The sequence below is a fragment of the Coffea eugenioides genome, chromosome 3, assembly GCF_003713205.1.
Source record: "Coffea eugenioides isolate CCC68of chromosome 3, Ceug_1.0, whole genome shotgun sequence".
Lineage (NCBI taxonomy): Eukaryota > Viridiplantae > Streptophyta > Magnoliopsida > Gentianales > Rubiaceae > Coffea > Coffea eugenioides.
This window is the reverse complement of record NC_040037.1, coordinates 35,523,369-35,595,457: the sequence shown is the minus strand read 5'-3', so window position 1 is coordinate 35,595,457 and position 72,089 is coordinate 35,523,369. Positions and strand designations below refer to the sequence as shown.

The 72,089-nt window shown below is 34.9% G+C and overlaps 3 protein-coding genes, 2 long non-coding RNA genes and 2 pseudogenes across 5 annotated transcripts in view; 4 read left to right on the top strand and 3 right to left on the bottom strand.

The window, feature by feature from the left end:
* LOC113767020 overlaps nucleotides 1-8,380 on the top strand; it is a 12,861-nt gene extending 4,481 nt beyond the window's left edge. The window contains exon 2 of the long non-coding RNA XR_003467837.1: nucleotides 7,987-8,380. This is a non-coding gene — a long non-coding RNA (uncharacterized LOC113767020). The remainder of the gene's footprint in view (nucleotides 1-7,986) is intronic.
* A 220-nt stretch (nucleotides 8,381-8,600) lies between these two features.
* LOC113767115 lies at nucleotides 8,601-10,296 on the bottom strand. Its single transcript, XR_003467860.1, has 3 exons — nucleotides 10,065-10,296; nucleotides 9,802-9,963; nucleotides 8,601-9,039 (listed from the first exon to the last, which is right to left on the bottom strand). It is a non-coding gene; the product is annotated as an uncharacterized LOC113767115 (long non-coding RNA).
* A 2,558-nt stretch (nucleotides 10,297-12,854) lies between these two features.
* On the top strand, nucleotides 12,855-24,628 carry LOC113764471 (TBC1 domain family member 22B-like). The gene is made up of 10 exons (XM_027308383.1): nucleotides 12,855-13,305; nucleotides 14,899-15,049; nucleotides 15,156-15,339; nucleotides 16,416-16,486; nucleotides 17,662-17,799; nucleotides 17,897-17,988; nucleotides 22,323-22,594; nucleotides 23,232-23,317; nucleotides 23,438-23,539; nucleotides 24,200-24,628. Exons 1-10 carry the CDS (start codon nucleotides 13,178-13,180, stop codon nucleotides 24,359-24,361), a joined length of 1,386 nt encoding a protein of 461 aa, XP_027164184.1. The 5' UTR covers nucleotides 12,855-13,177; the 3' UTR covers nucleotides 24,362-24,628.
* A 2,639-nt stretch (nucleotides 24,629-27,267) lies between these two features.
* Nucleotides 27,268-33,078, top strand: LOC113766494 (annotated as a pseudogene).
* A 4,584-nt stretch (nucleotides 33,079-37,662) lies between these two features.
* On the top strand, nucleotides 37,663-42,848 carry LOC113766493 (annotated as a pseudogene).
* Nucleotides 42,849-59,964: 17,116 nt separating this feature from the next.
* On the bottom strand, nucleotides 59,965-60,855 carry LOC113766491. The gene has a single exon (XM_027310678.1). The coding sequence runs from the start codon at nucleotides 60,853-60,855 to the stop codon at nucleotides 59,965-59,967; it is 891 nt and encodes a 296-aa protein (XP_027166479.1).
* Nucleotides 60,856-71,179: 10,324 nt separating this feature from the next.
* Nucleotides 71,180-72,089, bottom strand: part of LOC113766490 — a 984-nt gene continuing 74 nt past the window's right edge. The window contains exon 1 of the mRNA XM_027310677.1: nucleotides 71,180-72,089. This exon is cut by the window's right edge and continues 74 nt beyond it. Coding sequence (XP_027166478.1) covers nucleotides 71,180-72,089 — 910 coding nt within the window.

Below are 72,089 nucleotides of genomic sequence, written 5' to 3'. Positions count from 1 at the left end.
AAGGTTAAATTGAGTTTGGAATGCGGTTGTAGGATTGATCTTTGGTATATGTGTTTTAGGCTGAATGAGTGTTGCATTCTAAGCTTTTATTTTCCTTCAACTCTTTGGGGTAATCATTAATGTCTGTGTTTGGAATTTGTTTACAAGTACCCGGCTAAACTTTTTGACCTGGATAGTTTCTTTAAGGTTTTAAGCTTAAGTGTAATTGCAGAATCATTCACCTTAAGAACATAGTTAAAATCGTCCATAGTAGGGGGTTGAGCCATTATTAGTGGTGTGTAGGACATATTCATGAAATTTGTATAATTTTTCAACATAGGATAGAATTTAATTTATATTCTACCATTCTTGGTTACACCAGGCAGCTTTTGGATGCTTCTGTAGTATTCAGACTTCTCATAGATGTTTTGTTGTAGATAGCAGTCTTAGTATGTAGACACAATAGTTTTACGACTGTAGGCTGTGCATAATTTAATGAGCTTTAATTAGCTAAAAGTGGTTTTGCTTGTTTATCTTTCAGATACAGGAGGCGTTGGAATGGTTTATTACATGTAAAACTAACAATTCACTTATATTAGCTAATAAATATAATAGCGATTGATCATCTGTGGGATACACTAATTTCTTTTGCACAAACACCTAGTTATGGATTGATCTTTACATGGTCTAATCATAGATAAAGTTGAATTTTATCATAACACAGCTCACAAACATATGTATTGAACAAATGATCTTAATTTCATCTCCAATTGTATCTCATCCATGTAGGCTTTTATTCTTTTCTGGAGGATGTAAAAGTGAAATTTAGTTCATGTTTTACAATAGATAGCAGTATAGTGCTGGGATATAATATGGTGGCAACAATAGGCTGCCTATAAAATAATGATTTTTCATAACGGCTTTTTGAAGGCTGTCTTAAGTTTTATTGGTGTGTAAGTTGGATAAGTCACTTCTATTAGTTTAGAAGTCTTGTAGTTTGAGTTTCAATGGGATGCTTCTAATTTTTTTTTGGATGGATTCCATGGAGTTGGACTGTTCTTTTTAAGGTTATTTTTCTTAGGTTAGTTATCAGAAAAATGTTTTAAGTATATTAGTTGACAAAGGCAAATTAGAGAGATCTTTGTTCACCCACAAAATTTATCTTCAATCTCTCTTTCTCTGTCCTTAACTTCAATCTCTAAAGCTCTCTCCTCAACCCTCTTATTTTGTTATTATTAATTTATTCCACCTTTATAAAAGAGGGAGTCTTTGATTTTGTTTCAAAGTTTTGATCAGTGTGTTCTGATACAAATTATACCTTCTTTTTACCTTCAAAATTTTTTTTCAAAAAAATTCCAGACTCATGTTAAAAGATGTAAGTGATCTTTCTTTTTCAGAACGGTAAAATGCAAGGCAGAAATGTGGTTGCTTCTAGTTGGTAGGGTCTATTGCCACATTGGTGGATGGGGTTTATGCAAATATTTATCATCCAAAAAAAGTTGAATGACTCTTACTAAACTGAATTGAATTCATCCAGAAAGAGAAAGGCCGACTCAATAATTCTCGTCAATTAGCCATGCCGCCTAAGAGAGAGAAAATAGTTAATGGAAATAAAAGTTTCATATATATATATATATATATATATATATATTATGTGTGTATGTATCTATGTATATATTTAAAATTTAGTGAAAAACTACATTTAGAGAGAATAATTATTTACCATCCAAAAAAAGTTGAATAACTCTCACTAAACCGAATTGAATTCATCCAGAAAGAGAAAAGCCAACTCATTAATTCTTGTCAATTAGGCATGCCGCCTAAGAGAGAGAAAATAGTTAACGGAAATAAAATTTATCATATATATATTTTGTGTGTGTATGTATCTATGTATATATTTAAAATTTAGTGAAAAACTACATTTAGAGAGAGAAAATTATTTTTCACAAACACACACACACACACACATATATATGTATGTATATATGTATGTGTGTGTATGTATATAATTTTAGTGAAAAGCTACTTTTATATCCCGTGATATGCACGGGCTACAAATGGTTAAAAACAATTTAAATTTAGAATAAAGTACTTAACATTTTTACTGTCATAGAAAACTGTTTAAAATTTTTACAAATTACATACAAATTACTAGGGGTGATATTGAGTCGAATCGAGCTTGAGTATCCCAATACTCGAGCTCGAACTTGATGGCCATACACAGAACTCAAGCTCGAGATCAAACTTGAGCGAGCTCATTAAAATGTGCTTGAGCTCAACTCCAAATAATGTATTCCAGGCTCAAGCTCAACTCGTTGGAGATTGAGCCAAAATTGAGCTCGTAATCGCAATCGAGTACTCGAGCTTGATTACTGAATTTCCTAAATAGATTCTGTATAACTAAGGCCTAAAAAAATTGCATCTACATCCTGTTGAAGTTTATTAACCACAAAAAATCTGCCATAACCAAGGTCTAAAAATGAAGCATAATCTACACCGAACCAAAGATTCCAACTCTAATGTGTCGAGCCAAAACAAGCACAAATGAGAACTAACATCAATTTATATAAGTGAAAGGGTAAATATTTCATATATTGATAGTGTATACACTAGCAGGTCTAGATACATGTCACGTATACAAAATTTGATGTTTAAATTCAGATTTAGATGATGTGGCATTCATCCAAACCCGTCAATGTATACATTGACAGTGTAGGAAAGATTAATTCTAAGTAAAATAGCATCTTAATTCTTCAACAATAAGCAATGGCCAAACGGAGCAGATTCAATAGCAAGTGAAGTTCCTTCAGCCAACAGCAGCCCCTTAAATATTAATGCTTGTTTCGTACCTATTATGAAGCTCATGAGACCAATCTGTGCACAATATATAATGCAGTCAACAACAATCTATCCATAAGGAAGCTCCAACAATCCAATAACGTCACAAAACATGAGTTTCAACAATATAACATGTTCTAAATTCATCCATGATCCAGATTCATATTTTCTACTTTCCAGCAATCCAACATCATAAAATTGGCCAAAATAAAATTAGTATTTTTGCTCTCTAAATTTGGATAGAATTTAAAGCAAAATAAGAACACTAAATGACTAAAATAAAATTTTATAAAGAAGCACAAATGAAGTGTACCTGAATAGTTGAATCTAGCATCTCGTACACTTCGAAGCTCGTATTTTTTCAGTATCTTCCGTGATTCAATTGAGATGTTAGAAGTTGAATAAACATGTCACTATAAAATCAATTAAGCAACTTATAACTACTGATTTACGAACAAATAACAAAAGTATAAAGGTGAAACTTACTTTCACTTTCTTTTTGATCTCGTGCAAATTTCTACACCAATTGCCTGTACACAATAAGATTTGAATTATCACCCTAGTCTCGGCACTAAATGTGGCTTCGGATACCATGGTAGTTATGGAAATGGCCAATATATCAGCAGCCATCTAAAAAAGAACCAGGTATGTAAATCGGTTGATCCTCCATCAATTGAAGTACTCGAACTCCTTTGGATTTTTTCCACTTGGTTGGCGAGGCTTGTCTAAATAGTCCAGCAATTCAGACTTGTGGGGCTCAATGGTCTTGAGTTCGCCACAATACTCATCCAAGTCATCCTAATAATCTGTTGGAGGTCGACGAGGATCTTGGCTAGAAGTTGAAGTATTTGTTGAAGTCTCTGGATCCAAACTTGCACTATTAACCATAGCAATATACTCTTCATAAAGGTCAAAGATGACTTTTCAAACTTTTGTAATATTCTCTTGAGCCTAATAATGCGAGTACATTTTAGGAAAGATGAACTCTATTGTTTGCATTTTTTGCCTTAGATCTAAGATAGCCGTAACCGACATCAATAAATTGCATTCGCTCTTGTATTTATCAAACTTCAGCTTCATTCTTGTAATCATTACCCGAATGAAATCATCTTCTTCATTCACTCTAGAGGATCTTTGGGAGGAATAGGTTATTCGTTGCAAACTCATTCCTTGAAATTATATGTGTGGAGGTGTAGAATTTCTCTAAAATGGTGTAGACCTTTTCTACTTTCTCCCAATCATCAATAGATGGACACAAATCATAAAGGGACTCATGGTTATGGAAACGAGGAAAAACCTCCTTGTATTTCACAGCACAACTCAACATCTCGTATGTGGAGTTCCATCTTGTCCTACAGTCGTGGAGCAACTTTTTCCAAGAATTTGATGTTGTTGAGCAATTTCTGTAAATAGCAATGCCCTAGCATTGAATTTGTTCACAAAATCCACACTATCCCTGATATTTTCACAGATATCAACTATCTCCTTTAGGCGATCTTGAACCATAAGGTTCAAGACATGGGTGCAACAACGGACATGAAATAGCTTTCCACCACCTAGTAGCTTCTTGGATTATTCAAAGTCAGCTTTTAATAGTCTGACAGCCACATCATTGCTGGCAGCATTGTCGACTGAAATAGTATGGATTTTCTGTTCAATTCCCTACTCCTTCATACATTTGAAAAGGGCAGCCACAATCTCAACTCTGCGTCGAGGTGATGGGATGTGAATGAAACTTAGCACCCTTTTTTGAAGTTTCCAACTAGCATCAATCCAATGCCCGGTCACAACCATGTACTCAATCTTTTGATTCTTTGATTTTTCATAAATTGTCAAGCTAACTTTTTGTATATGTCTCAACATGTTCTTTAGTTTCCTTTTTCCAATTCACACACCATTGCACAATTCCTCTTTATTGTCATCCGAGAGATCTTTTGCCACTCCAAAAATTCACGCTTCATCATAAAGTTGAAACCCTCTTCCTCCAAAATGGTGAGGATGCTTGTGCATCAAGATCCAATGTACAGTTGCCTCCCTCATTTTTTCCATGTCAAATTTCCTCGGGTGCAGTGGCGGTATAGTTGGAAAAATTTCATCCGCTGGATAGAAATTTAATTTTGTTTGCTGCTTGGCATTTCTCAATTTGGCTTTTCTAGCTGCATAGCTACCTAAATGTCTTCACATGTTGTTTGCTTCGTTTGGCCTGAGATATTTTTCTCTGGCAATGTTTGCAAATGGCATAATAAATTACTCCAAACCCGAGAAAATTTGAGTAAGCTTAGTACGTATTATTTTTATTTTGCTATTAGAAGTAATAATTGGTCAATTAAATGTCTAAATTTAAATTTTACAAAAAAATTAAGAATTTATAAATACTTTGGAGTGGTGTAAAATATATATATATATAACAAAAGTTAGGAGTTCAAGCATGGGATCATAAAAATTTTAGGCCTTGGAGACCAATTAACTACAACTAAAAGACCAACCTGACCTTAAAATTCTAGCTAAACTACCATGCGACCAGCTAAGTTATCAGAACATTAGAAATAAGAACCGAGTGGAGAAGCTTTGGAATTGTCATCCACCGAGTGAGGAAGCTGTGAGTGATCACCGAGAGAAGCTAATGAGAACCGACAGCTAGGTTCTCCATTTCTTCAACTTCTAACCATCCTAAACTGAGAGCTAAGTGAGTGATAAGAGGAGAAACCAGTCTGCACTTCACGTATCAACTACATCAGTGAGGGAAAAGGGTAGAGCTGGTGCAAGTATTGAAGGAGCCGAGACAGAGAAGGGATAGAGCAGTCTGCCATTTTCGATTTTTAAGGGAAAAAAGGTAAGAATCTACCATAACCTTCTGCTTATTTGGCACAAATGAGTATATATACAAGCTGCATGTTAGTTTTTAGCAAGGCACAATGAGTTTTAACCGAGGAGAAATCTGATAAAGGAGCAAAAATTGGGAACTGGACAGAAATGGAGGGAACCGAGAGTTGTTGTTGAGTTGCAGCCATAAATAAAGTAAATTTTTTGGTAATAACCTCTTAGTCATTCAGTACACTTGAATATTAAGGTTGCATGTTGGATTTTAACGAAGAAAAACTAAGTTTGATTGAAGGAAATAGTTGGAAGTTCTGCTAAGCTGGCCGGAGGAGGAAAGAAGGAAATTTCCAGGTTTCTTTATAGATTTTGGTTCTAAACTCCTACGTTGAGGCTTAGTTATTGTGTAATGTTTTAGTCTTGGCATGCATGTTAGATTTGAGTATGAAATAAAGTAGTTAATGAAGGAATTTCTCGCTAAAAGGTTGATTGCTGTCCGAAGCTTTTCTGTCATGACCGAGAGAGAGAGTTAAACCTCTGATCAGTTTTTATTTCAAACTCCACTCTGTAAACTTTCACATCTGATATTTAAAGCTACTTTGTAGTTTAATACGTGTATTTGGCATGATGAGCTGGAGTTAAAACTGAAGGAGTTATGGCGAAAGTGTGGTATATTAAACTGCTACACTGCTGAACCTGTTGGCTTCATCCGAGAAAGAAAACATAAGAAATCTTGGCTATTTCGTCCAAAACGTAGCTTCTAAACTAGTGTGTTAAGTTTTAAAATATCATAAGTCCCTTAACCTCAGCAAGTAAGACCGAAATAACCTGAACCTAACGTGAGTAAAGCAGAGCTCTTGAACCCGACTGATTGCAGGTTGGTGTTCGAGAGAATGAAGCAGAATGTGCTTCTGACCGTCCATTTTTGACCTTGAAAATGCGAGAACTAAGTATCGATGTCTTCATAGAAAATGTAGGTTTATGTCTTAATTTCGAAATGCTATAACATTTGCCTCAATCCGATGAGTGTAACTTCAGTTCTGATCAAAACCCCAGAGGATGGCAAAGCTGCCTTTCTGGTTGCTTTTCTCTTGTTTCCCGAATGCAACTTGCTTTGATGCCGGCATTGAGCAAACCAAATTTTGAACAGCAATTCTGCTATTCCAACTCTGTAAACTTACATAAATGATAGTTACGGTTGCTCTGAGATTTAATGACTATATCTAGTTCTACGAGCAGAGTTAAACTAAGGCAAATGAGAGGAAAACTCATGATAATTATATACATAAATTGCCTTCTAATCACTTAATCTTGTCTTCACGAATATTTTAAAGATTATAAAATTTGAGGGGCTGGTGTAATGGAATTAAATTTAATTTCCAAATAACCTAAAGTTTAACTAGTTAAAAGGAACCAATGGAATATTCGTAAGCCTTAATCTTAGAATCTTGAGTGGAAAATGATTTAATCCTAAAATAAATATTTTATAAATTATTAACTTGGAAAATATGTATATTTCTTGATTAAAACAATAAAGTCAATAAGTTTCAAAATAAAATGATAAATGAATATTGAACATGTTATATTTTGTATTTTAAAGTCAAACTTGATTTTAATAGTTCAAATGATAAGGTAAGAACAATAAGTGAACATCTACAAATTATGTATTTACTTTGAAATTATTAACTTGCTTCAGGAAGTAGCTGTGAGCCAGGAAACCACCCTGAAGCCCGAGAGTAGTTATTTGAATATTTAGTGAGTGTTGCCGAACTATGTGGTTAACTGTTTATGTTCTTAAATGAAATTATGCGATGAATGTATGTACTATGGATATTGCTAGTGAATCCTTGTAATGTGTAAATCAATTGTCCCTCGCCTTCTAAGTCGGAGGTGTACTACATCGCACACGGCTTAGTTGAGTTTGAAGGTTGATAATTGATCAAATGATATTATATATGTGCATGAATGTAAGCCGCATTGGCTGAACTGGGCCCAAAACCCTTTGTTCAACGGGCTATTCGAGCCGGCAAAGGGCTTCGTCAAATAGAATGGAAGCTCTGGATAAATGTTTCGATATATTCGAGTATTACATAGAAGTTGGTGGATTATTGAAATGATCTCTGAATGTAGGGGATTATTTATTGTTTTTGGAGGATAAAAGGGAATGAATTGGCGGAATGTACAATGATGTTCAAATGACTCTCAGGAGGAGTTTGTATCCTTTGAAAGTGTTTGAATAGTGAAATGTGTATTACTTGCTTAATTGTACTATTTTAAGTGTTTGTTAAATGTTACTTGCTCGGTAAACCTCACTGAACTTTGGCTCAACCGTTTAGTTTGTTTTCTTTACAGGAATTGGTGGTCAGGGTTTGAACGGGGGATCTTAGAAAGTTAGCGTGAAGACTTTCGTGTCTGTGCACCCCTTTAATATCCTATTAAGGGTTGAAGCTTTTGTATTAAACTAGGTTTTGTAAAAGACTTGAACGGTTGGCTTTTGTCTTATCGGATGTTATATTTGAAGTTAATGTAAATATTAGTGAGAGTTATCTAACTAGTATCTCTGAAGTTAATGTGATATTAGTAAGCCTTGACGAGAGTTAGGCAGGCGATCCGCTAACTTTTAAGGTACGCCCTAGAAAGAGGTGGGGTCATCACACTCCTTCTTGAAATTCGTCAAAGTCATCCCATGCCTCTAACATTTTATTTCTTTTAGGCATATGAAATTGACCATCACCTTCACCTACCATTCCTTTTTGAGCATTATTGTCCCTGGTTGTCGCTTGTCCTCTATTGGTATTCAAAGTACCACTTTCATTTCCAGGAGCAATAGCTTCATTTCCCTTTTTTTTTAGTAAAATAAATTGCTATTATTCATCAAAATAATTATTCATTCCATAATAACTCAGAATCATCACGCTAAGATCACACAATTCCAAGGCTTCTTATAATTCAATGGGCTATGCAATAGCAATTAACGTAGGGTGAATCACTAGAAGGCTTTTTGCAAACGCCTCCATCAGCGTATTTTTCTTTCTTGCAAATTGCAATACACTCTGGAATTGTTGTGCATCGACCCTGGTATATCAGCCATGTCTCATTTGTTACATTGGACATGACAATTGCTGGACCAGAAAGCAAACCATAACAAAGCAATCCCATGAGAATGGATGCTCTAAAGATGATACCCATAGTCATTCTTGCAGTTGTTTGGTATGTGAATGCCAGGCAATAGAGCCCAAGAGGAGAAGAATTGCCTATTGACATTGTAATAGCTTCATTTCCTCCTTCATTACTCGCAGAGACAAATACTGGACTTTCCAAGATCAATGGAGTGGATGAATTGGCAGTAGATACACGTGGCTATAGCATTGAGGAAACCTTGGAGGGGGAGGCTAATCAACATGCCTTTAAATTAAAAAAATATGTTAAATTACTGAATAATTGTAGACCTAAAAATCACATACCAAAGTTGTTTGTTAACACTATTGACCCTTGCTAATTCTTATGAGTTATGACAAACTACTATTATGCTTAGCAAAGAAACAAACTCGTAATAAAAAACAAGGTAAACCAGACTTTACTAACTATGAATTGAAGACGAAATGGAAACCTTTACTAACTAAGGTTTGACTTTAACAAATACTCCCAAATTAAAGTGTGACTTTATCGCTTTAACAAAGATGCACAAATTAAATCTAAGAGCTGCAAAGTTTGGATATATACATAATGAAAAAATGAATAGCCCAAAATGACATGAATTCCACCTTTCATCAAAATTCTAGTATTTGGTATTGAATATTGATTAGCAATAGCTAGTGTTAATCTCAAATTCATTCGAGTTGTAAATCTCTCAAAAAAAACGAAGAAAACAGGTGCCCAACATTACCAACTAAAACTACATTGTTGCTTTTTAAGGACAACAAGCAAAGATTCTTAAGCATTGTGACATGTCAGATTGTTTTGGACAGTGATTATATATACTCGAGAATAATGACAATAGCCCAGCAATGTAAGCTTTTACACAACCATGACTCAAATTCTCAAAAGCTGTCACTGTTTAAATTTCTTTTTCTTCGTCTTCCAAACAAGAAAGCAAGAAGGCAGCGTGAATTATGTGATATTCTCAAAGGAAAAAAAGTAGCAAGGCAGTTTCATTCATTCACTTACCTACTCCAGTGGCTGTTGCCACTATTGCACCAATGTAGGAGTCTAATGTCCAACAAATTGAGCTATCCTCCTACATTTTCCTAAATTTTTATTACTTCCCCAATCACAAGACAGCATCCCAGCTCTCATCTGTGCTCTGAAATACCTTCACAATTGCAAATCCTAATTTTGGTGTTAGGGTTTTAGGTTTAACAAATTCTCCCTAAATTAGCAAAAATGGATTCGTAATTAACATGTTTCATACACAAGTACAATAGAAATACCTCAAATAATAACAATGCAACTGATGGAACTTCACATTATCAGCTGCAACCTCCACTGCTTCACCTCTCTAATTTCGGCTCCTCCTAATATTCATCCCCTTCAGATTGAAGTCAATGCCGTTTACCGTTGCCGTCTAATGAAGATCAAGCTCATGTTCGTGGAAGATATCAATCGAGTTAGGGTGGAACTCTAGTAGGTGATGAGCTTTATCCAATCTCCATGTTGAAGCGGGACTACAGGAGGAAGAAGTTCCTTCAAGACTTCTTATTTTGTGACATTTCTTTTCTTTAGTCCCTAATTCCATTATTTTTTTTTTATAGCAAAATGACTTATTCAATCTTCACAAAATTTATAATGAAGCTAGATATGGTCGTAATTATTTCAAATAAGCAGCCCAAAGAAGTCATTTGAATATTTCTAAAATATTAATTAAATATATACACAAATACTCGTTAGAGCTCGTTGAGCTCACAAGTGCATATTATACCTACTCGAGCTCAACTCATAGGCCTAATCAAGTAGTTCGAGATCGACTCGAGCTCTGTAGCAGTTGACCGAACTACTCGTGAGCTAGAGTCAAGTTACTCGAATGAATTGTAGCCCTACAAATTACATAAAATTTAGGAAAACTTTAGTTTGCTTCATAGCCTTGCTTTTTTTTTTTTTTTCCTTTTCCCTTGAAAATTCTTGAGATAGTCTAGTAGGAATCGAACTCAAAACTCTTTCAAAAACACAATCCAAATGATACACCCTTTATGAAATGACCAAATTCAAGCCTAGATAAATAGAACTAGTAATTGAAGCCAAAGTTGAAATAATTTCAAGGAAACAAAATAAGACAGTCATTTGAAAAAAAATCAAATGAGATGGAACGAACAACCCTAACAATGGATATACAACAAACTTTAAATTTACATGCATTCTACAAAGTGGAAGAGAAAACTTGCTTGTGCTAAATAAAAAGAAAAGGAGATTGTTTGAGACCAAATGCGAAACATAATATACGTTCTAAATCAAGAAACACAGATTGCAACTACAAGCTACCAACATGTAGATTTAAATGAACAGAATACACCTCTGGGATCATTTTATTTTATTTTTTTAAAATTTTTTGGGGTCAAATAATGCTGACAATTTTATGTCTTCTAAAAGCCACATTTTTTGCCAATCTTAACCCCAAAAATTTGGACGATCTTTTTGAAGGTTCATTCTTGCTTCCAAGTCCATTGTGCCGAGGACAATTCTATTTGGATTGGAGACTATTTGGACAAAGGTTTTTAGAATAATACTGTAAAAAATTTTATGATATGATGTGTGAGATTGTAAGACAGTTGAAATAATAAAAACAATAATTAAAAAACATATTTATACTGGAAGCGAAAAAATTATTTAGAAAAAAATTTAAACAGATCCAATGTGTAAGTCAAACTGTTTGAAAGTAACAATTTAAAATTCATAACATCTCTTGTAATCTCACCAAAGTCAAGGAAGGCAAATGTAATTAACCAAAAATAATAGTTGCTTTAATTGTCTTGGTGAAAAAATAAGAGTCTAGGCACCCGTAGAGATGCAATTCAGGTGTTAGATTGTTGAAAAAGTAAGATTAATTAAGAAAAATGTATAAATACTAGGGAGGGTTGTAGTTCTTAGGGTGCATATATACATGATAAATTGGGTGAAATTTAGATGTATTATTAAGTGTTTAATAAGTACCAGTTAGAAAATCCTAGTTAAAAAAATAGTTTTTTTGAAGCGTTAGTTAAAAAAATAGTAATACTCTATTTCCTAAGAATTAGGACAACTTTGTTTCCATATAGAGCTGTCAATAGGGTCGGACTAGCCCAATTCAAACCCATTCAACCCATAAAAAAGCCTGATGAGTTGCATGTTTAATAGAGGAGGGCAAATTTTGAATCTAAATAATAAGCCTAAATTAAATGTGAGTCGAGATTGGACCTCACAAGACTCAAGGGTGATTAAGGCCCATCCCGTTCATATGTATAATTGTATATATAACATATATAATTGCATATTAAATCATTAAAAAAATATATGTATATATAATTATACATATTATAATATTAAAATATTAAAATTTTGTATAAAAATTTATAAATATTAATATATTATATATGATTATGAAGTAAATTATGAATTTGAATTGAACCTGATATGAGCTCGGAAGCTCAGATTAAATGATAGAGCCAAATTTGAACTTTCTAATTTAGGCTCGAGTTTAAAAGTGCGCAAGTCTAAAGTCTCGTTTGTTTTTTGAATCGAGTTTGAACTTATTAAAACTATTTATAGAGTCCAATTGACACCCTTATCTCCATGACAGTGGATTTCAAACTAATTACAAACTTTAGTTTGGATTTTTCTTGTACTTTTCTAATTTTAGTTGTAAATGAATAAAAAAATTGGCCCTCTAACAAGAAGGGTTAATCACATTTATTTTTCCTGAGATTTGGCCAAGCTATAAACTGAATTCCATAGTTTGAGCAAAAACCATCTACCCATTACACTAATAAGAAGCAAATAAAAGATGATTTTGCAAAAATGGCTCTAGGATATATTCAAGAAAAACATAAAAACTTTTCCCCATAAAATAGCAGTCCGAATAAGGCCCGAAATTTTCAAATATTTCAATGTACAGGATTTGCATATCCTAAAGGACAACAGAGCAAGATAAAGGGTAAGAAAGGACTATTTTGGAAAACAAAAAAGGAAATAAATCGAATAAAGAGTGAAAAAGGAATTTCCAACCCAATTCCAAGGAAAATAACCAAACCATGAAAATATGAAAACAGAACAATACAGAAGCTTTCTCTGCCTCGCTAACCCTCTGTTCTCCCAATTGCACGACTAATCTTCTTCCACCACCACCACCACCACCACCACCGGTCCGCCACCTTCCTCCCACATAGTTAAGAAGAATCTCCGTCAGTGATTCCACCCTTCACTTTCATTCTTGGTGTTGCATATGGCTTTTAATTTGTTGGGATTTTGAGAGTCCACCAGATGGGAACCAATTGCTACCTTTGGATTTCATAGACTAATTTGTGCTTGGGTAGTCGAGGATTCATGGATTTTGCGTGATTTTGGTGGGTTTTTTATGTGGGAAGTCATGAGGAGCCGCAACAGCAGTTTCAAGGAAGAAGATCTAAAGAAAGAGACATCTCCCTCTTCGGCTTCTTCTGCTGTCGATTCAAGATTCAATCAAACTCTCAGAAGTGTTCACGGGTATGCTGTAACTTGCATATAAAACAGATCCAGCAATGTCTAAAAAGTTTTCTGTCAGAAAATTTAAAGCGCCAACTTTGTGCTATTCAACGCAGCTCTTTTATCATATCTGAGTACCCAGTTAGGAATTATTTGAGAAAATCCAGACGGGTCTCATTCAATTAGAGTTTATAGTGTGTGATCAGTGAGGAAGAGGAAATAGTATCAATTTGTGAAATTTTTCTTCAAGTTTTGAGCTTTGACTTTTTGTGTTTTTTTTTTTTTAAATTTCTGCTCATTTAACAGCTATAACTTAGTTGATTTGTTAAATTGGTAGTTAAATAGGTGCAATTTCCGGTTATCTCTGGATGTTTGATATATTTGTATTTGTGGTGAATAGAAATTTGGCAAGTTTTGTGGATGGGAATATTGTTAATGTGGGAAAAGGTAGACTAGCTTGCTCCTATTTTCATGATTATTAGTTTTGAGTGGTTATTCAATTTGATTGGATTTTATGTTAGTTTTCATTAAGAGTTACTTAATTCTGAAAGAGTAGAACTCTTTTTGCACTTCTCATGTTTAGGATGCAAGATGGTAATGCTACTGCTTAATCGTCTGTTTCGATTTTGTTTTTATTATTTCTAGAAAGTTGGTATATCTACCCACTTGGGTTATCCACAAACTCCTAAAATTGTTGAAGAGTCTCTCTCTCATTTTCTGGATTTTGAAGTTTCGGGCAGCAATGCTGCTTGCTCTTATCCTATGTATAGGGGAAGGCAATGTCAAATCCTGCTTTGAAAAATTTATAATCTTCAATGATGATGCATGATTTATGTCCCATAGGTTGTACCGCTGCTTTGTTTGGTCTCCAAGATTTGTGATTTTTTTTTTTAAATTCAATATGTCAGTGGTTCTAGTTGTTGATTTATACTTCTTAGGTTTGTGATTGCTCTCCAGGGATAAATTATAGCACAAGGTACTTGAATTGGTACTCCATAATTTTGTGGAGTACACCAGGAGAAGTCAAGTTTTTTGCCAAGTTTGTCTGCTACAAGTTTTTTAAAAATTTTTGCTACAGTAACCTCAAAAAACTTTTCAAAGTTTTTAAACTATACACTTCAAAATATTCAAAAAAAAAAACGCAGTTCAAAAATTTTTTAAAAAACTTCTACAGTAAGCTACAGTAAAGTTTTAGACAAACACCCAAAAAACTCACCTTCCAAACGGGCCATTAGAGTGCTCAAAGTGCATGAGCGATATGTTTTTCAATTTAAATTTTTTCCCTTTTTTCTGGTAAAGGTTTTACACATAATAACTGGTTCCAGAGGACTTTGGAGCTCTATGGCCATATTTTGAAAAATCATGCTTAACATTCACCATTTAGTAGTTTTAGTAAAAGAAGTAGGCCCCTGTGATCCAGGATATACTCGTTAGTAGTCCTTTAATTTAAGGTTTGGTAATGGTAGTCATTGGCATACATATCTTCATTTTGAATCTATGTTGAAATTCATAATGTTGGAGGCTCTATGACAAATATTCAGCTTACGATCTCTTTTTAATCTTTTGTTATGAATTGTGGAGAAATTTTTTGAATGGTCTTTTAATGCCATTTAGGTTGCTGAAAGGGCGCAGTTTTCCTGGTAAGATACTAATCACAAGGAGGACAGATCCACAGGATGACTTAATTCTAAGGTCTCCAGATAGTAACAGGAGTTTATCGGATAATGATACTGGTTCCAGTGAACGAGTGGATGAATCTAGTCAGGTTTTAGGATAAGCCACTCCTGCCATTGTCTCCTTATGTAGTGGTAATTCTGTAATTTGCTTTAATTGGTAACATGTTCTTATTAAGATTTTCTTTTTGAGTTTAGGATGGACTCCAAAACAGAAGTAATGCAAGTACTACTACATCTTTTAGCAAAATGAAATTGTCAACCTCAAATTCAGAAAATGCATCTAGAGAGGTTCAGAAACCCACGGTTGGTGCTAGAGCTACAGATTCCGCAAGATTGATGAAGTTCACAAAAGAATTATCTGGGACGACTGTTATTCTAGGTATTAATAATTTTTCTATAATACATCTGAATCATTGTCTTTGCTTGCTATGATAGTATTTAAGAATTTTCCTGGTTTAGATATGGTTGTGTAAGCTGGATAATCATATATTCTTCAATTTTGTATTCATCTTGTTTCTAATTCTTTTTTCTCCTGGAGGGAGGAATTAAAGTTCTCTAGTCCCACTTTGGGTGTTTTAGACTGTTTTGCAAGTTTTATGGATATAAGTGTGGCTGGTAGACAAGTGGCCTTAAAGTTTTCAAGTAACTTTTATACTTTGATTTTTTCCTTTCTGCGCCTGAGGCTATACGTAGGAAGATGACATATTGAGGGAAAAATCCGTAGCTGAAACCAGCAGGCGCTACAATAATTAGCGTATTACAAGCTGGCAGTCCAGTAATTGGTGCACGAAAAGTTGTTACTGAACAGTGGTAATTTTATTATATAAATTATGAGGGGAAAACCAGTTGTAGCTGCAGCATATCAGCTGTAAAAAGCAACATTTTTACTGAATTAAGTATCTTTGACATAATAAAAGGTTATTGAAGTTGTTTGTTCTGAAAAAGCATTTCTGTTGTCTCCAATTGCATGCAATTAATCAGGGGAAGGATGTTGGTTTTGTTGGGTGCCAAGTGAGGTGAACACAAATAGAGACTGTCATTGAATTGTTTTTCCCCCCTTTTCTGATTGATAATCGGTGATCATATATTTGTAAGATCCTCGCCTGATGATCATATATTTGTAAGATCCCTGCCTGCTGATCATATATATGTAAGATCCCCGCCTTTGATGAGAGGTGTGAAGAAGAAGCTTTGAGATAACTAGTATAATGGGTGTAAACTGAAAGAATAATTTGGATTTTTGGGAAGCATCATGACAAATCCTTGATTTTCAAGTTGAGGAAGATATTAACTTTGTTCTTGTATGAGAAAGCTAGTTCAGGTCAGTATATACTATATGAAACATAGGTTTCTTTTGGAAAATGATTGTGCAATCAATATGTTATTCTGTTTTGTTATTGATTGAAAAATTCAATTTCGGAATCCTATTGATTTTTTGCCATTCTTATCTTACAGATAACCTGCGTGAACTAGCCTGGAGTGGTGTTCCACCATATTTGCGGCCAAGTGTGTGGAGACTTCTTTTGGTATGCCATTATGCTAAAAACTAGCCTGTCTAAAGTTTTTTGATTCAAATAGCATGGTTGGTAATTTCATGTTAATTATTGCCTCCATCTATGCTGCATCTGATGGTTTTTTTTTGACCAGCTGCAATATATCTCAAAAATGGCTGTGACAAAACTTTGGCCTATATGTTTTTACAGGCAGGAAAATAGAAATTAAAGAATACTATGGTTACAGAAGATTGTGTCTCGGAAATGTACTGCAAAAGTTTTGGGAGTTTTGTTTAGTTAAGAAACTTTTCATCACTGTAATCTTTCCTGTAGATAATACTGGCCCTTTTTATCTTTACATTTCTGCACTTGTTTACTTTAACTCATATGAGACTAAAAAGGTTTGAGATAACACAGAAAATATGATGAAGGAGAAATTGGAGGTTGGTAGAAAGAACAAAATAGTTGTCCTTTCTGTTTCGCTTGGGAATTGTGTTGATTATTTTTCATGTAGTAGATTATCTAAAATTCTGTGGTGCTTTTTTTCATATATTCTTTGAAAGTCTCTCTTGGAGTTGTTTGGCGTTTTGATAGTGAGAGTTGGCTGTGTTTTCTTCTCTGTTTAGAACTTAAGATGGATGTCTATCCATTTTGTCATGAATTTGATTATTTACATAGATGTCTAGTTTTTTCAGATGGAACTTCGAAATTTTCCCATTATGTTTATCTGTGAAACCTCTCTCTCTCTCTCTCTCGGCAGATGTAAGGTTCTTTACAAAAGGTTTTGATTTGAACTTTTGTGCTTTTTGTTTAATAACGAAACTTTCTGTTGATGCTGTATATTATTTAGGTTATTATCTAGGTTCTTTTATTGTTCTGTATATATAATATTAGTGCCTTTTGAAGCTTCGTTTTCTCATCTCATTTTCTATGCTGGTCTTCTGCCACTCAATTTTTTTTTTCAAGAAAAACTTCTTAGCCTTTTCCACAACTAATGCAGGAATGAAAAAAGGAGGAAGATGATGTTTAGTCTAGCTAATTTAAGTTGATTTGTAACTTGTGTACTGCAAAGACTAGTTTGTCTTCATAAATTCTGTTCAGCTATTTCCTGGCTTGCATATTCGCATTGATTAATTAAAGAAATTTAGAATATCTAGCTGGAAAGATTGTTGTTGCTTTTTGAAATTTAAATAATGAACTGACAACAGGGATATGCACCCCCTAATTCAGATAGAAGGGAGGGAGTTTTGAGGAGAAAGCGCCTGGAGTATCTTGATTGTGTTGCTCAGTATTATGATGTTCAAGACACTGAGCGTACAGATGAAGAGATTAACATGCTCCGGCAGGTTTATTAGAGGCTATTCCTCTTGGTTATTATCTCCTGACAATGTATTGGCAGCCTTGTGTAACCACATATTCATATGTTCCAATTATTCTTTTCAGATTGCTGTTGATTGTCCAAGAACTGTACCTGATGTCTCTTTTTTTCAACAACCTGAAGTTCAGAAATCTTTGGAGCGCATACTTTATATATGGTTAGTTACCTTTTATGCTGATATACATATGATAGTAATCCTTCTGAACTGGTTGAATTGGTCAATGTCATATACAGTGGTGGAGCAGGAAATAATTGCTAGTTTCTGTCTTTCCTAAAAGTAGGTACACCCTCTGGCCCATTTTATAGGTCTTGGTTTCTATTTTGGTTTGGCTCAAAATTGTAGTCATGGTCTAAAAATAGAAATAAATAGTGCCCAACTTTCCTGTCGGGAAAACATTTACGTCATGTTCTATTGGGCCTTTTTCAAAATTTCAAACTGAACTAATAAAAAGTTGAATATTAATTTAGTGGCAATAATGGAAAAAGTTGCTTTAACAGCTCATGTATTATAGTCAAATTTTACTTTTCTTAAACTGTGTGCAAAGTTGATCGTGACATATGAAATGGGATGGATGGAGTGCACAACAACAATATACACATAAAAAAGTGTTGCATCTTTTTCGTGTAATATAATATATATTCACATGATAACACAACTTAATTGGGGCAGTGGAGGCATGCGCCCCCATTACCCCCTTTGTAGATCCACCTTTGGTCATACAGATCTTCTAAGTGATCCAGGAGATGCTTGCACTGGACTCTGTAAATGTAGCAAAAAGAAAGATTGGGAACTTATTTGACATTATTTATCAATCAGAGCCTTTTGGAATTTTTAAATTTTTACATACTGTAGTTTCCACGAATTCCTTTTACTAGTTGCGTCTCTAGGAAGTAGGCCATCCACTGTGTATTTCTTTGTCCTTTTGATTGCCAGGTTTGTGTAATGACTACCAGAAAAAATATTTTCAGAAGGTTTTGATGGATAGATATGTGCCTCTTATATCTCACTGAATAGGATATGTATGAAGTTAAATATGGTACATGCTAGGGAGAAAACATTATTGTAGGCCATGTTAAACTACCATGGAAAACAGGCTGTTGCGAAACACTCTTCATTTCATGATGTGTAACAAATCTTGGCACAAAGGTGTGAAATAAAATGGAAAAGACATCTGAGTCAGATTAAGAGAATTCCAGGCAAAAAGACCAGCATGGAATATAGTGGAAGAGAAATCTTTAAATTGAAAATTACTAAAGCTATTCTACTTCTATAGGCATTCATTTTTCTTACTCTTGGAAGTATGAAGATTTGAATGAGTCTTCCTGTTAACTTTGGGACAATTTACTGTCCTTTACGAATTTAGCAGGGGGACAATTAGGCGCGCCATTGGGGTCTGAAAAATTTGGATTTCGGGGAACATGTTAGAAAAAACTTTGAAAACCTCTATTTAACCTGGCACTGTTGGCAGTATTCTCTGACTGATAAGTTGTTACGCTGTAAGGCACCTATCAAATAACCATCTTTGTAAATAAAGAGCTGCTGAAGCATTCCTCAGTCATAAAATGGAACTCGCCCGCATGGCGAGCATCAATGAGAATGGGTCTTGCGATGCATTAGACTGATTCATTAATTATTAATTGTTTGTTACCGTTTGCTTATATGAGTCAGTTTTGCATTTTTTGTTTGCCTATTTCAGCAATTTTCTCTCACCAGGAATACTTAATTCCACATGATGACCATTGTAGATTGAAGGCTCTATAAAGTCTGTTCTTTCGAACAATATCTAGAGTTGCATATTGGCCCATATTCTTTCGTGCCTCTCTGATTTAAAAGGTGGCTGAACATTAGTGTTGCCTATTTGAAGCAGGACAAACTCTGAAAATCTGAGAAACTCAAAATCTGAATCCTTAAAGTATTACTAATTGTCAATGTATGATATCATATAACTTCTATATAGAACCTGAACACTGAAAAACATAGAGTATTCTTACTTCTTAGTATGTATGCTGATATTTGAGATGATATATGACAGAACTGAAGACCCTTTTTCTTGGCTACAGTGGGGATCGGTCTTAAAACCCAGAAGATACTTTACCCACCCAATCCCGAATCCTGTCCCCCTTCTTCCCCCCCCCCCCCCGCGCCCCCCCACCCTCCCCCCACCCTCGCTCCACCCCCCCCCCCCCCCCCCCCCCCTCCCCCCCCCCCCCCCCACCCCCCCCCTCCCCCGCCCCCCCTCCCCCCTCCTCCGCCCCCCCCCCCACCCCCCGTACCCCCGCCCCCCCCGCCCCCCCGTCTCCTCCCTCCCACCCTCTCCCTCCCCCCCCCCTCCCCCCCCCCAAAACATCCCCCAATTATGAAAAGCTCCTAAAGTTGCCTTAAGAAATTTTAAAATTTTTAATTTTATCTTATATTTGCACTCCCTGAAATTTTCAAATTTCCTTTCTCCCATTATGTTACCCCCCTAAATTTATAAAGTAATTGCCTTTGTAGCTTATTTTAAACATGAATACATCCAAATTAAAAGTATTTTCTCTCGTTTTTCTAATAGTAATTTATTTTTCTTTTTCCGACCTAAAAAAAGAAAATAAAGCATTAATAGAAAACAAACGAACAATCTTTAAACTTTTGGTACATACAAATGAATAAATGATCTTCATTCAAACTCCTTTTACAAGAACTATAGTTGTCTAGTGTATAAAGATATTAAATGTATCATTACTTCAACAGTATTCTTGTAATTGAAACTCTTAATACTGTTGAAAAGATGATGCAACTATCATATGATCTATACAATTATTTATGATATAAGAAAGTTTTTGCCTTTTGTGATACGATGTATATTGACATAATTGTGCCACCCTAACCTTGGGGTCCTCGATCCGCCACTGATTACACACACACACCTATATATACACACACATACATATACCACACCTATACACACATTAATTTCATTTAAAATAAGAATTAATTATTTAAAAGATAAAAAAGAATGAACCACAAAATTATAAAAAAGAAGAAACTCCTCTTCTATTATTGGAGAATAATGTCTGCTGAAAAGGAAAAGGAGAACGAGGCTAGAAGGAAGAGAGGCAGGAAGGACAAGAGAGATGCCAGATGACGAACAAGAAGGGGAGGAAGTAATTGTGTCTTTTTTGGGTTATTTTGCCATTAAAAATGTATTTAAATCCTAACATCTGAGCGTATTTTGTATTAACTGATAAGTGAATGTCTTATCACTTATTTTTTGAAGTAATTTTTGCCTAGGCAATGTGGAGGCACTTAATTAAGATGTTATATTTTTGGTTATCAAACAGGTGTGAACATGTTAATGTCGGAACACATTAAGTGTTGAATTGGGTTATCTAACAGGGCCTTAGTTATTCTGTTAGTTTTGCTCATGAATCGGAGGCAAGAAAGCAGATTGTGTTTATGCTGGAGCTTTCATCAGAATTGCTGTCCAATCTAAAGAAGAAATGTAAAATGGATACTACTAGGTTCCTGTGCTGCAATACCCTACTATTTCTCTGGCCTAGAAGTGATCTACTACCACCTTGGCCTCTTTCTCCTCTCCTCTGCTCCTATACAACCAGCAATAGAACAGCAAGTTGAGACAAGGCCTTACATAAAAAGTGCCATTTACCAGTCCTAACAGTACATCGTCCTTTTCTTCTCTCTTCTTTCAAAATCTTGGACACCCAATCCCCTTCCAAGAAACATCTCCACCACTATGACCCTTCCTACCACTCCCCCCCTTCTCAGCTCAACTATTGCACTTACAAAACTGAGAGCACATTAGCTTCAGGGGAACTGTTGCACTCCTTGCACTGCTAATACTTTGAGACTTCACTAACTTGGAACCAAAGTCTTTCAACCAGTTAGTCAAATCCTTTTTTGACCTCCTTTGAGAAAATGCATATCATGCTCGAGGTAAATGGGCAGGTAGAATTAGGTACATTAATGGATGTTTTAATCTTTTTTATGTGCTGCAAAGAATTTGAATTCATCTTGAGTTTGTGCACTTGAAGCTTGGTTGCAAGATTGTAAATTATAGTTTAATCAGGTAAATGCTACTTGTTAAAGTTCAGCAACTTACTGGAGAATGACACATACTACTGAAGAGAACCCTTATATACAAAAATATCCTATTTCTAATTGATTTTTGTTGTTAGCAATTAGAAAAGTACCAATGACATTTTAATTCAGTTCAGACTCAACCAGAACGAAAACTTTAGCTAAGTCCACAGTTCCCAATTTGTCAGTATCACAGACCGAGAATGGCAATGAGGCAGAGGGAAAGAAAGAGGGGCTTCCGGAAGGAGGAGATTTTTCTCTCAATAGTTTATATCAATAAACAGATAAAAGCCATAATGGTGCTATTTGTAGTTTTACATGAGTAATTGCTGCATGATTTTCCTGTAAATTTCCAAATCAACCTTGGTTTTCATGTTTTATTATGGAAAAATTTAAATATTGTCCATTTTCAGGGCTATTCGGCATCCTGCAAGTGGATATGTTCAAGGAATAAACGATCTGGCAACCCCCTTTTTAGTAGTATTCTTGTCAGAACATTTAGAAGGCAGTGTTGAGAATTGGTCAATGGCAGATCTGTCTCCAGATCAAATATCTAATGTTGAGGCTGACTGTTATTGGTGTCTATCAAAGTTACTTGATGGTATGCAAGACCATTACACATTTGCTCAACCAGGAATTCAGCGGCTGGTGTTTAAGCTGAAGGAATTGGTTAGACGGATTGATGGTATACCCTGTTACTGTGCGTTAATTCTAAAGCTTGGAATCATCTAATAATCTTATGTATGAGAAGATCTAATTTGCATGTGGGTCTTTTGTTTTATTTGAACAGTATGGTTATCGTTCTTATAAAACTAAAAATAAAAATAAAAAAAAAAATTGAAGGCAACTGTTATCTTGCAACTGCACTACTTGCCATATTCAAAAATCAATTTGTTCATAAGAGCCTTTAGAAGCCATGGGGTAATAAATAAACTTTTTGTATGGGACCATGTGTGTTCATTGTTTATGGCCACAAGGTTTTTGATTTTAATCTTTGTGGTCCTATTTTTGGTACTTTGCTTGTGTATACAAGTAGTGGATCTAGGAGGTTCTGGGTGTATGTTTATCCTACAACTCTATCACAAGTGGTTCAATTGCGTCAACAGTTCCTTTTTGGTATTTCTTGGTCGTGTTTATTCGGCATTCTTTTGGCTAAGAGCTCTTTCATTTGCTTCGGAAGTATTTTTCGCTTTTTGGGTACATGTTGGTGCTGAAGAAATTCAAGAAACATAAGTCTATAAATGATCTTGCAACCTGAAAGATTATGTCTGTATCCTATTACGCTCATTTTCATCTACTGCTTTTCTGTACCGTTGATTCAGAACCTGTATCAACACACATGGAGAATCAAGGGCTTGAGTTTCTTCAATTTGCATTCCGCTGGGTCAACTGTCTTCTAATACGTGAGGTTTGTATTTTTTCCTGTGTCAAGAGTTAATTTTGTTTATTTATTTGTAAATGTAATGAATGTGGTTGCCCACTCCTGGGTAATTATGAGGGATTTCAATCAGCGTCTTTGCTTCTACAGATCCCTTTCCATCTTGTTACCCGCTTGTGGGATACGTATCTTGCAGAAGGAGATGCATTGCCTGAATTTTTAGTGTACATATTCGCCAGTTTTCTGTTAACAGTAAGATATAATCTCTCTTTAAGCCTGTTAAGTTCTTTATTAAATATCTTGTAGTGAGAACAGGAGATTAGCAGTGGTATAGTAACTGTGCTTTTTGGAGAGGGTATTTCTTTTTGGCTCAAATCATTCACGTTAACTATCTTCATCCATTTGGTTATTCTTGAACTAATCTGCTCTGCAACAATTAAAACATGAGAATAACACACAGTATTTACTTGTATAATCATACAAAAGAACACACTTGATTGTGCTGGTATCTTTCTACCACTCTTGTATGAAGGTATCACATAAAGGTTAAATTTCTCCTGGACTAAAATTCTGGATCTTAAAATACCATGTGAATCTTGATAGGACACTGATGGTTATAGAAATCATGATCGAGGTACTGAATAACTTGTCTCATGGGTGAAAATCCTTATCTGTACTTCTGAATTAGCACTCATCTCTCTTTGCAACTCACTGTGCACACCTGTGTGTTCTCACGTGGATTTTCTTTTTGCCATATTTTTGTCATCTCTGTACAAAATTCTGATCATGTTTCATTAGATAATTCATTCAGAGATTTACTTGGAGCAACCATAAATACTAAGGACACAGACGTCTCATCTTTCTGTATTTAATGCTACTATCTTCATCTTTGAATATGCGACTTGTTTTCAGTGGTCCGATAAGCTTCAGAAGCTTGAATTCCAAGATATGGTTATGTTTCTTCAACACCTTCCAACCAATAACTGGAGTCATTTGGAGCTGGAGATGGTTCTTTCCCAAGCTTACATGTGGCACACTATGTTTAAAAGGTCTCCCAGCCACTTGGTTAGCTGAAGACGGAACAACATGATTCCCAGCTGGTCATCTTCCTGAATGTGTTGTTTTTATTTTCTTTTCACAACCTATACATCTGATCAGCGCTGATCTTTACCTATTAAATCAGTTGGCTGAATTTTGCTTGTTGGCATCTGTTTTCTGAACAAAAAGCTGATCATATTCTGTTTTTGTAATAACCGTGTCTCTAACTGATTTTTATGTACATCTTTGATAATAGAAAGTAAGGATTTGCAGGAAAATAAAGTTTAGTCTCTAATTTGTTACACTCTGGTTGTTTTGTAATTTTTTGTTTGTCACAATGCGTAAACATAAGTTCGAATATAATGGGATCCAGAACATTTGAAAATTTATTTCTTAGTTCCAGAGAGCTGCCTCTGATTGTTTTGGTTTCTTAGGCATCTGCTATAGCACAAAATGATTCTTATACCAGCAAAAGTCGATAAGTTGAAGGTATCGTCTGTTTCTCACTTTGCTTCCTCCATTTGTTCAATTCTCTAGTCCGATCTCAATGCCACAGGTATATTCAGAAGTTTGAAAATGCACATGCTCAAGTGTCTGTTTATTGAAAAATTGTCTCCAATGTCTGTTGTCAAGAGTTGATCAACCATTATGTCAGGATTTGCTTCCAAGAGTCCCAATATTCGGACGAAAGAATGTGGCATTGATGCTCACCATATCTGTGACCACCATTTCTGAATTTCTAGGAGTCCTAAATCCAATATAAGAGTGATCCTTGTTTCTTGCCACAGCCAGGGAAATTTTAACAATGTCGTAGAGATTATTGGAGACAGGTGCATGCAATAAACCATATTTTATCAGTCTCCATCCTGTCGTTTAACGGCTTTGGGAACAATAACCCTTCCTCAATGCTTTCGTATTTATGTTCTGCGCTTAAATTGGAAAGATTTCATTCTGGGGAGTACTGATTTCCTCTTTTTTTTAAAAAAAAAAAAAAAATTTTGTCCAAGCAGGGGAGGATTAAAACTTAAGAAACCAGGAGGGGTAGGGGGATTTGAACTTAGAACGTATAATTCTAGAGAGTACTAATTAATTTAACGACTCTGTACTTTGTGGATATCAAATCCTCGTACCTAAACATTCTTACAAGCATTGAGAACGAGGCTGAGATGATATTCCAATGCAAAGCCATTTCAGCGTTAGAGAAATGTCACCTAAACTTATATGCTTAACATAGAATTGCAGTAATACAAAATAAGTTTTGCAGATTGGTAGCGAAAGTTCAGCTGTCAAGAAGGTTGTCAAACTTTGCATGAGTGGAAAGGACTTGTTACACGAGATCATTAGCTTTGTCCATCATTTTTAGTGATTCTTCTGAAAAAGAAGAAGAACATGTATAAGCTGGTCTTGTGCCCATGGAAATTATGGAATGTGTTGGATTTTCTTTACTAATATAAAAGCTAAAAGTTTAGAGCTGCTTATGAGTTCTGACGCCTAAAAATATTTATAAAGAAACTTACAAAAATTTATTTGCATGTTTTGTGAGAAGTTTCCCATTTTATCCATTTTATATTTCCCATTTTTAAGCAAGTGAGAAGTTTGTTCTAAGGAAGCCTTAATTGTTGAATGAACCTTCCAAAGAATGAAATAGCTTCAAAGAGCCTCGATATAATTCACCAATAATAGGAAAAATGTTCAAAATTAAAATTTATGGACTAATTAAAAAGCTAAATTCTAATGATAGAGGGCGGCAATATTTAAAAGCAAGGACTAAATAGCCAATGTTTAATAGTGCCAAAATCGTAAAAATATCTCTCTCACCAAGTCTAGAGCTCTTACCAATTAACTAACCCCAAACAAACAGAAAAGATCATGGCAAAAACTGTTATTACTTTCAACAAACAACACGAAACTGACAAACTGTAGCTATCATTTTCAAGAAAGGGGTCCAAAATGAAAAGTCATTATATCAATGGATTGAGATCATTGGCAAGCGTTTGAATGCCTATGATTTCAGCACACACTATTGTATACGGCCACCTTACATCTATGTTTTCTTACATGTATTTTGTCCGGAATCATGATATGGTTAAGGCTCTATAAATATCAAAATTGCTTGCATGAAGCAATACAGACAGACGGCCATTTCTTACCATTTAATCTTTCTTCTCTTGTTGCCCTTTTTATTAGGGATAATATCAGAAACCTCCCTTGAGGTTTCTTCTAATATCACTTGGCACCTCTGAGGTTTTTGAAATATCACTTACCTCCCCTAGTAAATGTAAAAAGCTATATTAATCCTAACTCGACACATAATTTACATATCAAATAAAAGGATGTAAATTTTTTTTTTTTTTTTAAAAAGAAACGAAAGTCACTTTCTTCTTTTTCCCTTTTCTCCATCATTCTCTCTTACCCATTTTTTGGATGACCATGCAATATTTTATTTGTAAATTATAATAAATCAAATTTTATTTATCTTTTATTTTTTGTGATTGTAATAAAGTGGGGTTTGATTTATTTACTTATTTTGAGTTGATTTTTATAATGATTGGTACAATTTAATGGTTTGGGTAATGAGAAGATGTTGAAAAAAAAATAGTTCATAAGAAATCGAGTTTTAGCATATAGAGTTAAATTGGTGCAAGTGTATTTCTTTTCAAATATCTTTTTTATTTTTAAATTTATATTTTTATGGGGTATAACATTGTGATGTGGTAGTACAACAAGAGATTGTTATTTAACTGATGGTTTTCTTGAAATGAATAAAGTGATTTAGGAATATTTTTATTTAGTAATTGAAAGGGTAGTTTATGGATTTTTAAAAATTTTGTTACACAAATAACAAAAATAAGAAAGGTAAGTGATATTTTTAAAACTTTAAGGGTGCCATGTGATATTAAGAAAAACCTTAGGGAAGGTTTCTGATAATATCCCTTTTTATTATGTACTTCTCAACTTACCATGGTATAATCAATTGGTCCAATGATGGATTTGTTGAACTCCCTTTTTTTTTTTTTTTTTTTCCAATTAGAGGCATCCATTCTTTCGATCAGATTAATCCTTAAGATTATGTAGACCCTTGTCCAAGGATGTACAGCAATGTAGTATATAAAATCGATCATAAACCTAATAACTACCAGACTACGGAATCGATCAGACTACCCGGGCTTTTGAACTCCCATTTAATACATCCTTTTATCACATTCGGAAACCATATGACCTCCCTGTAGACCAAAGATACAGCTTCGTACATGGAGTGCATAAACTTTGGGTTTACTCCACAGATAAACCCTTTGTCTCGGAATAATCCCACGATGCCACGTACGGAAATTATGATCAACGTAAATTCCTCGTTTGCATTTTTTTGTTTTATTTAATTTCTTATTCACTACTTCAGGTTTTGATTCTTAGTGCTTTACATATTTATTGTTTCTGTTTTAATGTGGTAACAATTCTTATGAAAGTTTACAGATGATCTTTTTCTATCTTAACTTTTGTTCATGATTAAAGAAATTTCTCTTCATTTTTTTTCAGCCAAAATTTTATGTATCTTCTTCTGTGGCACGGCATGTGGTAATTATAATCTTCTACTGTTGTTTCTGTGGAAACAAGAATTCCATGTGATAAAGGACTAGCTCTGATACTCAAGAAAAACTATACCAGTTCTTTCTTCTTTTGTCTCTCTCTTTTGTTTCCATTTTTTATGTACTTATTTTCTTGTTCAATACCAAAATTTAATATAGAACGAAAAAGTGAAAATAATTGTTATTCAAAATATTCATAAGATGGCTCACTTTCGCAATCTGGGTATTATGGGCTTGTTATTGGCTAATTATTTAGCTGACTAAAGATTTTAAATTTGAATAATCAAAATTTTAACCCTCATTTGCTTCCATATTTAAATTATTGATTTTTTAACAATAAAAAAAAGTAAATTCAACAATTTACCAAACAGTAACTTTTGTTGATTCTCATTATTCTCTACAGTCACATGTTATAGTTAATCAGATCTTGCAAAATCTAGAGCAACCGAGAAAAAGCTGACGATTGTACTTATAGTTATTTAATACCCTCTTTTGTATCCTATCAAATTCTTTGCTGGGTCTCTCTTGTTGTTTGCCATGTAATCCAGAATTTATTGCAAATCCATGCAATTTGCAAGCGTTAATCTGCCTAGAAGTCCTAGCTCTTGAGTTCAATTAGCTCACTAAAGACTTCTATTGAAGAAGGGAAAAACAAAGAATAACTGTATTATACTAAGGCTTGCCACGACCAAGTATTAAAAGACAGATAAAACAGGAGTATTGTCTTTTAACCATTTCTCCTATCAACTAGCACACTTATTGAGGTAACAAATTTTGAGCTTACTAAACACTTGATTCTTACTTCTTAGGATGTCTTCGGGAGTTTGGCAATTTGAAGGATATGGATTTGTTCCAAATGGAACTTCTGGTGTGTGCATTAGACTTATCATATGAATAAACATTTATATTTATTTCATCCTAAAATTAGATACTTTCCCAAAATAGTTTTATTAGTTGGATTAATCTTTCTTACACTGATAACTTTGCAAAATTTGAATTTGAAATTCAACTTTTACACACATGTCATGAATCTAACGGTGATAGTGTATATACCGTCAGTGTATTTAAGATTTACTCTTAGTTGTTATTAAAAATTAATACATTAATGAGTATCCAATTAACACTCAATTAGCTAAACCCAAAGAAAGAAAACATAAGAAAGTAGTAGCATCTAGGGATGGGCATGGGTCGGGTACCCGTCCCGAACGGTAATTGGCTGACCCGACCCTTACATGTAGGGTCACTATTTTTTTGACCCTAATCCGCTCCGATCTTCCTCGGGTACCCGATTCTCGGATACCCGAAAAATAGGCGCGCGTCATAGGGTACCCGCCCCTATTTTCAATCTATAAATTTCTTTAAACCAATTTATAAACCAATTCCACAATTCCAATAGGAAAACATTATTCATTCTCTGGTTATATACTAGCTCGTTTGGGTTTGATACGCATACATATCTGTAGTATGCTTTGCATTTTGCAATCACTGGATAGCTAGCAAAAGTAAACACAAACAAATTAAAGAAAAGATAATTGCATCATTAGGGAATGGTACTTCAGCCCCTGACCACTCTGTATTATGGCACAGTAGTATTAAGTAGGAAGGCCAGAGTCACGGAGTACCCTATCAAAAACCAAAAGCAACTGCCTGAAGTGCGTAACCAAAATGATTAACAAAACAGATTGATTGTGTAAGGAGCAGAGAGAAGCTGGAGAATTGCCAAACACATAACAGGGACCTAAACAGAGGTATTGTGTCGAAGCAGTATTAACACAAGGAGTGGAAGTGCCAAGAATATAGAAAGCCACCAAAAGAGGTATTGTAACAACAATTTCCCACCTCCTAGCATCGAGCAAGGAGTAGTGTACTGTAATCACTCCAACCAAAATTTTAATAAGGTCCAAACCTACACGTAATATACACCATCACCTGAAGGAGCTGGATAGCCATCAATTAAAGAAGGTCCAAACCTGCAGATGAAGAAGGTCGGCGTTTTACAGCTTCTGCTTAAGGCTTGAGAAATCGAAATCGAAACACTCTGTTGCATCGTCTGCTTGAGGGCTGAGACTTGCAGGCTTGAGTTCAACTTGACAAAATTGAAGAGATGGAGAAAGGAGGTCGAGAAGCAGAAGAAGAAAATGAAATGAGTGAAGACGGAAGAGTGTCGGCTGAAGCTGAGGCAAAACTCTGAATGGATGACCAATGGATTGATTTAGCTTAGGAACTTAGGGTTAATAACTTAAAATATTATACAATTACCCCTATATTTTAAATATTTATATATTATACCCCCGGGTCGGGTACCCGCGGGTTTTTACTTTCACGATCCGTATCCGTATCCGAATATTTAGGGTACCCGACCCTATCTGATCCGCTGATTGAAATCGGATCACGTATTCGATTTTTCGGTGCGGATCGGGTCGGGTCTCTCGGGTTTTCGAATTTTCGGATTTTTTTGCCCACCCCTAGTAGCATCTATACCAAAACGAATTTGGAGCCTTACCAATCTTTGGTCATAGCAAGTCATTGTAAAAGTGCATGTTATCTAGCCCTATTAATGGGTCTGGCTAGCTCGAGTCTGGTCGATTCAGCACAGAAAAAGTCCAACAAATCATTTGTTTAATCGGATCCAGTAAAGATTGGATCCAAATAATAGGCTCGAGTTAATGTGAGTCAAACTTGGATTTCAAGACTTAAACTCAATTAAGATCCAACCCATTTATATGTATATATAATTGCATATTAAATGATATATATTTATATAATTGTACATATTAGAACATTAAAATACTAATGATTCCTATACAAATTTATAATAATTAATAGGTATTAAATAGATTATATATAATTATGCAGTTAATTATGAGCTTGGATCGAGCACAAAGCTCATATTAAATGATGAGCCAAAATGAGCCTTTTAACTTAGCCCCAAGTTTGAAAGCTCAAAAACCCCATTTATTTTTAAGTTGAGCTTGAGTTTGTAAAAGTTCGGATTATAAAAGCCAATTGACACCCCTAATTTTATTAGGCTTTGAGCCTCTTTGCATGGTAGTAGGCAAATGCCCCTCTTAATTTTTTTTTTTTAAAAAGGGAATATGTTAAAAAAGGTTTTAAAAATTTATTTCAGAACAAATTTCACTCGTCTGAGACCTGATGTGGCCCAAATTGAAGCGACATGATCGAGAAAATAATTTCTAAAGTTTGAATTTTACAGTCTAGAATTTGGATCGACCTATGTTATCTTCGTCTAATTGATTGCCTCAAGAACTGCTAAGACGCTGGATCCCTCTTCCGTCTTCGTACTTCCATATGTTGTTATAAATACAAAACATCATTTCTTGGTCTCGAGGAAAAAGAGAGAGAGAGAGATAAATAGTTGTCCTTTTAGTATTGTATTCAGCCATGTATTCATCCTTCCATTCCATTCGAGGCCCAACCTAGGCCTGTTAACGATCCGGGTCTAGACTCGAATCCGGATTGGATCCGAATCCGTTTTGTCAAACAAAAAATGGGTCAGATACGGAATATAGTATTCCAACCCGTATTAGACCCGGATTCGGATATAAATGGATTAATAATTTAAAATATAGATATTTATCAATTTAATTTGATTAGGGTAATGTATTTGAGTAAAGTCAATTTGATTTCTTTTCTTATTTGATTTTTTTTTGTATTAGTTAGAAATTAGTTTACAAATATATTTTTTTCTCTTTTTTATTAGAAATTATAAATCCCGATAAATTTGTTCGGGAGACCCGATTCGGATCCAAGACCCGTCGGACCCGGATCCGAAACATATAATAGAAGACCCGTTGGATAACGGGTCGGATTTGGGTCCAAACCCGGACCCGTCCCTCTGACAGGCCTAGGCCAACCGATCAACAGATGGATTTGTTGATATACCCGTAGACCATCGATACAGCTTCATTAATGGAATTTACAAACTCTGGGTCTGCTCCACTGACAAGCCTTTCGCCAAGAAACATTAATCTGCAAATCCCTCGTACCAAAATTATAATCCTTGTAAATTTATAATTTCTTTATCTTCCATTCCTTTTTCCAGTTTTTATACTTCAGTTCATGTATCCTTAGTCACTAGATGTAGATCAATTAGCAAAATAATATTATAGAATTAGAGTAATTAATTTGTATTCTGTAATTTTTATAATGAGCTAGTGTATCGTGTGTCGTGTATCGCAGGACACTTAGTAACAGGTGCCCTAGCTGTACTAAAAAAAATTTTGATTCGTAAATAAATAAATAAATAAATATATATATATATATATATATATATATATATATATATAATATGACGAAAGGGATAGTAGATATGACTATGTGCACTTATATCATATCTTGTATATTAACGTGGCCAAATTCTTTTGCCATTTGTCAACTACAGCATGTAACATGTTAAATTTTGTGCTAATTTAATTACATCTCAGGGTTATGATCACTCTTCGGGAGATTGACAATTTGAAGGATATGGATTTGTTCCCAATGGAACTTTTGGTGTTTGCAGCATGCAAGAGTTTGGAGCAAGTCCTCATGCTACAACTCTAATGCTTAAGACTTTTCAATGAAACCCTATCATACCATAGGGCTCCTGTCCTAGTTTCAAACATCTATGATAGGTGGCTTCCTTTTTTTTTTCTGAGCAAAATATAAATTTTCTCAGTAATCAAGGAATTGAATTTGTACACAGGAACATACAATCATATGTATTTCCTATCTCACTTTACAAGGCATTTCCATTCCATCTTCCATTCTTATGCCAATGTCCAGTTTACTTGAGTTCTAGGATATCCTAATCATAAACTGGCAACATATGTCACAGGCACAGCTTCGATGATTTCCTTTAATAGCCCAGCAGTTGAACTATCGTAGGTGGTTTCGTCTTAACGTAATTCATGATGCAGATGCTAGCAAAATGACGGTTTACATTGATGGGGTTCAAGTGATTGAAGCACCTGGAAGTGGTGGAAATCTCATTATTTCAAGTGTGGAGTATATTCTCAACCTGATGTTTCTTACTACATGGAGTCTCGGAGGAAAGGAATCAAAGTCCCAAAAAAAATGCAATTCAATTCTTTTATGATCTATATTTTTGGGCTTCGATTTAAGCGTGGCATGTTAATGTCTGTTTTGTCTTTGTGGAATGAAAGTTAATTGTCAAGTAACAGAGAGTTTGGCATGGATGCTTTCAAAATAGAAGATGGACCATTTATTTATAAAAGATTGTGTGTTCAAATCATGTTATCGATGAGTATTGTGTTAGTGGATAATTTATAAATATCTTTTAACCGATCTATGGTCGCAAGCCACAGATTGACTTGTAATGGTGACCATCCAAACATCAAATTATAAAAAAAAGAGAAAGAAATCGATACTAAATACATATGCACTTCTCTTTCGCCATTTCAGGCCAATTTGAACACATTTCAGTACTCGATCTTGTAGAAGTAGCTGTCATGGCCCGAAACCAAGGGTGGCTCCCCCGCCTGATGTGGGATACAGCCTTCAAAATCCTCATGTTCGGACTCTAGAGGTGGCTCCCCTGCCTGACGTGGCACTTAGTCTCGTAAATTTTAGAGGTGACCCCCGTTGAACGTGGCACTTAGCCCGTACAAAATTCAGATTATCCATTTGGTTATGCTCAAACTCTAGAAGTGGCTCATACAGGCTCTAGAAGTGCCCACCCAACCCGACGTGGCATTTAGTCTTGTAGATTTTAGACGTGGTCCCCGTCGAATGTGGCACTTAACCCCACATATCACTTAAATCCTTACAATTTCTTGTGTAGTTGAAACCATTTGCGTAGAGATCACGTGAGATTCGCTCTGATACTGTCACAACTGAGTTCAAGGGTTGGTTGAAATAATTTTTGGATCAAAATTTACTTGCCCAAAATAATTAACCCATATTACTCATTAGCCCAAAGACCCAAGTACTTAAACCTTTTCTTTCCTCTTCCCACCACTGATGTGGGATACTACAGTAGCCCTGTGACAGATTGAGGAACATTGGAAAGCTCAGATGTAGAGTGTTTGTCCTTGGTGAAAAGCCAAAATTTGCTAAGTGGCGAGTTAACGAATATGCTTAGTTACCTATAAGACGAAAAGATACGTGATTCGCTGAAAAATATGCGGTTATTTCCCCATTAAAATTCAGTATGCATAGAAGAATTCAATTGAATGATGAAACAGTTATAGCTTTTAAAAAAATGACAAAGAAAATTTGGAGGGTAATTAAAAAAAGTTCATTTACATGCTCATTTACCAAAAAACAAATGAAAAATTTGAGAATTAAATTTGTATACCCGTTGAACTGAACCTCAAAAACCAACTTACTGACGTGTTTTAATTTCAATCTTAGCTGCTTGATAACGACACTAGTTTTTTTTTTCCAATCTGATGAATCTTCTTTGGTTTCCTGGGATGATCCGAACTTAGAATTGATCGTTGGAGAGAATTTGCCTCCAAATGGCAAATAAATTGTTGGCTTTACGATAATGGTGTTTACTACTCCTTTCATTTTATTTTGATAGTCTTATTTTCTTTTTTCATCCATCCCAAATTATAGTTCACTTTTCAATTAAAGAGTATAGTTAACTTGTAATTTTTCTAAAATACACTTATTTAATATACTTTGTTATACCTCATTCATTAATTGTTTGAATTCACACCTTGAAAAGTGCAACTTTTCATAGTATTATTGTTGTAATTAATGTAAAGATATAGTGATTAGTCATATTCCTAATATCAATATAAGGGTATTTTAGAAAAAGAGCGGGCTAGACTAACTCTTCTAATAAAGTTAACTAATTTTTCTTAAATTGGTAAAAAAGAAAGCTAAAACAATCAAAGTGGGATAGAGAGAATAATACCTATAATAAAGAGTTTGAGAGTAAAACATATGATTAAGATATGCTCAGAAATTTCAATTACTCCCTTCATCCCACATTGATAGTTTTGATTTTTTTAAAACATAATTTAAGAAAAAGTAGTTAAGAAAGAGTAAATCTAGCCTATTACTTTTCTAAAATACCATTACATTAATACTAGCAGTATAATTAATCATTATACCTTTATATTAATTACAACAATAATATTGATGTAAAGTTACACCATTCAAGGCATGAATCAAAATAATTAATGAATACAATAAGTTTTATTCATTAATAACAAAGTATATTAAATAAGGGCATTTTAGAGACTTAACAGTTACCTTTGCTTTTTAATTGAAAAATGAACTATAATTTAGAACAGACGCAAACAGAAAACAAGACTATAAAAGTGAAAATGAAGGAGTATAATTTGACTATAGAACTCGAGTATAGACAGAAGATGAGAAGAATGTGCCAGCAAAGTGTTTGAAAGTCTTTAATTTTTGCGACTAAACGGCAAGTCAATTAATGTTTTGGCAAGAAAAGGCCAAATATTGCTGTACCATCTTGGGGAGCCGCATTGACTATTGTAGACCGAAAGCTAGGTTCTCTTTTTTGTGAATAACTGTATTATACTAAGGCTTGCCCCGACCAAGTATTAAAAGACAAATAAAACAGGAGTATTGTCTTTTAACCATTTCTCCGATCAACTAGCACACTTATTGAGGTAACAAATTTTGAGCTTACTAAATACTTGATTCTTACTTCTTAGGGCTATAATTAGTCTTCGGGAGTTTGGCAATTTGAAGGATATGGATTTGTTCCAAATGGAACTTCTGGTGTGTGCATTATACTTATCATATGAATAAACATTTATATTTATTTCATCCTGAGATTAGATACTTTCCCAAAATAGTTTCTTAGTTATTAAAAATTAATACATTAATGAGTATCCAATAAACATAAACACTCAATTAGCTAACCCAAAGCAAAAAAACATAAGAAAGTAGTAGCATCTGTACCAAAACGAATTTGGAGCCTTACCGATCTTTGGTCATAGCAAGTCATTGTAAAAGTGCATGTTATCTAGCCCTATTAATGGGTCTGGCTAGCACGAGTCTGCTCGATTCAGCACAGAAAAAAGTCCAACAAATCATATGTTTAATCGGATCCACTAAAGATTGGATCCAAATAATAGGCTTGAGTTAATGTGAGTCAAACTTGGATTTCAAGACTTAAACTCAATTAAGACCCAACTCATTTATATGTTTATATATAAAATTGCATATTAAATGATATATATATATGTTTATATAATTGTACATATTAGAACATTAAAATACTAATGATTCCTATACAAATTTATAATAATTAATAGATATTAAATATATTATCTATAATTATGCAGTTAATTATGAGCTTGGGTCGAACACAAAGCTCATATTCAATGATAAGCCGAAATGAACCTTTTAACTTAGGCCCAAGTTTGAAAGCTCGAAAACCCCATTTATTTTTAAGTTGAATTTGAGCTTCTAAAAATTTGGACCATAAAAGTGGATGACACCTTAATTTTGTTAGGCGTTGAGCCTCCTTTGCATGATGGTAGGCAATTGCCCCTCTTAAATTAAAAAAAAAAAAAAATTAGGGAATATGTTAAAAAAGGTTTTAACAATTTATTTCAGAATAAATTTCACTTGTCTGACACCTGATGTGGCCCAAATTGAAGCTACATGAACGAGAAAATAATTTCTAAAGTTTGAATTTTACAGTCTAGAATTTGGATCGACCTATATATGTTATCTTCGTCTAATTGATTGCCTCAAGAACTGCAAAGACGCTGGATCCCTCTTCCGTCTTCGTACTTCCATATGTTGTTATAAATACAAAACATCATTTCTTGGTCTCGGGGAAAGAGAGAGAGAGAGATAAATAGTCCTTTTAGTATGTATTCAGCCATGTCCTTTTAGTACGTATTTATTCAGCCTTGTATTCATCCTTCCATTCCATTGGAGGGCCAACCGATCCAACAGGTGGATTTGTTGATATACCCGTAGACCATCGATACAGCTTCATTAATGGAATTTACAAACTCTGGGTCTACTCAACTGACAAGCCTTTCGCCAAGAAACATTAATCTACAAATCCCTCGTACCAAAATTATAATCCTTGTAAAATTAAAATTTCTTTATCTTCCATTCCTTTTTCCAGTTTTTATACTTTAGTTCATGGATCCTTAGTCACTAGATGTAGATCAATTAGCAAAATATATAATGACGAAAGGGATAATAAATATGACTATGTTTACTTATATCATATCTTGTATATTAACGAGGCCAAAGAAAACTACAGCATGTAGCATGTTAAATTTGTGCTAATTTAATTACATCTCAGGGTTACGATCACTCTTCCACAATTTGAAGGATATGGATTTCTTCCCAATGGAACTTTTGGTGTTTGCATCATGCAAGAGTTTGGAGCAAGTCCTCATGCTACAACTCAAATGCTCAAGACTTTTCAATGGAACCCTATCATACTATAGAGCTCCTGTCCTAGTTTCAAACATCTATGATAGGTGGCTTCTTTCTTTTTTTTTTGAGCAAATATAAATTTTCTCAGTGATCAAGGAATTGAATTTGTACATGGAACATACAATCGTATGTATCTCCTATCTCACTGTACAAGGCATTTCCATTCCATCTTCCATTCTTATGCCAATGTCCAGTTTACTTGAGTTCTAGGATATCCTAATCATAAACTGGCAACATATGTCACAGGCACAGCTTCGATGATTTCCTTTAATAGCCCAGCAGTTGAACTATCGTAGGTGGTTTCGTCTTAACGTAATTCATGATGCAGATGCTAGCAAAATGACGGTTTACATTGATGGGGTTCAAGTGATTGAAGCACCTGGAAGGGGTGGAAATCTCATTATTTCAAGTGTGGAGTATATTCTCAACCTGATGTTTCTTACTACATGGAGTCTCGGAGGAAAGGAATCAAAGTCCCAAAAAAAATGCAATTCAATTCTTTTATGATCTATATTTTTGGGCTTCGATTTAAGCGTGGCATGTTAATGTCTGTTTTGTCTTTGTGGAATGAAAGTTAATTGTCAAGTAACAGAGAGTTTGGCATGGATGCTTTCAAAATAGAAGATGGACCATTTATTTATAAAAGATTGTGTGTTCAAATCATGTTATCGATGAGTATTGTGTTAGTGGATAATTTATAAATACCTTTTAACCGATCTATGGTCGCAAGGCACAGCTTGACTTGTGATGGTGACCATCCAAACATCAAATTATAAAAAAAAAAAGAGAAAGAAATCGATACTAAATACATATGCACTTCTCTTTCGCCATTTCAGGCCAATTTGAACACATTTCAGTACTCGATCTTGTAGAAGTAGCTGTCATGGCCCGAATCCAAGGGTGGCTCCCCCGCCTGATGTGGGATACAGCCTTCAAAATCCTCATGCTAGGACTGTAGATGTGGTTCCCCGCCTGACGTGGCACTTAGTCTCGTAAATTTTAGAGGTTACACCCGTTGAACGTGGCACTTAGCCCGTACAAAATTCAGATTATCCACTTGGTTATGCTTAGACTCTAGAAGTGGCTCATACAGGCTCTAAAAGTGCCCACCCAACTCGACGTGACATTTAGTCTCGTAGATTTTAGACGTGGTCCCCATTGAATGTGGGACTTAACCCCACATATCACTTAAATCCTTACAATTCCTTGTGTGGTTGAAACCATCTGCATAGAGATCACGTGAGATTCGCTCTGATACCGTCACAATCGAGTTCAAGGGTTGGTCGAAATAATTTTTGGATCAAAATTTACTTGTCCAAAATAATTAACCCATATTACTCATTAGCCCAAAGACCCAAGTACTTAAACCTTTTCTTTCCTCTTCCCACCACTGATGTGGGATACTACAGTAGCCCTGTGACAGATTGAGGAACATTGGAAAGCTCAGATGTAGAGTGTTTGTCCTTGGTGAAAAGCCAAAATTTGCTAAGTGGCGAGTTAACGAATATGCTTAGTTACCTATAAGACGAAAAGATACGTGATTCGCTGAAAAATATGCGGTTATTTCCCCATTAAAATTCAGTATGCATAGAAGAATTCAATTGAATGATGAAACAGTTATAGCTTTTAAAAAAATAACAAAAAAAAATTGGATGCTAATTAAAAAAAGTTCATTTACATGCTCATTTACCAAAAAAAAAAATGAAAAATTTGAGAATTAAATTTGTATACCCGTTGAACTGAACCTCAAAAACCAAATTACTGACGTGTTTTAATTTCAATCTTAGCTGCTTGATAACGACACTAATTTTTTTTCCAATCTGAAGAATCTTCTTTGGTTTCCTGGGATGATCCGAACTTAGAATTGATCGTTGGAGAGAATTTGCCTCCAAATGGCAAATAAATTGTTGGCTTTGCGATAATGGTGTTCACTACTCCTTTCGTTTTATTTTGATAGTCTTATTTTCCTTTTTCATCCATCTCAAATTATAGTTCACTTTTCAATTAAAGAGTATAGTTAACTTGTAATTTTTCTAAAATACACTTATTTAATATACTTTGTTATACCTCATTAATTAATTGTTTGAATTCACACCTTGAAAAGTGCATCTTTTCATAGTATTATTGTTGTAATTAATGTAAAGATATAGTGATTAGTCATATTCCTAATATCAATATAAAGGTATTTTAGAAAAAGAGTGGGCTAGACTAACTCTTCTAATAAAGTTAACTAATTTTTTTTTAAATCAGTAAAAAAAAAAAACTAAAACAATCAAAGTGGGATAGAGAGAATAATACCTATAATAAAGAGTTTGAGAGTAAAACATATGATTAAGATATGCTCAGAAATTTCAATTACTTCCTTCATCCCACATTGATAGTTTTGATTTTTTTTAAACATAATTTAAGAAAAAGTAGTTAAGAAAGAGTAAATCTAGCCTATTACTTTTCTAAAATACCATTACATTAATACTAGCAGTATAATTAATCATTATACCTTTATATTAATTACAACAATAATATTGATGTAAAGTTACACCATTCAAAGTATGAATCAAAATAATTAATGAATACAATAAGTTTTATTCATTAATAACAAAGTACATTAAATAAGGGCATTTTAGAGACTTAACAGTTACCTTTGTTTTTTAATTGAAAAGTGGACTATAATTTGGAACAGATGTAAAAGGAAAACAAGACTATAAAAGTGGAAATGAAGGGAGTATAATTTGACTATAGAACTCGAGTATAGACAGAAGATGAGAAGAACGTGCCAGCGAAGTGTTTGAAAGTCTTTAATTTTTCCGACTAAACGGCAAGTCAATTAATGTTTTGGCAAGAAAAGGCCAAATATTGCTGTACCATCTTGGGGAGCCGCATTGACTATTGTAGACCGAAAGCTAGGTTCTCTTTTTTGTGACTAGGAATATTGCTGTAACATCTTAATGGACATGGTCCTGTAAACAAAAAATTTCAAGTGATTTGTAGTCGGGTATATAACTATTTACGTCCTTTAGAGTCATACAAACATCTAAACCTTAAACCAAAATATGATTTTCCCTCGGAAGATGGTTAAAATCATGTCTAGTTGAACGGATGAAAATGCCACCAAACTCAGGATAATGTCATCTAATTAGAGTTTGGATTTCCTTTTTGTAAGATCTTATGTTGAGTAAGAATTTGGACTATGAAAGTCTTAATTGTTGAATGAACCTTCGAGAGAATGAAGTAGTTTCAAAGAGTCTCTTTTAATTCAGCAAAAACATGCAGGAAGATGTTCAATATTAAATTTTATGTACTAATTGAAAAGTTAAATATTCTGATGATAGAGGGCGGCAATATTTAAAAGCAAGGACTAAAAGTCTAAAAGCCGAAGTTTGGTAGTTCCAAAATAGCAAAAAAATATCTTTCTCACAAAGTGTAGAGCTCTTACCAATTAACTAACCCATACAAACAGAAAATATTATAGCACTAGTTGTTGTTACTATCAACAAAAAACACAAAGTATAGCTATCGTTTCAAGAAAGAGGTCCACAATGTGAAGTCACTACATCAATGAATTGAGATTATAGGTGATTGATTACATTCATCTTGCAAGCTTTTGGATGCTTATGATATCACTGCAAATGAGAGTATTTTATATGGCTAGTACTAGTACTTTATAGCACCTATATTTTCTTACATTTATTGTGTCCGGAACCATGATATGGTTAAGGGGCTCTACAAATACCAAAATTTATTGCATGAAGCAATACATAGGGATGGCTACTTGCCATGTAATTTTTCTTTTCTTCTCAGCCTTGCCTTTTTTCTTCTGTATACTTCTCAACTTGCCATAGTATACTCAACTCATCCAACTGATGACATTGTTGAACTCCCATTTAATACATCCTGTTATCACATTCAGAAACCATATGACCTCCCTGTCGACCAAAGATACAGCTTCCTAGGCGGAGTCCATAAACTTTGGGTTTACTCCACAGACAACCCTTTGTCTAGGAATAGTCCTATAGTCCTACGATGCCACGTACGGAAATTATGATCCAGGTAAATCCCTCGTTTTCTTGTATTTTTCTCTATTTAATTTCTTATTGACTACTTTAGGTCTTTATGCTTTGGTGCTTTACATGTTTTATTTTTTGTGCTTTAATGTGGTAATGATTCTTATGAAAGTCCACAGATGTTCATTTTGTATCTTAACTTTCTTCATGGTCAAAGAATTATCTCTTCATCTTTTTCTAAGCCAAATATTACATATTTTCTTCTATTGCACAGCATAGGGTAATTATAATCTTCTTCTGTTATTCCTGGGGAAGCAAGAATATTCCAGGTGATAAAGGACTACTTCTGATACTTTGGAAATATTATTGTTTTTTTCTTTTGTTTCCGTTTTTTTAGGTACTTTTTTCTTTTTCAATACAAAAACTTAAAAACGGAACAAAAAGGAGAAATTTTTTGTCATTTAAAATCTTCATGACGTGGCTCTCTTTCATAATCCAAGTATCACTAGCTTGTTCTAGGTTGATCATTTTAGCTTACATTCTAATTTTGGATGATCAGTCTTTTTTTTCTTTTTTTTTTATGTTTTTGTATTTTGATTATAAAGTTTTTAACATCCAAAAGTTAAAATCCATGATCTACTAAAAAATAGTTTTTACTAATTCTTATTATTCTTTACAATCACTTTCAATAACCAAATTTTGCAAAATCTAGAGCAACTAAAAACAAGGCTATAGATTTCATTATAGTTATTTTATATCCTTTTTGTACTTGTAAAATTCCTTGCTGGGTCTCTTTTATTTTATTTTATTTTATTTTTTTTGGGTAAGTAAAGTGCAGAAGCAAGAAGGGAAAACTTGTAAACTTCCAGGGTCTCTTTTATTGTTTACCACATAATATGGAATTTATTGCAGATCTACTCAACACATAAATGTGAGTCCGCCTGGAAGTACTAGCTTTTGGGTGCAATGCGTTCAATAAACAGTTCTATCGAAGATGAGGAAAACAAAAATACAATCATTGTACTAAGGCTCGCCACTACCAAGAACTAAAAGACAAATTAAACAGGAGTATTGTCTTTTAACCATTTCTCCTATCAACTAGCACACTTATTGAGATGACAAATTTTGAGCTCACTAATTACTTAATTCTTACTGCTTAGGGCTATATTTAATCTTCGGGAGTTTGGCAATTCGAAGGATATGGATTTGTTCCAAATGGAACTTCTGGTGTGTGCATTATGCAAGTGTTTGGAGCAAGCCCACCTCATGCCTCAGCTTTAATGCTTAGGGTCTACAACGGATCCCTCACATGTTATAGAGCAAATGTACTTGTGCCCAACATATAATCCATGATGTGGCTGCTAGCAAATTGAAGGTTTACATTGATGGGGTTTTCATATTTGAACAGCAGCTGGTAGAGGTGGAAATTCACATTATTTCAAGTGTGGAGTGTATTCACAGGTTGGTGACTCTTACTATATGGAGTCACGTTGGAAGGGAATCAAAGTTCTTAAACAAATGTGATTGATTTTCCTTGTAATATTTGCCTTTGATTTAGTTCACCTTTGCCAAACTACTTCACTTGTCTTTACTTCTTTTGTATGGAAAGATTTGAAACAATCTTTTCTAAGTTTCTTTTTTTAATATTTAATAATATATTTAATGCTTCTAATACTATTTCTTCAGAGAATGTTTAACAATAACGTGTCTTACCTTATTTATTTTAGCTTTCATTGCTAGATCTTTACTAATAAATTTTTAACATTTTTGGCAATATGTTATCCTTTCTGAGTTATTCATTGTTTATCCAAGTGTTCGTTTTAATGGAAAAGGCATTAGTTAGCGCTGGTGAAGTTTTACCAGTGAAAAATACATGAATAATTCAATCATATCAAAATATTAGTAAGATACCTGAACGTATTGGAGCCAAACCTATTATTGGTTATGTAAAGTGATTGTGTAAATGACTTCAACGATCCCTCAATTTTTGCCCAAGGTTTTATTTGGTCCCTCAACTTTTGAAAGTGTTTATTATGTTCCTCAACTTGCAAATTTGGTTTCAGATGGTCTTTCCAAGCTAAATCCAAGTATGTTAATTTTCAATTTGTCCCCATAGGTCAGGTTTCATGTCTATTTTCCTCCTCAAATTTAAAATTAAGGCAGGTTAGCCCCTTTTATTTGTTTCGATTAATTAGTTATGGTTAACTAATCTGATTAACAAAAACTAAATGCCTTTTTTTTTTCTTTTTAAATTGTCTATCCTGGGGATGATTGGAAGGCAAAGCTACACTTCATGCATCTCACCAAGCAAAGTTGGGATAAGAATAACTTTGGCTATGGTATTTTAGAAGGTATGCTTCAATTGCAAATTTTTCTTTCACTATATTCCTTAATCGACTAAAGCAAATTCAGCATAGATGGAACTAGAAAAATTACTTTGAGAGGGAAAATTTTAACATATTTAAAATTTAGTTTTATAACAACAAATATTTTCATGTTTTTGCAAGGTAAAAAATTTAAATTTACAAAATACTTTTTAGAAAATTTTCAATTTCCTAAGGAAGAAAAATCTAACTTTTTAGAACATGGATCAGTGTTCCCTCACCGCCCCCCCCCCCGGGTTCCATCCATGAAATTCAGTAATGAAGGACCAAGATCAGATCACCATGTGGTATCTTTTCCTTTTAGACAGCTGTTAAAGTTTTTAATTCTAATTCTCTCCACTTGTGGATTCTTACAAGTTGATCTGGTCTCAATCTTCTATTGCTAGGTAGGGAAAGGGCAGGTTACCAATTATGTGAGAAAAGATTAGAGGATTGGGGAATATTTTTCGGGTTCAATTAAAAAATCTACCTTTCCCCCACAAATAACACTAAAAAAACCATAAAGAAAGGGAAAAAAAAAGATGCTAAAAGGATCCACTATCCAAACTTATTTGTGGTGGTGGATATTTGACTTGCATGAATTTTCGTTCAAATAAGTCATTTATCTGGACAGTTAACTCTTGGTTCTAATTTCCTATGGAGAGATAATAGTGATTGGAACATAAAGGAATTCTCTGATAACAACAAAGGCTTCAAAATGCATGTTTCCGCCAGCACCTTTAACTATATATAGAACCATGAATTCCTATTCTACCATCGTCACAGCATTAAGGCATATTTAATCTGCTAGTTAACTTAGTAATCAATAATGGCAGCTTCTTCCATCAAGATTTTTTTTTATACTCCGGAGTCTGTTGATCCCATTCAAGGCTTCATCTCACTTCCTCGAAAGAAATCAAAGTTCCAAATCCAAAGGCCTCATGACATAAGATCAACGTTATTCCTTCATTGATGGCGCTCATTTTTTTTTAATTGAAATATTGATCGAGTTCATAAATTGTGGGTTTTCAAGACTTGTGAACCTCATTCTCCTAAGAGTCACACGAATCCTCTTACAGAAATCCATAGACGTGCAAGTATATATTCTGCAGTATCTATATAGATATATAATACACATGTTTGTGTGTCCATATACATACATACATACACACACTATATATATAGTGTGTGTGTATATACACATTTGTGTATATATGTATGTGTGTGTACACACAAATACACACATACATACATGCATATATACATATATATACACATATGTGTATATATACACACATACATACATATGTACACACACATATATGTATGTATATATGTATGTATATATGTATGTATTTATGCATGTTATGCATGTACATATGTATATGAACACACATATATGTATATGTATGTATACATATGTACATATACATACATATCCATCCATATACATATACATACATATGTATATGTATGTATATGCATTGATAGTTATTTTTGCCAACGATGGTCATTTTTTTCTTTAATCTTTTTTGCTTGTATGGTTAAATTTTTAATGCCTGATTATGGTCGGGAAAATTAGTGGAATAACTCACTAAGTGAGATACTCTATTAGAGAATACTTTTTTTGTCCATTAATCATTAAGGGCATTGAGAATTTATTTCAATTTGGCACATATATAGAACATTTAACTTTACCCCTATTATTTTCGATAAAAAAAACACCTAGATGTGTTGGAGGGTTAGGCATAAATTCCGACCTATTAATTAAGATATTTTCATAGAGTACCTGATAAAGAAGAATATACTACCCACTCTTGACTAACCGGATGTGTTGGGGGATTTGTTCCCAATGGAACTTCTGGTGTATGCATAATGCAAGTGTTTGGAGCAAGCCATCATTTAAAAACTCTAATGCTTAGAGTTTCCAATGGAAACTTCTCATATTATACAAGTCCTCTCCCAGCTGTCCCCAACAACTATGATAGGTGGTTTTGTCTCAATGTAATTCATGATGTGCATGCGGGGAAACTAATGGTTTTCATTGATGGGATTCAAGTGCGTGAAGCACCAGGAAGTGGTAAAAGGTCCCATAACTTCAAGTTTGGAGTATATGCACAAGATGATCCTTCTAACTACATGGAGTCCCAGTTGAAGGGCATCAAAGTTCTCCCAAAAAAAAGAAGAAGTGACCTTTTACTTCTGTGATGATCTATCTACCGTTCTTGGTTTAAGTGGGAATTTTTATGCCCATTTGCCCTCTTTTTTTTTGGCGAATTTTTGAAGGAGTAAATTACGAATAACCCGCTTGTGATTTCTACCATAATCATCCTATTATTATAAAATGACCACATAACTTCCATGTGATTTCAAAGAAAGTAGAATATGGAGAAAAGTATAGGGTATTCAAGAACAATAGAATGAGGAATCAGAATACATTAAAAATGAAGTCTTCTTAGTTCTTTGTTGGTTAATTTTTACGTTTAAGGTCTTGATTTTAGAAAACCAAGAGGAACGAAGCCATACTGAATATATTTAATTCTGACAGCACACTACTTGGAGAATTGTATGTCGTTTAGGTTGGATTTGCTTAATTAATTGGTGATTTGTGCCTTTGTTTAACCAATATTAACAATTCGATACAAACAAAGCTTTAGTTATCATTCTTGTGGTAGCTAATAGCTATTAACTCAAACAAGTGCTCGGTGACATGTTTTCTATGCCAATTCAATGCCACCAATAGTGTTGCGCCAAGTGTCTTGTTATTATTTACACTTTAATTTTCTAATAATTCAACTTGGCTTGGTTTAACACAAATGTAAATAATAACATGACACTTGGCGCAACACTGTTGGTGGCATTGGATTGGCATAGAAAACATGTCACCGAAAATCTCAAGTGGTCACCGAGGATTCCAAGTGCCTGTCACTTGAGATCTTCGGTGACATGTTTGAACTCTGCATCTACCAACGAAGACACTTCGTTTTTTGTTCAGTTGACCAATTGGGGTGTCTTGAATGGGTTGCTTTCAACTTTCAAGACACGTATTTTCTTGATTGTGCGTGGATTGAGGGGTATGCACCTTAATAGTTGTTGCCATATTATATCTAGCTTGCTGCTCATTTTTCTACTTCTTGACTGAGCTATCCCACAAACAAATTGGAAAGGAAGTTGCATGCATCTGGGGTCTGAAACTCGAGCATTTTTCATTCTGTAAATTCTCTTGTAAAGACAAGATGGTCTTGTAATAAGACTTTCTCTTTTTCTGATAAATACTTCAATTTCAAAACAAAAAAGAAACCCCTTAACATTTAGTATGCAGCATGCTATAGCGAGTATGTTTGGCAGTTCTCTTCGTTGGTAGATGCAGAGTTCAAATCCTGTGCATAGCAGTTGAGGGTAAGAAGAACGTGGGAAAGAGTGGGAGAGTTAAAAAAGGTACTATACTACCATAAAATTTATATTTTTTTGTGATTTGGATAATTTTATATTTTATATTAAAAATGGGAAATAACACCATCACAGTCCATAACTTGATTTCAAGCTTCGGCCAGATTACACGAGCAAAAGAAAGCAGATTCCGTACTCCTCGTTCCAAATTTGCGAGCAACCCCTTCAAGCCTCGGCCTCATCATCAAACTCAGATGTCCACAGGCAACCGTACCCATATCCTCCGTTTTTAACTTTCATAAAATCATAATTTATAAAAGAAAATTTTAAAATCTTACAAACTGAGATCCACTTGAATTTGTTATCCAAATTCCAATCCAATCAACAATCAAGTCTTCAAGCAGAGGGGTAGGGGGAGCCGAAGGAACAAGAGAGGCAGAACTGTAGGACCCAAACAAATAATAAATCATTAACCCACAGGAACAATCAAATAAAGAACAATATTGAGGCAAAAGAAGTTTTTCTTTTAATTAAACAAAACTCAGGTACAAATATAGAACAACAGAGCTGCACCTTAAGAGGACTAACGAGAGGCTATATAGTACTAGGTAAGACAGTGTTATTCCCAAATAAATTAGTTATGAAAATCAAGTCAAGGAAATAATCTTGGCAACAGTTCAACTCAATTGATCACTAATACTAAAAAATAACTCATATGTTCACAAATAAATTGGTTATAGTAATTCAACAACTGCCGAACCACCAATCTCTCCATAATTTCTCGGTAGTCAAGAGACACTCATTAATTACTTCCCCTGTAAAGTAGATAATCCTAAAGCTGCTCATAGGATTTAATATATTCATAGCCTTAAATATTAGAGAGACCCAATTCTAGTTAACAAATATACATGCAAGTTCATTTAAACTAAATTAATTATTTCCACAACACAAGTTAGACTACCTGTGAAGTAATGAAATTGCTCCATCTGCCACTAATATTAAACTATCAAGTATTACGAACTTGATGTCTTAATTGGCATTAAATCATTCAGACAATTGAATAGTTGGCCAAATTATTCAACTAAACCCAAATAATGGTAACCAGTGAAATATAGGAAGTAATTAAATACTCATGACATATAAAATTAAGCACATAAAAAATTATAAAAAATGTCACAATTGATCATGAAACCGTACCTTGATTACTCCTCAACTAGACATAAATTTAGCTCTACTCTATGAAGAAAATGCAGCCACAAATCTCCACTAAAGTCTTTCTACAAGTCTTGCTTTTGTAACTTGTAAATTAGAAGAAACCTACTAATGTTCTTTTGCAAAACGGAAAAGGGAATGAGTATATTGGACTCCTTTTCACGACTTCCTTTTGTCAAGTCACCAAAGAGCCTATCAAGAAAACGTCTCCAACCGTGAGTTGATTTGTTTCCTTTATTTCCTCTCCTAATCAACTTCAAAAACTTATTTGAAACTAACTTATTCCAAAATAAAATACTAACTAAACAAGTTCTCTAATCTGATAAAAACTCTTAACAAAACATCCAAAAGATAATTCCAAATTTTAGAGATAATTTCTAGGTCCCATCTCCAATCTTTCATTTCTCAATCTCTGGCGTGGACAAGCTTAGGAGCAAATAGTTTTTGAAAATTTTAACTTAAAGTGCCATTTTCTACTCCAAAGTCCTATGACAACACAAAACACAAAATATAAGCAAATCCATCAATTAGCATAATATTTGGCCAAAATTAAGATAAAATATTAATAAATAACATGCACAATTATCTCGCTATCAAATTTCCCCCACACCTAAGCAATGCTTGTCCTCAAGCATACAACTTCCTAGACACCATTCATTACAAAATCAAGCCAAAACTCAATTAAAATAACATCAAATACTAACACCAATTACCCATTTCATTGACAATGTTTTCAAAATCAAAATGCACAAGGTTTAACTACCCTCACTAGAATATCACTCTATGCACTCAAAATATTTAGGGGTTCATTGAACACTCAAATCGCATCATGGAACGAAATTGCCATAAGCTTGCAAATATATCACATCTCCACCACTAAATATGAATTCAATGAAAAAATCAAGGGACTTTAACAGGGATATAATATGGCTTTAGTAAGGATTAAACAAAAATTGAATTTAGGTGAAAATACATCAAAGGAAATGCATGAATTCAAACTCAACAACTACATGTACTTCCATATTCAAGTCGGGTCGAGCTCGCATTACTTCAACAAATTTTTGCACAACCTACCAAGTGAAGTACAAATTAAAAAATTTGCATTTTTCTTTTTTTATTATTTTGTCCACTTTTTTCCCTTTTTTCTTCTCTTTTTCCCTTTTCTTTTTTTTTCTTTTCACTTGGCTACGAGCAATAACTTGAATCTCCTTCAATATCCAATTCAACTTTTCCTTCCAAACTTCCCAATTCATAGAGGTATACAAAGTTTCATGCAACTAATCAATACATTCCTTTGATGCAAAGTTCCAAAATCATAAAGTATAATAATAAAGGCTTAAGGGATATATTGAGGGTAACATAACAAAGAAAGGCGCTAAGCTCGACATGGCTAACCAAGGATAATATACTTAAGGCAGGTTTTTAGAAAGTCAAAAGGGGTTTAACCTATTGCCCTTGTCATTTTACTGCACTAATTCAAAATGTAGTCTTAACATGTATAACAATGCAAGTTCTAGAATATTCAAACCATGTGTGATATATCACTCAACAAGACAAGGGAGCAAGATATAATGAAATGCTCATAAGGTCCAAACTCACACTGACTTGTTAAAATTGAGTTAAACCTTGCATATTCATCGTTCAAATCCATCATCAAATCAATAAGATAGTAATGCTAGCAAAGAGAAATCAACTATTCATACTTGCATCTTAATCCGATTTTAACTTGACAATATAATGAATAAGGATAAACTAACAAAGAAAAAAAATTAACACCATTTTTTATTCATTGCTTTTTCAAACACTAAAAGCTAAACAAGGAACCACAAATTGAACTAAAAAAAACTCAAAACAAGAATTTTTTTTTCTTTTTCTTTTTTTCTTCTTTTTTGAAACTAGGAAAACCACGAATGAAAAACAAAAACACCAAGTTGCATAATTATTCTCCTCCCCCACACCTAAATGATACATTGTCCTCAATGTATGAAAGTAAATAGAAAAGGAAAATAAGAGGACTTCCCTGACAGAGTAGAGCGAGTATTGCCAAGCACTAAGTGTGAGGGGAAATGAGAGGTGTGAATCCAACTGAGGTGAAGTAAGCATCCAAGTTTCGTTCTATTCGCTACATCTGCTGCTCAATCCTAGAGAGACAACTATCCAACTGCTGAAATTGATTATCAAAAGAAGAAGAAGATGGTGCTACAATTGAGGAGTCAGTTCCATCTATAGCTCGAGAAGTACGAGAAGAACCGATAGGCTGGGGATGCTGCCGGACTGTGAGTCTAATCTCTCCCGGTGGTGTAAATGGATAACAATCATCTTTATACCCAATGCCTCCCATCCTCTCTAAACAAACAGAATCTAAAGGTTCTGACTGTCAAGCAACATGTAAATCTTTATCTTCATCAAGGTTTAACACACCAAGCCGGATAGCCAAATTAGTGATAAGGGAACCTAAAATCTTTGGCTTATTTTTCTTTATGAGCACCGTCTAAAATTGTATCGCTACCCAACAACCGAAGTTCACTTTGACATTGTTCAACATACACCAAATAAAATAAAATTTAGCTTTTGTCATAGTTCCTGAAGCATCCTTCCTCCCCGAAACATTACAGGCCAAAAATCTTTGAATATATTTCAAAATTGGGTCTTTAAGATAAGAACTCTTAGATTGACTAGGATCATATCTAAACTTATCAATGGACATCTCTTTCCAAATCCCGACATAATACGAAGCAAAGGGTTCAATATAGTCACAAACCTAAGTAGTAATTAAACTCCGTAATTGAGTGACTCAACTCGACCCCCAATAGCCTATAACTAACCACATTTGGAGTATCTAATGTGAAGTTGTACGGCTTCACAAATTTGAAATTACTATACAATTCCCAACACAATTCAAGAAAAGTGGGGTAATTAAGTGTCAAATATTGCTGCCACCCAATTGCTGTAAATAATCTTTTCACCTCAATCGCAATATTTAATTGATCCAATGTGGGAGTATGAATGTACTTACAAGGTGCTAAAGATCGAGACTTCAAAATGCGCAACGTATTTGCTTGTTCCTTGGTGAGTTGAGTAAGTTCACCCCCTAATACAGAAGGAGAAGGTGGTAATACTCTCTTGGCGATGCCCAATCTCGATCACTTCTTAGGCTCTGTTGGGACTTTTTATTTCTTGTTCAGCTCGAGAATTGAGTCTTAGTTGGAAGCTTGGTCTTTTTCTTGGTTCCTCTTGCTTTGGCCATTGTCAAATTTATCCTGCAAAATAAGAAAAGGTATAGTCGCGATAAAATTTAATTAATCAATAAAATATTGTTTCTCTTCATACTAGTTGCGGACGGTTTCTCTAAAGATGTTAGGATTGATATTCATTAAACAATTAGCAATGCAAACCTGGGAAACACAAAAAGTGACTAGTAACAGGCAAAGCAACTACTCGGACTAATTAAAGAAACATCAATGTAAACATGTAAAACATAAACGGTAACTAATAACCAAAGATACGCAAAGCAAATAGTTAGGCAATTTCGGACAAATTGGAGAATAAACTTCAAGAGCAAATTAATTAGACAACTTCAAGTGGCGGCCAATGAACAAACTGATGGCGTTCAACTTCCTGACTTCTAGTCGACAATAGCTTGATTGAACATGAACTTCGACCAATGAACAAATTGATGCAACTGCAAGAACTAGTCAGCCACAATATAGCTCCCGAACAGCAACGATGATGATTCCAAATGCAACAGTGAAAACAACATAGTTTAAGCAGCAGCAGCAATTTAGTGGTGCTGATGAACACGAACAAGTCAGCACCAAACAGCAGGGAATGAAGATGGAGATGATGAAGATTTTGCTGAAGGGATGATCATTTCATGCAAAAGGAAAGCAGTTACATTAGATGCTTGTTTCCCCGAACCTTGAAGTTTCAATTGAAGCTTATGAGCTGCTGCAAATCTGTGAAATAAAAATAAGAGTTTGTTGCATTAAAAAGAGACCTCACGGAAATTGTATTCGAAAAGAAAAAGGAATCTCATGCACATTAGGAAGAGGGAGTTTGGTGGACTCATGATTGAACCTGGACATGTAGCACTTGCGGTTCAAGTCGAAAAACAAAAGGAAGACAGAAAGAATAAGAAAAATAACGAGAAGACAAGAATCTGTTTTCTAAAGAAAGTGGAACACTGATAATCACAATGCCTTGAACATGGCTGCTCCTCATGAAATGAGAAAAACAAAGATGAAAACGTGTTGCAACTAGACTCTAGTCTCTCTTTTTGTTTTGGCTTAGTGAGTATATATCTGTGGAAGTCCGGCAATGTATTTAGTCCATATGAAAGTCCGGACTTCTACTGGCACTAATCATCCAAAATCCGTTGCCTTTTTTTTTTTTTTTAAGAACAACAGAAGACTTTCTTCTTTATAGCATAGGCCATGGTCCTTGTAAATTAGTCTTCTAACATTTTAATCAGAAGACCCTTCTTTGTAAAACGTGGGGCATGTTTTTTCAAGGCAAAGTCTTCTGACATTTTTCTACTGACATCATTGGAACAAGGCGTGGCACGTGTTACAAATTTCATCTTGCCAACTTTTGAACAATAAATTTTTTTTTCTTTCCATTTACACTATGTGTGCACCACGTCTTATGGAATCTGATTTCTTGCCAAAAAGAAAGAAAACACATTATTTTAATACAAAAATAAGAACAAAAATAAACAATAACAAAGAAAATTAAATTCAAAATAAACTAAATCAAATTAATTGGGTTGCCTCCCAGTAGCGCTTTTCATTTATATCTTTGGGTAGACATAGTCCAAACCTGCACAATTATTCATAGACTGGATCAATCAAATGAATTTCCTCAATAGTAGCAATTTCAGAAGCATAAAAAAAATGCTTAAGGTGATGACCATTAATCTTAAAGTTTTTGTTAGTTTCTAAACTTTTGGATCTCAACAACGCCATTAGGAAAAATATTCACCACTACATAAGGTCCAATCCATCGAGATCTCAACTTACCTTGCATGAATTTCAACCTTCAATTGAACAATAATAACTTTTCACCTATAGAAAATTATTTCTGACGCAACATTCTATCATGAAAGTATTTAGTGCATTCTTTGTAGAGCCTCGTATTATCATATGCTTCCAGGCAAATTTCTTCCAACTCCTGAAGTTGGAACTTCCTTTCCTCTCCACCTCTATCTGCATTCAAATTACACTGTTTAACTGCCCAAAATGCATGATGATCAAGTTCAAATGGTAAATGACATCTTACTATAAACCAACCTATATGGTAACATTCCAATTGGTGTCTTATAAGCTGTGCGGTTGCCCATAACGCGTCATCCAATCGTGAACTCCAATCTTTGCGATTTGGATTGACCGTTTTTTCCAAGACACTCTTGATCTCTCGATTTGAAACTTTACCTTGCCCTTTGGTCTAAGGGTGATAGGTTGTGCCAACTCGATGAGGTACTCCATATTTGCGCATTAAAGCTTCAATAGTGCGATTACAAAAAATGGGTACCTTGATCACTAATGACTACCTTTGAAAAACCAAATCTCTTAAAAGTGTTAGATTTGAGAAATCCTGCTACGACCTTGGAATTATTAGTTTGGGTAACCTTTGTTTCTACCTATTTCGACACATAATCCATAGCCAATAGAAAATATAGAAAGTCAAAAGAGTTAGGAAAATATCCCATAAAGTCTGTACCCCAAGCATAAAAAATAAAATAGGAATCTGAGGCATTTCATCCCTATGAGATAAACTTCCAACCTTTTGACATTTCTCACAACTTTTACAAAATAGGTAAGCATCTTTAAACAAAATTTGCCAATAAAATCAGCAATAAAAATTTTTTCTAGCCGTTCTTTTTGGACCAAAAAGTGCACCACACGCATAATTATGATAATGCATAAGTATAGAGGGAATCTTTTTATTAGGTACACATCTATGAATGACTTGATCTGAGCCTATTTTCCATAAATATGGTTCATCCTATATGTAATACCTAGAATCTTTTATTATTTTATCCCTCTTAGCCTTACTGATATCAATTGAAAATTTATGAGTCATTAGAAAATTAACAATATCCGCATACCAAAGTTCCTTACTCTTAAGATGAAATAAATGCTCATCGGGAAATACCTTAGATATGGGTATGACTTCCTCTTCTCGAATCAATCTACTCAAGTGATCTGCCATAGAATTGTCAACTCCTTTACGATTTTTGATCTCCCAATCAAACTTGCAGTAAAAGTATCCAACAAATGAGTCTCGGCTTAGACTCCTTCTGTGACGCCCCCACTTCTCCCTAAGGCGAACCAGAGGGTATCCGCGGGACGCCTGCCCAACTCTCGCCAGGACTCAAGCAATTTTCATTCAAGCTTAATGCAATACTAGACATCACAACTAGGTAAGGCAAATCAAATAATGCGGAAGCTTTCAAACTTAACAACTTAAATGATTACCCAAACCTTACATAGAATATCCAAGGATACTTCAATTCCCAAAATATATACATCCAGGTACATCAAATATTCCAGTCATACATTAAAATCCCAAAATACATCCAATCAAGAGGTCTAGCCCAAATTACATTAGAAACCCTAAGCCAAAAGTACATCAAACGGGGTTTCTCCGAGTTCGCTCCATGTCCAATCCTGTTAAGGAAAACAAATCTACAGGGTGAGCCAATAGCTCGTGAGGCCAAGAACACACATGCGAGCACGTTGTTCAAGTAACAATCCCAATTTAACAAGTAGAGCAATGAAATTTCAATATATAACAATTCGAGCGAGAAAATTAAACAGAAACAATTCAAGGATATAGGAGCTCTCAGGAGCTATTTTCCACTTGCTTCGCCATGGCTCGATCCGATACCCCCTCGTGATGACACTCCGTCATCCGGGTGGGTATTATATCCGTAGAAACTTCACTTATTACTTCCTCCGACCAACATTCCACCCTCTCGGATCCGTAACCAAACACGCACGAAAAAGGCAATACTCGTCGAGTATGCTGCACGAGATCTCAAGAGATCAAGTTTTGATTTTTGAACACGCACGAAAAGGGCGATACTCCACGAGTATGCCGAACAAGATCTCAAAAGATCAAGTTGTGTTTTGTTATTCTCTTGGTTTATCAAGCTTCTCGACCAAGCCCATGCTGGCTCGAGTTGCAAGATTGGCTAAGAGAATTGGGCGTCCCCATAAGTCGAGGAGATTCACTCCACCCGACAACACGACACGCACGGCAACACGACAACACGACATGCACACGAAAACGGGTATATTTTAGTCGACGAGATTCACTCAAATCGACTTTGAAAACCAAGTTAATGCAAGTAAAGTTCGAGTAAAGGAGAGCGAGTGCGATAAAGTACACACTCGTCTCATCAAGTGATATTCACGTATATAAGCAGGTAAATCAAGTAAACACGACAAGTCATGCACTTGACACTCACCAATTCAAAAGTAATTGAGCGAGAAAATCTTTAGTTGTCCCCTCCGGGATTCTCTTCAAGACTCGCTTGAGCACCTGAAGCAATTAACAAGTATTTTTCACTCACAATCACGTATTAATCAAGAAAGGAGTTACGCTCATTTGGACTAGTCAATACCTCAAACCAAGAACCTTAGCCACTCAAAATAAAGGTTCAAAAGTGAGGTTTTATTAACACAAGAAAAACTGATTTCCTTCATGAAATCAAGTTTAAAGCGACCAATTATCATCAAGAAGGAATAACGAGTTTTCAAAATTTCATTTTCTAAGGAATCGGCAAATTTCAGCTTTGCGCGTCAAATTTAGAAAAATCAGATCTTGCACTCAGTAGGTCCAAAATTAGAAAACTTGGTACCGTTGGAAACCTCATAGAAAGTACTAAAAGTTCTTAGAAGACAATTTTCCATGATTCCAAACATAAGGTATCCAAAAATTAGCTCAAAGTTGTTGTTCTGGGGCACTAAAGACAGGTTTAGGTTGGTTTTTGGCCAACTTTGAAAATTTGGCAAAATTCACTTGATTGGAACTAGCCTTTAAAATTTGGAACACCATTAGAGTTTCAATCCAAGTTTACAACAAAACAAGCGGAACAAGAAACGGAGTTTTGAGCACTAAGATATGACAATTCAAAATTACCAAAATTTTCTTGGGAAACAAGGGTTTTTCCAAAATCAAGTCATGGACTTTGGAAGTTTAGTTGAGCAATGAAACGGCCTCGGAATAACACCAAATTTAGTAGTATAATACTACCATATAAGAGTTGTTCCTCTACCAAATTTCATGGATGAATAAGCATAGAAAGTGGGCTAACAAAACTGTTGAAATCACAAGAAATTCTAAGGCTAAGCTGCCTTTGAATTTCTGTCTTGCCGTTTCCAAACACTTGGTCAAGGAAAACCTCCAAACACGGTTCATTAGTGTAGGCAAGGCCTAAGGAACATTCATGGTACATTTGGTGGTGTTTAACACCAAGAAATTCAATTAGCAAGTCTACAGCCTTGCATCAAATCTGTCCCAAAAGTGAGGGTTTTCAAGAGCAGGGCAGGTTCCGTATTTTGATCATAAATCACTCAACTTAACTCGGAATTGAGCATAGTTTATGGAGTTGGAAAATAAATTCATAGAGATATAATTTCACAGAAGAAATCATTTTGAAATTCGGCACACAACTAGCTCGAATTCGAGCCACAAGTTGCAACCTCAGCATTTTGTTCCAGGAAAACAGAGGAACAGGACAGCCGACTTTAAATGGTTGGTTCGGCTCATATACATGGAACCAGAATGTGTATTTTATACCTTCGGAAAGGTGGGAATGTCTAGTTTCAAATGCCGCTGACGGCACTCAATTTCAACATTGGAGCACAGAGTTATGGACGAAACAAGAAAGCTGGTCTAAGCATGTCGGGAAGAATTCCAGGTTTACCAACTTTGTGAAATCAATTCATTTGACCAACCAAACCTCAATATTTTTCAATGAAATTTTATACACCATCAATACAACATATAAACATCATATATAAGTCATTACAACCTCAAAATTCTGCAGGAATAGGTACGTTCAAAGCAGGGGCAGAATCGGAACTTTTCACCCCATGCACTTCTTGAAGTTTATACTAATAATACACCATTAATCTACCATTTTGAGCACTAAACCAGCATCAAATCCATCATCAATCATCACATCAGCCATCAAGACAAAGGTGGGAGTTCATAGAGCCCACCTTCCAAATTTTCCAACAATAACAACCACCCATATGAATATTCAAGCTCATAAGTGTAAATTAACTTCCATAGGACAAGAATTTGAGAGTGGATCATTACCTACTTTGGTTGATGAACCTAGCAGAATTTTGGCCCTTTTATCAGCTCAGAAAAACCGTGGAAAGCTCCTCTTTTTTGTAGCTAAATGAACTTCCCAAGTGTTGAGCTAAGTGTAGTTAAATTTTGGTTGAATTTGGTGAAGGTTTGAGCAAGATTTGGAGATGAAATTTGCAAAACTTGGAGTTGTTTTGTTGCAGCTGATGGTTTGGCCAAAATGAGAGGGAAAGAGGCGTGTGATATGCTGAAATAAAGCTTCTAAAGTAAGCTTAAAATGTGTGGCCACAATTCGCCGAAAGTCAACTCTCTCTCGCGCGTGTACGCGCGCATTTTGGGCTCGATTCCTTTCGAGTTTATTTCACTAGTGCACTAAACCTCTAATGCACTTATATTCATATAAACATTATTCACTCTTACTTACCCCAAAATAATGGTCTAAAGTCCCTCAATTAATCGCGCGCGTGAAAACACGTATTTCCAATTTAGGCGCGATAAAGTGAAACCTTCAAGAAATTCTTATAACGATCATACCACTAACTATCACTTGAGTACTTAAACCTAAATTTACCTATTTTAAGATCATTGCATATGTCTCCAATTTTCCGAGCTTAATGTACTCCCAATTGGCTAAAATTTCCAAACACGTTTTCACTATTTTCATTAATCGAGCTTCGAAAAATTAATTTTTGAAGCGAGCCACTCTAAAAATATAAGTAAGTCATAGATTAATATAATTAGGTCTCAAGAGGTTAGAAAATAATATTCGGAGTAAATGGCCAAGTAAATAATTAAATGAGCTCGAAATAAGAATTTAATATAAGAAAATTTGCGAGTCCTCACACTTTCTTTACCAAAAGATATTTTAAAGCTACATGATCAGAAAAAACTGTTATTTTTTATCCTAACAGATATGATCTAAATTTCTCAAAAGCAAAAACAATTATCAAAAGTTCCTTCTCCGTGGTGGTGTAGTTGCATTGAGTAGGGTTCAATGTTTTTGACACATAATAGATGACATGGCTACACTTCTCACTTCTTTGCCTAAGTATAGCACCAACAGCATATTGACTTTGAGTTACACATGAGTTCAAAAGATAAACTCCAATTTGGAGGTTGAATGATTGGTGTTGTGGTCAACATTGCCTTCAACTTGTCAAATGCCAACTTCCAATCATCTCCAAAATGAAATGACATTTTCTTTTGAAGTAGACGAGATAATGGTTGTGCAATATTAGAAAAATCTTTGATGAACCTTCTGTAAAAACCTGCATGACCAAGAAAATTACAAATCTCCCTTATATTAGTACGGTAAGGTAAATTAGTAATTAAATCAATCTTGACTTTATCAACTTCAATACTCCTAGATGAAACAACATGGCCCAAAACTATCCCTTCTTTCACCATAAAGTGATATTTTTCATAATTAAGAACCAAGTTAATATCAATGCACCGTTTCATAACTTTCATTAAATGATGCAAAAATTGATCAAAAGAGTTGCCATAAACAGTAAAATCATCCATAAATATTTCAATGCAATTCTCAATCAAGTCAGAAAAAATACTCATCATGCATTTTTGAAATGTTCTTGGGGCATTGCATAGTTTAAAAGGCATGCGACGGTAAGCAAATGTTTCAAAAGGGCAAAAATAGTTTTATGGTGGTTTTCTTGAGCAACACTAATTTGATAATACTTAGAATATCCATCAAGAAAACAAAAGAAACATTTACCTGCCAACCTTTCAAGCATCTCATCAATGAAAGGTAAGGGAAGTGGTCTTTCCTTGTTGCTACATTCAGCTTTCTGAAATCAATACACATTCTTCAGCTATTCTGAAGTCTCATTGGCATTAACTCATTTTTTCTCATTTTGAACAAGAGTAATTCCTGTCTTTTTAGGAACTACATGCACTGGACTTACCCATTCGCTATCGAAAATAGGATAAATAATTCATAATTCCAATAGTTTAAGAATTTCCTTCATCACTACCTCTTTCATCACCAAATTAAGCTTCCTTTACTGCTCCCTTACTGGTTTTTCATCTGTTTCAAGTAAAATAGGATGCATGCAAATCAAAGGATTAATACCTTTGATATTTGCCAATGTCCATCCGATGGCAAGTTTAAAATCTTGCAAAACTTGCAAGAGTTTTTCTTCTTGAACCATTGTCAAATCACTTGCAATAATGGCCGGCAAGGTTTGATTCTGTCCCAGATAAGCATATGCCTTGGTAATTCTTTCAAATCCAACTTGGGTGCCGATTTTCTCAATAGAGGGTGGTAATTGCAAAAATGAGTTAACTAACCTGTCAGAAAATTCAGGAAGTGATTGTAGAGCCATAATTTCTTCTCATATAGCTTCCTCGTCCTGATGTTCTACTTTCACTTCTGTTTTGCTATGCTGTAACACAAATTTCAACTTGTCTTCCATAAAAGTCAGCTCAAAGTTAGCTTGCACAATGGAATTAGTAATACAAACATAATTAACACACTCAATGTCCTCTGGATATCTCATTGCATAAAAAACATTGAAAGTAACTATATCTCCATCAAACTCTACATATAAAGTACCTTCATGCACATCGATTTTTGTTCTAGCAGTACTCATGAATGGTCTACCCAAGAGAATTAAAGTTAAATTGATAGAATAGTCATCATATATGTCAACAATGTAAAAATCAGCAGGAAAAATAAGTTCATTAACTTTCACTAGAACATCCTCAACTAGGCTTTCAGGATAAATATTAGACCTATCAGGTAGTTGAATTATTACCCTTGTATCCTTAAAAGGTCCTAAATTTAAGACTTTAAATATTAATAAAGGCATAACATTAATGGATGCTCCTAAATCAAGCATAGCTCTTTCTTTTTTTTTGTTGCCTATAATGCATGGTATTGTGAACATATCTGGATCCTTGAACTTTTGAGACAACTTCCATTGGAGCACAACTGACACATTCTTGCCAACCCTTATTTTGTCATCATTACTAAGTTTGTTCCGATTAGTGGACAATCCCTCCAAAAATTTTGCGTATTTCAGTAACTGCTTAATCGCATCAAGCAAAAGGATGTTGATCTCAACTTTTTGAAATGTATCCAAAATTTCCTTCTCAGATTCCTCTTTCCATGCTTTAGCCATCCTGCTAGGAAAAGGAGGGTCAATTTCCAGTATTTTAGACATATCGTATTTATGTCTTACCTTTTCAGTTGAAGGCTCTTTCTTCTCAAGCTCTTCATTCATTTTTTTCTGCATTAATTTTGCTTTCTTGCGGTACTAAGAACTGTATTTCCTTGCCACTACGGAGGGTCATTGCACTTATACTCTCTTTTGGATTCGGAATAACCTGAGCTAGTAGTTTACCTTTATTATTCTCAAAAATTGTTCATTGAAGATGCAAGTTGCGACGCTTGTGTCTTCAAATTTCGAATGCTGGCTCAGGTTTCTTGTTGAAATCCCAGTGATTCCTACTGCATTTGACAAGTACTATTAGCAAAGGATTTATCCATATGCTCAAGTGACATACCTGTATTAGAAGTTGATGGTTGCTGCACTAGTAGTCTCACTTGAAAGAGTTGTGGAAAACCTGGCGGTTTTGAAGGATAGCTGAAGTTGGGGTGATTTCACCACCCTTAATTGTATGTAGGTGCATACTGGTCATTCCTCCTTTGCGGTGGTCCTGAAAAACCTCCCACAGTATTTGCTTGCTCATGAGAATTTTTCTTGAAGAGTCGGACACATGTTAGTTAGGTGTTCAGGAATAGTACAAATTCCACATACTTTAGCTGCTGCAATTGTCCTACAACCATTTGGTGAACCAAAACAGTTGGTTCAGATAATCAATTTTCAAGGTCAGAATGATTTACCTCATTTACCCTTCTAGTGGCTCCATCTGTCCTAGCACCAAATTGTTGAGAATTTTTTGCCATATTAGAAATCAACATTGTGGCTTCATCTGTTGTTTTATTGACTAGAGCACAACCACTAGCTGCATCTACCAAGCTTCTATCCATTGGTAACAAACCTTAATAAAAATATTGAATCACTAGCTGGTCGGGTATTTGGTGGTGTGGGAAACTAGCACATAGTTGTTTGAACCTTTCTCAATATTTGTAGAGAGATTCTCCTATGATCTGCCTTGTACCACATATGTCCTTCCTAATGTTACTAGCCCTGGAAGCCGAAAAGAATTTCTCAAGGAACTACTTTTTAAATCCTTCCCATGTAGTTATGGATCCTGATGGCAAGTAATATAACCATTCTTTAGCCTTGTCTGTTAAAGAAAAAAGAAAAGCTCGTAGCTTGATTTGTTTGTCCATAACACCTTGACGTTTCATAGTTGAACACATTACATGAGACTCCTTCAAATGTTTATGTGGGTCTGCACCTGCAATACCACAAAACGTAGGCAATAAATGAATTAAACTAGATTTAAGTTTGGAAGCTTCCTTGGTTTCAGGATATGTGATGCATAGTGGCCGCTGGTTAACATTTGAAGTTGCGAGTTCTCTCAAAGTCCTTTGAGCTGCCATCACTTCCTCTAATCCACTTACATCCTTTTCCAAATCATGAAATAATCTGCTTAAGTCAATAACCAAGTCAAGTCCAGGAGAAGATGGTGATGAATCTTGTTACTTACGCAATTTAGTTTTCTTAGCCAATTTCTTGGCTCTTTTCACGATCTCTAGATCAAATTCAAGATTTTCTGTACGGAAAGATCGAGGCATAAAGTAGAGAATAATCGAAATGTAAAGTAATAAATCACTTTAAGCACCAGTTCCTTGGCAACGGCGCCAAATCCTAACCCAATATTATTTGTTTTGTCCAAAAATTCAAAACAAAGGCGGAATTCAATTTTTGACAGAAACAGATGATAACCCATCTCAAGGCATGTAAATTACATCGATATGTTGAATTTGCACTTGCCCAAGATGCTAGTGAGAAAAATAAGGTGAAAGATAGTTTGGCTTTATCATAAATTCATCAGGCAATTGACATGTCAGTTTTTGAAAAAAATGCTACTGCTGATACGACAAAGGAGGCTTGGAATATATTGGAGAAAACATACAAAGGGATTGAAAGAGTGCAGCAAAAATAATTTGATAATATTGAAGAGGAAATTTGAACTTGCAACGATGGAGAAGTCGGAATCTATTCAGTCATATTTTTCTCGTTTGTCAAATATTAAAAGCAAAATGAAACTCAATTAGTATGACATTCCTGACAGAATATTTGTTGAGAAAATTCTCAATACCCTACCCATAAAATTTGATCATGTGGTAGCTGTAATCCTAGAAATGAAAGATTTGGAGGATTTGCGTATTGAAGATTTGCATGGGCCATTAATTCTGCATGAATAAACAATTAATGGAAAATTGGAGGATACCTCGGACAAAGATACAATAGACAAGGCGTTGCAAGGGCAGTTGAATTTGAGAGGCAATAATAATGTCAGGAAGCAAGGAAAATCTAGTCAGAAGAGCAGAGGTAGTTACAATAACAAAAGTAGTTATGACAACAATGATAAAGGTCGAGGAGATACATCAAATTTTGGACACAATAGAGGTAATAATTTTAATTTTAGAGATGGTCCTGGAAGAGGCAGAGGTGGTAATTTTGGCAGAGAGAATAATTTTAATCAAAATAATTTTCAGAATAATTTTGGACAGAGAATTCAATGTTATAATTGTGAAAATTTGGGTCATAGACAATTTGAATACAGTTTTGGAGAAAATATAAATAAAATTTTTAGACTAATATTGTTGACAATTAGATGCAAGATGATAACAAAAAATCTGGAGACTTTATTATTAGCCTGCAATACCGTTGATGTGGTTGATAAAAATAAATGGTACTTGGATACGAGTTGTAGTAACTATATGTCTGGCAAGAAAGAATTATTTGTTGAACTTGATGAATCTATTCGTTGTGAAGTTAAATTTGGGAATAACTCTATCTTACCAGTGATTGGTTAGGAAAAAAATACCTATTAGCTTGAAAAATAGGTCTGCTGAGTTTATTTCTGATGTTTTCGATGTTCTTGGGTTGCACCAAAATTTGTTGAGTATGGGACAATTGTCTGAGAAAAAATATGATATTCGTATCAAGAATGGTATTTGTACTATTTTTGTTAAAAATATTGAAATAATTGCCAATTATTTCCACTGAATTTGAGTAGTACCAGTTTTTCCCATTTGACTATAGTGATAGATGACAGTAATTGCAGAAACATTACTCGGATCTGTCTTTCTCTACACTAATTGCAGAAACTCCAATTTTTCAAACTTTTTCTCCCTTTTCCGGCTAATTCCAAATTACACATTGGACAAACTTTTAATCAATTCCAACCTCACACACATATGTAATATACCATAAACACAATATCTAACCTCTCAAAACACATCAAACACATCTACATTAAAAATCGAGGGGTGAGGTTCTTTAATTATTTTTGCACTTTTACACCAAAATGGCATTTTTGGCCACTAAATGCACATCAAATGAGTCCATGAGTATTTATAACCATGTTATCACCAAAACTCACTTGAATATACTTGAGATGCACAATGTATATATATGCATGGGAATTTTAAGCACTTAAAATACAATTTGGTAAGAAAACCTCCCTTTTTACACTTGCTCTTCAATTGTACTTCCAAGGTGGATGATGAAACTCCCGTACCTCCTATCAACAAGTGAAATACATCTAATTAGTCAATTAAATCACACCAAAGTATAAGAAACACATAAAAACACACAACTACAATATTATTATTGGGTTGCCTCCCAATAAGCGCTTTTGTTTATAGTCGTTGGCTCGACTCTCCTATAACTTCTTTAACTCTCCATTGCATTTCCTAAGGAGTAAATTACTCCTTTAGGAACCTTTTCTCCAGCTAAATACAGTTTCAATCTTTGACCATTTATTTTGAATGGGGTACCATTTTCTCCTTTTATTTCCACTGCTCTATAAGGAAACATGCGAACCACTTCAAATGGCCCGGACCATCGAGACTTAAGCTTTCCAGGGAATAATTTAAGCCTTGAGTTAAACAATAACACATTTTGCCCTTCTTCAAAATGCTTAGGAAGAATGTGTTTATCATGCCAAAACTTCACTTTTTCTTTGTAAATCTTGGCATTCTCATACGAAATTAACCGCAATTCCTCCAATTCGCTTAACTCGAGTATTCTCTTTTCACCTGCAGATTTAAAATCAAAATTAATAGCCTTAACAGCCCAATAAGCTTTATGTTCTATTTCTACAGGTAAATGACACGCTTTTTCATAAATAAGCTTACATGGAGACATTCCCAACGGCGTTTTAAATGCCGTTCTATATGCCCACAAAGCATCTTCAAGCTTGTTCGACCAATCCTTCCTTGATCGATTGACCGTTTTCTCCAAAATGATTTTAATTTCCCGGTTGGACAAATCCGCTTGACCATTGGCTTGAGGATGATAGGGGAGTAACTTTTTATGCTTGCATCCATATTTAAGCAACAAAGTGTCAATAATTTTATTACAAAAATGCTTACCTTCGTCGCTTATTATTGCCTTTGGGACTCCAAACCTGCAAAATATGTTCCGTTTAAGGAATTTAAACACAACTTTAGCATCATTGGTTTGTGAAGGAATGGCCTCCACCCATTTAGAGACATAATCAACTGCTAAAAGAATGTACTTATTATTATATGAACTAGGAAATGGTCCCATAAAATCAATGCCCCAAACATCAAATAACTCAACTTCCAAATACGTAGTCAAAGGCATTTCATTTTTTCTTGAAATATTACCAGTTCTTTGGTATTGATTACAACTTTTAACCCAATTTCTAGTGTCTCGGTACATAGTAGGCCAATAAAATCCAGATTGCCATATCTTTGCTACGGTTTTAGTTGTGCTAAAATGACCTCCCGTTTCAAGTGTATGACAATGCATTAAAATGTTATGTACCTCATCTTCCGGAACACATCTTTTAATTATTCCATCTGCACAATATTTGTAAAAGAATGGTTCCTCCCAAAAGAAATGTTTAGCATCATTTAAAATTTTTTTCCTTTGATGAAAATTCAAATCACTTGGTATCACTCCACTAGCTATAAAGTTAACTAGATCAGCTACCATGGTGACTTATAAATTGCCATTAAAAACTCATCTGGAAATTCTTCTTTAATGGAAGAATAGTCTTCTTGAGGCATGTTTTCCAGTCTAGAAAGATGATCAGCGATTAAATTCTCGGATCCTTTTTTATCTTTGATCTCCAAATCAAATTCCTGCAATAATAAAATCCATCGAATTAGTCGAGATTTTGCATCTTTCTTATTTAACAAATATTTGAGTGCCGCATGGTCGGTATAAATGATAACTTTAGATCCTACTAAATACGATCTAAACTTATCCAATGCAAATATCACTGCTAGCAACTCCTTCTCTATTGTTGCATAGTTGATTTGGGTTTCATTTAACATTTTACTTGCATAATAAATGACATGAAATCATTTTTTATGTTTTTGCCCAAGAACAGCCCCAACTGTAAAATCACTTGCATCACACATTAATTCGAATGGCAAGCTCCAATCCGGTGATGCTATTATGGGCGCGGAGACAAGTTCCTTCTTCAACCTATTAAAAACAAGTAAACACTCATCATTAAAGTGAAAAAGAACATTTTTTGCAAGTAATTCACATAAAACTTTAGTAATCTTGAAGAAATCCTTAATAAACCGCCAATAAAATCCCACGTGTCCAAGAAAGTTTCGAATGCCTTTCACATTGGTAGGTGAAGGCATTCTCTCAATAACCTCTATTTTGGCTTCATCAATCTTAATACCTTCTGAAGAAATTTTGTGGCCTAGCACAATACCCTCACAAACTATGAAGTGATATTTTTTTCAATTGAGTACAAGGTTTGTTTCTTCACATCTCTGCAAAATTAGATCTAAATTGTTAAGACAATCGTCATAAGTAGATCCAAATACAGAAAAATCATCCATGAAGATTTCCATAATTTTCTCATTAAAATCAGAGAAAATTGCCATCATGCATCGTTGGAAGGTGGCCGGTGCATTACTGTGACGACCCCACTTCTCCCCGCGTCGGCCCCTACTAAGGAAAACAAAAGGAAAGGGGTAAGTATATGCTTAGTAAGTAAACAGGGGCAAAAGCGTAAATTTCACGTAACAACAGTTACACAGTAAGAGTAAAGCAAAAGCAGAAAAGTAACATCACATAATAAGGATACAGGTGGCTCCAAAGCCAGATCGTTTGCCATGCGTGACCTCCTGCCGACACTCCGTCGACCACAAATAATGGTCCGTAGAACTTCACTTGTACTCCCACCGTACACCTTATCACCCTCTCTGGCTAGACACATCACAAACTTGCTCGAGCGAACGAAATTGAGCTTGGTTCACAAGCTCGGGTCACAAACTTGGTCCACATAATCGGTGAACCGGATTCACAAACTTGGTGACCTCAAACCAGGTTGGACTGACTTCGACCAAGCCCTAACCGGCTCGAATAGTCCATCTAGGTCATGAGATCGGGCCCCAAACTCACAAACTTCACAAAATTTACTCAAAAGTCACCCCGAGCCACAAGCTCAAGGGGTTTAGTTCCAAAATGATTCATATACATATGCCATGTACAAATATGTGCGTAAATTAGGGTTTAGGTCGAGTGCGATAAAGTACACCCTCGCCTAGGTACCCTTTTCATACATATCGAAACACATAAGCAACTAACACATAAGAGCGGCCTGAATACTTACTCAACGAACAAAAGAGCAAAAGTTCGAAATTTGTGCCGCAAGGAGTAGCTAGTAGGCCCCACCGGCTTCACCTAGCTCACCAACGTCTGAAAGAGAAGATTGTGTCACATAATATCATAAACGGCTACTAATATGCCTAAAACAAGCAAAACGGCAAAATCGGCACATACGAGTGCGGAAACGGCATACGGAAACGGGAATGGTGGCCTAGCCATTTTGCCGTCAAAACGGTTTTGAGCCTAAGCGAAGCTACGAGTGTCGGATCAAGGTACATGAGGTACCGTTGCGAAGCTAAGAGGAAGGGTTACAGTTTTCATGAAGACACCTCAATCCGGATCTAAACGGAAATAGGTCGAAAGTACAGAAAACCGTTCCAGGAATTCGCACTCTAGAGTAACGAACAGGGTATGTTTGCTGGACCATAACTCCCAGCTCACAAATCCAAATCAGGAAATTCCAAAGGCATTAGAAAACTGAGACATAAGGATAAAACTTCGATGAATCCATTCAGAACAGAACGAAAGTTGAGTGTCAAAGTACTCGTCAGAACTGTCCAGATTCAAGGCAGTTCTCACGATCGATCTTGTTTTGGTCATAGCAGGAGCTACGGAACTCGGATTTCGACGCACTTCATACCGTTTCGAAGCCAAAACCAAGATCTACATTTCTTATGAAGGAGTTGACACCCAGATCGTACGGGATCAAAACGGAAAAATGCACGGTCAGAGGCTGAAATTCAAAACGTACACAATTTCAGGGTACAAAACAGGTGCGAGTGTTTTGTTATAACTCGAGCTACACAGATCCGTTTGACCGAAATTTTGTAATATATTCAGGACTTAAGAGGCTACAATGTTGAAGAAGGCTACTCAGTCTAGTTTCTATTGTAACCAGGTCAAAATGCCAAGATACTACCCCAGAACCGTAAAAACAGGTCACAAACTGCATTCTGGTTCAAACATCATAAGTCAGGCTACCTAAGTCCAAACCAAGTGATTCCAAAGCCATCCGAAAGCTAAGAAACATGGATACATTTCATCAGAAGACCTCAACAACAAATTCTGAAGCATTCCCAACCAAATTCACCAATTACAGTCGCAGTTCTCTAGTTCGGGTAAAAACAGGATAGCAAGGGTAATTCTATCTTTTCACAAGCTACGCTACTCCGATTGACCTGAAATTTTGTAGGCAACTCTAAAACAGAATTCCCTACAACTTTCATGTTTTAACTAAAGGCTAATTCGGCCTCTAACTATGATGAACAGTGCCGGACAGAAAGTAGAACTTTGAAACCCTAACTTGCTAATTTATCTTCCAAACCAGAAATTTGCTGCAATTAACTACCATTCACACCAACTAGCTTCATTCTCAATCATTTCCAACCATCATACATGACCACATAATATTAATCATATGCAAACAGAAAAATCCCAAATAAATAGAAAACTTCACCAATCTTAACTAAAATCAAGAAATAATCCACCAAATCACACTTATAACAACCACAAGTCATTAATTAAACATCATTAGATAGAAGAGAGGGTTTCCATAGTCACTCACCTTATCAACACAAGAAAAGAGACCACTTAGCACCTTAAGCTTCCAAACAACTTCACTAGTCACCTCACAACTACTAAGAGAAGGATTTTTATGGAGAGTTTTCGAATTTAATCGGTTGAAATCGAAGATTGAGCAAGATTGAAGCTAAGAAAGTGAAGAGGTTTTTCTTCTTTCTCCTTGGAGAGTGGCCGGCTATAAGGAGCTAAAAATGAAGATGATTTTGGTAATTTTTTTTTTGGTTTATTTGGTCAATTAGTAAAAAGGTGAATAGTAGTCAAAATTGTAAGGTTTAATCATATGGTGACACTTGTCACCCTATTTAATACATAAATATCCTTTTGTCTCTCTCCACTCTCATCCAAATAACAACCTTTAATTATCTCATAACACCCGGTAAATTAAACCCAGTATCCAAAACTTAACCTAATTGGCCGAATTTTACCGAACTTTCCGCGCTAGTGGGTCCCACGTCCGATATATGTTCTTAATTTCTCAAAAACTAACCGATACTAGAAAAATCATCTAAAAACTATATTTACTCAATAAAAATTATCTGGGGAATTTTCTAATAAAGAAAATGTAGAAAAAGGCGGGCGATAAATAAAACTCCACTTAAGCTTTCTAATAAATTGTAACACTAGAGGTTTGCTAATCTAGAGTTTGCTAACCATTTCAAACTAATACATAAACTAGGGTTTTCAATCTTAACCGAGATTAGGGTTTCCTCCTTAGCCCTAACCCTAACTTCACCACACCGAAATAATGAATAACCCTAATATCAACTTACGAACTGATTGGGGCCTCACAATTACACAGTCCAAAAGGCATCTTTCGAAATGCAAAAGTGCCGTAAGGACAAGTAAATGTTATTTTCTCTTAATCTTCCGGTGCAATAACTATTTGATTGTATCCTGAAAAACCATCCAAGAAACAATAAAATTCATATCCGGCCAATCTTTCTACCATTTGATCAAGAAAAGGAAGAGGGAAATGATCCTTTCCAGTAGCTGCATTCAGTTTTATATAATTAATATAGACTCGCCACCCAACCACAACTCTAGAAGGAATCATTTCATCATTTTTACCATGTACAATGGTTATCCCCCCCTTTTTTGGCATTACATGAATAAGAGTAATCCAAACACTATCAGAAATTGGAAAAATTATACCTGCATCCAACCATTTAAGGATTTCTACTCTTACCACTTCTTTCATGTTTGGATTTAACCTTCTTTGAGTTTCAACCACTGGTTTAGAGTTCTCTTCCAATAAAATCCTGTGCATACAAATAGTTGGACTAATTCCTTTGATATCAGAAATTGTCCATCCTATAGCCTTCAAATGCTTCCTCAAAACACGTAAAAGCTTGTCTAATTGTTCCTCATCTAATGCTGCATTGACGATTACCGGCAATATCTCTTTTTCTCCAAGAAATGCATATTTGAGGTGCTTAGGCAGCGGTTTAAGCGCAAGCTGCGGTGCTTGCTCACATGATGGCGGAGGTAGCCCTTTGCTTAGTCCTAAGTCCTCATATGCAATTCTCCTTTTATAAGGAACCTGTGCATGCAAAAATTCAGTCATTTTTTCAACTTGTTCCTCTTGTATACCTATACCATTAAGATAAAATTCAAGAGAATCATCATCAAGATTAACTTGACTCATCTCTAATGCCAATTCATCACATATGTCAACAGAATAAACATGGTCAGTAAAAGAGGGATATTTTTCCACTTTACTCAAGTCAAATTTCACTTCCTCTTCACCGATTTGGAACTTGAACTTATCTCGTTTGACATCTATTATTGTACCTGCGGTGGCCAGAAATGGTCTACCAAGTATAATAGGTACATTTACATCTTCCTTCATGTCTGAAACAACAAAATCAACATGAATAATGAATTTCTGCACTTTAATGAGCACATTCTCCAATATGCCCATTGGATATCTAATCGACCTGTCAGCCAATTGCAAGGAAATGTTAGTACGTTTTAACTCTTTCAACCACAATTGCTTAGCCATAGTTAAAGGGATCAATGACACACTCATACCAAGGTCACAAAGTGCTTTAGAGAATTCTACATTACCAATAATGCAAGGAACTGTGAAACTCCCTGGATCTTTCAACTTTGGTGGCAATTTGTTTTGTGTGATTGCACTACATTCGTCCGTTAATGCAATTGTCTCACTATCTACCAACTTCCTTTTCTTAGTCATTATCTCCTTGAGAAACTTTGCTTATGAAGGAATCTGCAAAATAGCATCAACAAAAGGTATATTAATATGTAATTGTTTGAAAATGTTGACAAACTTCTCAAATTCTTTATCATTTCTCGAAGGCTTCAATCTTTGAGGAAATGGCATTGGTGGAGGAATTGGTGTTGTATATCCCATTTGTGGTTCATTTTCCTCCATCTTTTCTTTCCCTTTGATTTTCTTGTTGTCCTCTTCTAACTCATTTAATTGCTTATTTTCTCTTCTTTCAAACTCTTTTCCACTTTCAACTACCGGCGGCTCACCTAATTTCTTACCACTACGGAGGGTTATAGCCTTCACATGCTCCCTTGGGTTCACCTCAGTCTTTCTAGGTAAATTTTCTTGGTTGCGATTGTTAACCGCATTAGCAATTTGACCTAATTGGATCTCAACATTCCTGTACATATTGGTGAGTTGGTCCATCCTTCCTTCAATTCTTTCAAACCGTTGAGTAGTGACACTGGCTAACTTTTCAATTTTATCATTTGATACATTTGCCAGTTTTTCAATTGCCAATTTCCAAGTTGGTTTGGACTTCGAAAATGGTTGTTTCGGTTGAAAACCCGGTGGATTAACTGGTCTTTGTTGGTTCCCTTGATCCTTCCATCCAAAATTCGGGTAATTACGCCATCCTGGATTGTATGTATTAGAATATGGATTGTTTTGGGATGGACGGTTGTAATTGTTGAGATATTGAACCTGTTTGCTGCTAGAACACATAAAATCATCATGATCTCCGCCGCAAGTAGTACAACATGCAACAACTACTCCTTGATTAGAACTAGAACCAACTTGCCTATTAAGCATCTTAACCACATTATCCATTTTTGCACTTAACATATTCAAGGTATCTACTTCGAGCATACCTGCGGTTCTCCTTGTATTACCTCGT

Coding starts and splice junctions, on each gene's coding strand:
- LOC113764471 (XM_027308383.1), top strand. CDS start 13,178: ATGTGGGAAGTCATGAGGAGCCGCAACAGCAGTTTCAAGGAAGAAGAT. Junction 15,340..16,415: donor TGGGACGACTGTTATTCTAG/GTATTAATAATT, acceptor CTTATCTTACAG/ATAACCTGCGTGAACTAGCC. Junction 23,318..23,437: donor ACTGTCTTCTAATACGTGAG/GTTTGTATTTTT, acceptor TTGCTTCTACAG/ATCCCTTTCCATCTTGTTAC.
- LOC113766491 (XM_027310678.1), bottom strand. CDS start 60,855: ATGAATGAAGAGCTTGAGAAGAAAGAGCCTTCAACTGAAAAGGTAAGA.